General features: G+C 41.5%; 5 protein-coding genes across 5 annotated transcripts; 1 reads left to right on the top strand and 4 right to left on the bottom strand.

Moving 5' to 3' along the window:
* Positions 1-8060: 8060 nt before the first annotated feature.
* On the bottom strand, positions 8061-32289 carry dhx15 (DEAH (Asp-Glu-Ala-His) box helicase 15). Its single transcript, XM_030779895.1, has 14 exons — positions 32156-32289; positions 30526-30871; positions 28373-28566; positions 27948-28107; positions 26529-26747; positions 21615-21782; positions 14895-14981; positions 14446-14595; positions 13402-13510; positions 11646-11837; positions 10387-10509; positions 9973-10163; positions 8809-8978; positions 8061-8602 (listed from the first exon to the last, which is right to left on the bottom strand). The coding sequence occupies exons 1-14, from the start codon at positions 32224-32226 to the stop codon at positions 8485-8487; spliced, it is 2298 nt and encodes a 765-aa protein (XP_030635755.1). The 5' UTR covers positions 32227-32289; the 3' UTR covers positions 8061-8484.
* Positions 32290-33113: 824 nt separating this feature from the next.
* sod3a (superoxide dismutase 3, extracellular a) lies at positions 33114-35872 on the top strand. Its single transcript, XM_030780169.1, has 2 exons — positions 33114-33208; positions 34441-35872. The coding sequence occupies exon 2, from the start codon at positions 34451-34453 to the stop codon at positions 35117-35119; it is 669 nt and encodes a 222-aa protein (XP_030636029.1). The 5' UTR covers positions 33114-33208; positions 34441-34450; the 3' UTR covers positions 35120-35872.
* Positions 35873-40881: 5009 nt separating this feature from the next.
* ccdc149a (coiled-coil domain containing 149a) lies at positions 40882-51290 on the bottom strand. The gene is made up of 13 exons (XM_030779190.1): positions 51231-51290; positions 49323-49484; positions 49091-49129; positions 48892-48999; positions 48612-48728; positions 48034-48206; positions 47615-47687; positions 47430-47514; positions 46996-47140; positions 46728-46804; positions 45996-46028; positions 42536-42652; positions 40882-41558 (listed from the first exon to the last, which is right to left on the bottom strand). The coding sequence occupies exons 1-13, from the start codon at positions 51279-51281 to the stop codon at positions 40882-40884; spliced, it is 1857 nt and encodes a 618-aa protein (XP_030635050.1). The 5' UTR covers positions 51282-51290.
* A 1087-nt stretch (positions 51291-52377) lies between these two features.
* LOC115816227 (serine/threonine-protein kinase/endoribonuclease IRE1a-like) lies at positions 52378-53430 on the bottom strand. The gene is made up of 3 exons (XM_030779191.1): positions 53219-53430; positions 52783-52912; positions 52378-52479 (listed from the first exon to the last, which is right to left on the bottom strand). Exons 1-3 carry the CDS (start codon positions 53428-53430, stop codon positions 52378-52380), a joined length of 444 nt encoding a protein of 147 aa, XP_030635051.1.
* A 7138-nt stretch (positions 53431-60568) lies between these two features.
* LOC115816228 (C-type mannose receptor 2-like) lies at positions 60569-64115 on the bottom strand. Its single transcript, XM_030779192.1, has 5 exons — positions 64070-64115; positions 63806-63949; positions 63325-63531; positions 62762-63127; positions 60569-60792 (listed from the first exon to the last, which is right to left on the bottom strand). The coding sequence occupies exons 1-5, from the start codon at positions 64113-64115 to the stop codon at positions 60569-60571; spliced, it is 987 nt and encodes a 328-aa protein (XP_030635052.1).
* Positions 64116-71387: the final 7272 nt, after the last annotated feature.

Raw genomic sequence — 71387 nt, forward strand, 5'->3', positions numbered from 1 at the left:
TTAACACGTGTGGTCATTTCTTAAAATTAAGGTGATAAGAACTTCGAAGCTTCATTTCTATATGAATTTTCCTCAACTTTTAAGGATCTCAAAGTAACCCGCAATGTAAGGCCTGGGACCGTCGAGAAAGTTACACTCTTTTCGTGTCTGAAGGGAGAAACTTTACAAATACGTAACCTGTGTCGGATGATATTATGACTGTTTGTTCACCATGATGTTGGCGTGTGAAAAGCACTTAAAGGAGAAACAGAGAGCACAGACAAAAGTGTTTGTCATGAGATCTTTAACAGTAAGTCTGTCTAACAAAACATACCCCAAAAAATTAAAAGCCAGCTATTAGCAACCACCAGAGGAAGCAAGGATGACATGATTACCTGAAGATAAAGTGGAGCTTTGTGGTCCAGTAATGTCTATTATTTTTAGAATTTAAAAGCAAAATCAGATTACAATATGTATCTATATCCTTCACTAAATAGGATGTGTACAGGTGTCTCTTTGTCTCTGCTTCCAGGTGTGATGAATTAACAGACAGATTTCTCTCTGTTCGATACACTATAATTATAAATGAATCAGAACAATTATTCACAGTGTTGTTCTGAGATCCCTGTGTCCAAAACATGATATATGTCTGGCAAATCTTTGTGGTTTTCCAGATACCAAAGAAAAAAAAAAGATCCATCACCAACTAACAAGCATGCTGCTACACGGTTTTGCCAAAAGTACTCTCCACTCCTTACATATGTTGCACATTACTATCATTTCTATAAAATACAATGATACAGGTATGAGAACAGACCACAAAGTATTTGATTGAATGTGTAAAGATATCACTGAGTATTAATCAAATATGGGAAGATAGGATCTGTTTTGATTTTCAGAATTAAAGGTCTAAGGGCAGTTTAGGAACAGCGCTGGATGGAAGACCTATTGGCTTTGAAGTGTGCGCGTGTGTATATATATGCATACACACATACATAATCTTACATAATCTTAGCTATGAATGTTTACATTGTGAATCGAACTTAAATCAATGCAATGGTCAACAATTAACACATATCTCACTGAAGTCCTTTAAATAGGTTATGTAATGATCATGTGACTTTTCATATGGGTTTTCTGTGTCCTTACAGAAATGGGAGAAATGGGATCTGCCAGTATATTGGTACTCACTCACTTTCAAAGCCGCTTATCCTAATTAGGGCAGGAACACAGACAAACATAGGGGCAATTTAGTGTGTTCAATTCACCTAACCTGCATGTCTTTGGGAGGAAACCCACGCAGACACGGGCAGAACACACAGAAAGGACCCTGGCCTACCTGGCCGGGAATTGAACCCGGGACCTTCTTGCTGCGAGGGGACAGCGCTACCCACTGAGCCACCGTGCTGCCCAGTATATCGCCATTATTTCTCAAATTCAGAACACGAAAGCCTACGAATACAAAACTCAATTTGAATCATCATTTGTAAATGCCGTGCCTGAGATTCATGACACTAATACCTCTACAAGTAACTGTCAAAGCGTTTGATATTCAGGTTTGCAACTGTCTGTAGTTCTCCAACGATGTACACTCTCATGCAGCATTCTTTAAACAGCAATATGCGGACATAGTTGCTCATACAGCACATCAAACTTTTTGGGCCAGAATGTCTTGAAAGCTAGTCTGGGAGCCACAGCTATAGCCAAATTGGGTAGGTTTTGTGAGAGAAGGGCCAGTAACAGGAAACGCAAGAAGTAAGAGCTGATGGTAGAACAAGGAACTTTTCATCTCTCTCTCTGCCTCAGCAGGCGTGTCATTTTGGAAACTGACAAACTCTGGGACAAACTCGCACTTTGCGTATTCATGAATATCAGATCCAATCCGATATTTTTTTTTTATGCATGTAAATCGGAAAATAGCAGAGCTCTTATTTACTCCGAAAGCAGACTTTACGTTCTTGTTTGCTTCTAGATATTCACATATTTGTGGATCAAAGCACATACTGGTAAGAGATAAACGAAGGATGAAAAGTCTATTGAAAAACAGGGTTTTTTATTTCCTTCATATTGGCAGTTATCTTTATTTGAAACTTACTGCTCACAAAATTTGAAACTTTTGTCAGTGATTTAACACCATATTTTGTTTTTCGTTCTGGTTTTTTTTTCTTTTTCTTTTTCTTTTAGCTGTCTTGTTTGATCTCATGTTCATCATGCTTCAGATATAACCTCCTGCATTTTGGTTGAGTGCTCCCATGTACTAGTACACTCGGGCTAACAAAAATTGTCAAGATTCACTTCAATGGGTAGAGTAATGGGAAGATGAAATTGACATCGTTTTGTTTTCTCTTTTTCTCCTTGTTGTGCTATGCACTAGAAAAGGTACTGTGATGTAGCTCTCTTTGTTTTCCTAGCGTGATGCTAAGATAAACCTGCCTCAAACTGAAACAATGATCAATTAATTCATACTTTTGAATAATTTAACATGAATATCGTAAGAGACGTTATGGGTTTATCCACAAAACGCAACGTTCAAGAAATGTGTTTTAGAGTGATTCTTATCTATCGATTGTTATTCAAGAGAATTGCTGAGGTGGTCCAATCATGCATTTTTAATTGCCTTTTTTTTTTCTTTTCCCTCCCCCGCTTTGTTTAGGTCTTGTATACGCGCGAGAACACAAAAATGTAAAACGGTCTTCGCAAAGTGGTAAATCTCAGAAAAAAGAGAAAAAAAGAAACAGAAAAAAAAAATCACAGATGTGTGGAGAAGCATCAGCCCATTTAAAACCCACTCAATGTAACGTACAGACAGAAGGAGGGGAAAAAAAAAAAAAATAGAAAAAAACGTGAGGCAAAATAAAAAATGATGTGTGTGTGCGCGTTTGCAGAAAGGAGATGAAGGAACTAGGGATGGTTTGTTTCTTAGCCTTATCACTCTTGTCACAATCTCCCATACAGTCTTTCTTCTACTGTAGATTAATTTAAAGATAGCTGTGTGTGTGTGTGTGTGCTGTGAATGGATGTGTCTGTGAAGAGGTACAGCACTTTTACATGCCTCTCTGAAACAGCTATATAATGCCAATTACAGTAAAATGACCGTTTCTCCACTTTTCAAACCATCCTCCACGCACTGTCCTAGGCATTAGCACCGATACATAATATTGGCTTACAGTAGATCTGACAGTTTAATAAACTTGGACCTGTAATTGGCAGAGAGGACAATAACAAGCTTAGAGATCAGAGGCGATTGGCTGATATAAGCTGGGTTTCCTGTTTTATTGGGTATGTGTAAGAATGCTGCTGACTCTGAGAAACGGTTCCTTCCTGTTTTATTTTTATTTTTTTGGATTTACATGAATTGATTACATTTCCATAAAGGTGAACCCATCAGGCCAATTTTTGGGGGGTGGGGGGGGGGGTGGGACTCCATGATGAAGTCAGCTGAAAAGTAGCACTAGAAAATCTTTCATTTTTCACTCCGTTGAGGCAAAGCAGGAAAAAAAAAAAAAAGAACAAAAAAAAAAAATCCCAATCCCCTGTTAGATTGGGATGAGATTAATTCCACCCAGATGCCACGATTTGCGGTGTATTTTTAAACATGCAGAATACACTTCCTCTGCCTATAGGGCCGATACATCAAACCTAACCCGTGGTACACGAACAAACCCTACCGCAGATAGGCTGGTGAATGCCTGTCAGAGATGGTATGATTGAATTGTTCCACGGCACTGTCACCAGAGGGGCCATTACTTCAAATTAGCATACAAATTCAAAATGGGACAGATGGATTTGTCACATTCCAGTCGCCATCTTCCTGTGAGATTGCCTTCACTGGTGCTGCGTGATGGAGATAAGACACCTGTCTAAGCTCCATTCGGGACAACCAGCGGCGGGCAGCAATGGGGAGCTTGGAAAACGCTGAGGTGTCTGCAATAAAGGCTCTAACCAAACCCACCCAGAGAGTCCTCAGACACCACAGGGATCCAAAGAGAGAAGAAAATGGACCCCGAGTGCTGATTAGCAGACTAGTTGGAGTCTGGCTGATGGAGCTATTCCAACATCTGTTTGATGAGGAGTTTGTAAATATTCTTTTTTTTTTTTGGTCACGTATGCAACTAAAGTAAGAATTGTTGTGTATGTCATCATCTTGTCAGGGGAAAAATGTTCCCCCGTGGAAAGAGAAACAGCTCAGACGAGCTGGTTGGAGCTCGGACATTTTGGGAAGACCGCTGCGTACTTGACAAAAGAGTCTCTGATGACCTCATGAGTAATTAAAAAGAAGGCAGTACTAAATAAGATTCTGTTTTCAATGGGTGTCCAGTAAATGGAAGGATACTTATATATTATTATATTATATTCACACAGCCTGTGGGATTTGGATAGACAGTCACAGAGCAGATTAACAAGCCTTGCATGCATGAAAAAAAATAGGGTACTCTTGTATTGTAAACATTTGTATATTGTTGCATACTGTATAAACAAACAAACAAACAAAAAAACTGAGAGGAATGTGTTGTCCACTGTTTTCAGATAATGGGTTATAAAGACGGTTGTGGCTTAAGGGGTAAAAATGAGAAATACATGAATGTGGATTATGCTTTCAGTGCATATCATGAGCTTTTCTAATAAGACAACTTAGAAAAATAATGATTTTCTTTTGTAATTGCGCCGGGCAGGATCAATCGGAAACGTTCAGAATGACAAAAAACCTCTCCCCTCAAGATCAATTTCATATAATTTCCTGATCAACTCACACTAATGTGTTTTCTATTGGCTTCAGATAGGCATGCTAATCTTTCTGGCACAATTTCATGGTTACATGTGCGTTTCAGAGTAAAAAGCCATCTATTTAAAAACTTGGGCTGAGCGCTTTCCTCCCAACAGTCGGAAAAGATCAAAATAAACATGCTAATCTCCCGCGTTTGCATATTGCAGCCGCCGTATCCTTGATGTGCAACTCCCACAGTACGAGAAAAGCATTTTCTCTCTCCCCACCCCCCCACTAAAGACAGAGCTAAGAAACGCTTCGAGTGCCCCTCCTCTTCTGGTGATACGCCTTTGAAACTTCAATCGGGGGCAAGTGCTAACTTAAGGTCGCTTTTGAAGTTCTCATGTCTTCCTCACGTGTCGCCTTGCATAAGACTCAGCTCTTCTCCTCATGCAGCTGAAGCGTTTAATGCCATAGGTGAAAAATGGATTTGGTCTTCATCTACAACTAATGGATTAACATGGAGATAGAACAAAAGACCCCCTGGGTTCCATGGCAAAAGACGTTCTTTCTCTTTCTCATCCACTAGGGTGTATAAACGTGGCTGTTAAACTGAAAAGTGTTACCTCAGGCTTTGGAGAAACCATTAAATAAATAAAGAAATAAATAAACACACACACATACATATATATATATATATATATATACATATACACACACACACACAGTGTACACACACACACAGTGTACTGAGAGGTAAAGCTCTGTTTTCAATTTTGAGGACATGGGCATTAATTTTTGCTGCATTCACAAAGTATCCCCAAATACCAAATATGTAAGAAAGGGTAGGAAAAACTCAGGCAAATGCATTAACTTGAATGCTCTCTTAGGTGAGCATGCAGACTATTTTGTAGTAGAAAGTAAAGCACCAAACTGTATCAAACTGTCGACGTAATCCTCCACGGGGACTAAATAATTGAGTTCAACTAACTGTCAGGAGGTTTTCGACTGGGAATAACACTTGTATTTTAAAGAACTCAACTTTTCTGTCAACAAGGGCATAAAATATATTGGGGGGGCTGAGCAGTTTTGAACAACAGGAAACCTCCAACTAGCCACATTCGGTAGATACCTCCCAAAAAATCATTGCACTGCTTCAAAGGGCCTTGGCTGACCTATGCCTGGAGGGACAGGGCCATCTTCAAGCACCTCGTGTCAGACATTTGCCGCTACCCAATTCCTGGTAGCTTCACGCTCTAGCTAACTCAGCGGCCCCTCAGTTGGCAGAACTGACCCAGAGAATGAGAAGGGAGAGCTCTCGAGGGAAAACCTAATCACAACATCACCAACAACTTTTCTACGTAAGAGATCAAGTTGGACGATTGAACTTTTTCAAGCACATTATAAAGAACGGGTGGTGCCGTCCCCCACATTGTGGAATTAAACCTGAACACAACTGGAAATTAGATGCCAGATATTAGTACAAGGAAGACTGTAATCTTCTATATATTTGTGAGGGCTTGTTTTACAACCAGTTCCATATCAGCAGTTATTTTCACGGCGCTTTAACCATTGTGTAGGGTCTTCAAAAACAGCCAATAATGTCCAATGCCTATGTGAAGGTCTTCCATTGAAAGGTTTATCTCTGTTCCTCTTCCTAAATATTACTTCACCCTGCTACTTTGTACTTTTCAGCTTGAGTGGTGGACAATCATTTGAATTGGCTGTTGCTGGAATTTTTCCTGCAAGTCTGCCTTTGCACTCGAATAACTATTTTTTACAACTGGTAAGAATCAACTTTCAGAGCATATTTTGAGAAACCATAAGTGAATTTAAAGGCTGGTTATGTGTAATGGACCTTCAGGCTAACATAGGGCTGTCACAATATCAGATTCACTACACGGTTATCATGGCCAAAAGAATTCACACGATAACGATATTATCGTGATATCTATGGAAAATTTGAACAAAATAATAATAATGCTAATGCTATCAGTCAAATTCATCTTTAAATTTGTTCACTGTGTGTTTTCTTTCTTTTTTGGCAAATGAATTACACTCAAAACTCGAGTGTTGTGAGGTGGAGAGTCTGTAACCATAACTGCACGAAAGCATATGAAAAGAACAATTACATGACTAAATGGATAGTGAAAAGGCCAATCAGATGAACTGATAAACAAAATAAACAAAAAGATCCCCAAGGCCTAACGTCTGCCATCAATACGTAAACTGAAACAAAATCACTTGCAGGGAGCTTGCGCTTCTACTCCCGCAGTTTTCACGATATTAATCCCATTCCAGCAGTAACCGGTCTGTCCTAATGCCTAGTGATGTGCTTGTATAAAGCTAACTGATCAGTCCACTCTTTTTTTTTTTTTAATTGCCATTCTTAATCGCTTAATTTATGAGAAAGTAACTGGGGTCACTAGGACCCAGTGGAAAAACAAGACACAGTACATCATTTCGCTCCTGTTGTAATGATTGGTTAACATGCATCTTGATATTTTGTAGGAAAGCTGTAGCATCAGGCAAGCAGTGACCTGAGGTGATGTAATGTACTGTTAAACCAATGTAATGGAACTCTCGTAATGTGTTTCAGTTTTAACAATACTATTTGTTCCTTAGTTATTAATGTGCTTGCTGAATGTACATAGCCTGACGATGGTCAGCAAAGCTCGTGATCTGCTGGGTAAACCACCTCACGTAGCCAGGTACAGAGCTCTTAATAGGAATATTTACTCTCGTTTTTAAGTATGATTGTTGACTGCTCCTTGTTTGATCTGTCCACTCGTTTTTTTAATTGCCGTTTTTAAATGCTTACTTTCCCATTGAAACTGAATGGGGATAGTTTTCGGTCTCTAGTGCTATGACGAGGGACTTCACACAGTGGCAATCGATAGTTGGATTTTGTGGTCTTTTGCTCCGTGACTGCACTTCAGCCGGAGACTAATAGAGTATTTCTACAGTTGAGATTCAATGATGCTGCAACGCAATCACATTCGTATTTTCTTGCGGAAATGCATCTCTAGTTTACGATATCATCGTATTCCTATTATGAACACGATGTCAATATTTCATTTTCTAAATATCGCGATTATCGTTAATACTGGTATATCGTGACATCCCTAGACTAACAGAAGCTGTCTATTTGGGGTCTGAAGATGAGCAGTCAGATGAATGGAGTCCAGTAAAGAAAGAATAAGTCATTACAATTTTCCATTTTGCAAGATGAATGACACGAAACAATTCTGTGTGCTCAGTTCACATTAAAATATCAGCAGAACAAGTTTGAATTCAACAAAAAAAACAAAAAAAGGGGGATAAGTGAGCAATGACTGCATTACTTTAGTTGAAAACAAGGCAAATTTAAATCCAGTATGGTACCAACAGTTTTTATTGAAGTCAAAGCCGTTTAACAGAATAAACAAGGACTGTCTACTCAATTACATTTCAGTAAAAGTTCACAATTTCTATAAGGAATGTCAACATCCACATGACTGATCATGCATGACATGGTCTATGATGGTATCCCTGTACAGCAGTCGCTCCCAGACTCAACCAATCCTTAGTGCCACGACAGTTGTACAATATAACGAAAAAAACCCAAAAAAAAACAGGAAGGTGTGGGAGCGAAAGAAAAGTTATAAAAATAATCAAATCTAAACATTAAATTGAAAGAATTGAATAAAGAAAATACAAACAGCAAACTAATGTTGACGATGTACAACTTGAAAGTTCAGGGAGGCCTCAAACAGAGCTGAGGAAAATAATTTCAGTTAGTCCTTGTGCCATCCAGGGCGTTAGTATTGGGAATACTCCTTGGTTTGAAGTTTAGCGATGATGCGTTCCAACTGCCTCTTGGCCTCGCACTGGGGAAAGTTGCTCATTTCGTAGTACTGTGGAGCGATCTTTACCAACCTAGAAAGAAAAGACGGATGGATGGGTGGGTGGGTTTTAAAACGTGTTTCTCTGATTGCTGCCCTCTCTTTTTTTTTTTGAATGGTAAACAAGCAAACGCAGCCAGCAATTTCTTTTTTTTTCTTTTTCCTTCGGCGTCAGCATGCTTTCCATGCGCACATAGGTACACGCATTCAAAAGACACATCATGGAAAGTTTCAGCTTACCATTCGGGCTTGATGTCGGTGCAGGTGCGGATGTAGTTCTTGGTGGTCAGCACAAACTCGTTGTAAAGTACCCACTCTGGCTTGTGGTCCAGCACGGTCGAGGGGTGCAGCTGGACCACCTGGTTGTCCTTCACCGTCAGATAATGTCCGGTACGCTCCAGGTGGGCCACCTGATAACACAGCAGACACAAATTGAGAAAACAAATCCTACACACGCACGCTAACACACATAAACCGTCCTAAATAAAGCCACACGCACATACACACTTTGTTTCTCCAGGTACTTTAACACACCGCGTAAGGCTGTCGAGATTAACCTGAGCAATCAGTCTCAATAAAAGGCCGCCACAAACAGAGACGTCGGCGAGAGAACGCCTCGTAATTCGAACATGAAGGTGCAAATTTGTCTCGCCGCTAAAGGTTAATGTTGACAAATATTTCAATATTAAATGGACTAATTCAAGTAGTCGGGTCGCTTGTTTCAGGCAACCCTGCCGGAGATGGACTTGTGTCATTTATTTTCCCGCGGCAGGCCCGCAAATTGATTTGATTTCTTATTATGTGCTTAAATGGTGGCGCCCTGACGAAACGCTATGCATTAATATAAGAGTGAGTGAGTGATTGAGTGTTTTTGCTTGTTACTTGCAGTAGAATGCGTAGGTCACATGTAAGAGAGCAAAAAACCAAATTAAAATTTGGAGTAAACACATCACTTCTTTAAAAGAGAGAATGGACAATAAAAAAAAAATGTAACATGAAGTTCCTTTTCTTGAGAGGTTATATGATACAATTCATGTTTAATTATCTATGAAATTAACCTTAAGACAGTTCCACTTATCTTTCAGGGTAAAACAACTTCAACTCAAAAAGCGCTGCGATACTCGCAGTGCTAAAACCAAAACCTTTATGAAACCTCTAAAAATCAACAATGATGACTGCCTAGTCAATTATACCGTCCCAAAAAAAAAGGTCCAAAAAAGAAGACCTCAATACCAAATATCAAAGGCTGTCTTCGCATGCTAACACCGTAACATTAACAACCTATGATGAAAGAGGCTTCACAAAGATATAAGGAAATTGCTGCTAGCCCTGAAGCTAAGCGAACCGTTGGCTACCGGATGGCATTCTGCTCACAGAGAGAGAGAGAGAGAGAGAGATACGCACCTGCATGAAAAAGCCGGTGACAAGCGCTCGGCGGATGTTGATGTAGTAATCTCTGCTCGTGAACTCGGTGCTGCGGCGTGGGAGGTTGAAGCGGTCCATGATGCGCGACAGCTGCTGCCGCACATTGTCGGCTGACATCAGCGAGCGGTAGTTCACAAAGTTGTCGTAGGACCACTGTACGGACTCGTGGTCTGTTACGAATGCGAGAAAAAAAAAAAAGAACAGTCAAAACAAGAACTTTCTGAGAAACTTCACCGTTTTTTTGGAGGAGCAGGTACGATTCAGGGAACAACTGACCGTCAGCATGTTTTTGTGACCACAGTATACAGTTTCAAACCACTAAATCAAGGTTTTTCTGCCCTTAATCGCAATTACGGTATCTATAACGATGAAAGAGGTGTGTTATATACATACTCTGTTTGAAGGCGTGGTAGACGTTGAGAAGCGTGAGGTGATCTCCATCAATGTGGGCGAACCTCATCTTGGACTCATCGGCAGCCTTCTTGGCCTCAGTGGGGCGGACAAAGCACTGTGGGACTAAACAAGGTTGGTATGGGCCCCAACACAGCCGCCCATAGGGATGAGTCAACAGTTCACCCAGAGAGGAACAAGGCCTAGTTCTGAGGCTAGAGTACGGCACAGGGCAGGCTACGCCATAGAAGGGAGAAAGGGGAGGAGGGGGGGCCAAGCGGTGCTTCATCCTGTGTTTTCAATGGGCATCGCCAGATGTGGGCGTGGTCTGGGCGGCCACGTGCGAAATAGGCATCTCGTACTGTTACGTACGCGTCCTAATGAAGGCAAATTGTGAGGAAACTTAAAGGAGACTTTTAAATAGAGGCTAAGGCATGTTTTTCTTTTTCGGGCTGCGAGATTCTGTTGACAGTGGCATGTCTGACGGAAATCTATACTGAGCTGACCTTTCAGCCTTTTCAAATTCTTTATCCGTTTCAATGTCTAATGAAACATTTCTGGTTACAAAAAAAAAAACAGCAAAAAAAAAAAGTAGCTTGACTTAACACAGAGTCCATCGTTTGATATTCTACTACAATGTAGTTATGTCACTCATCTTACATTATAATGCCACCAATCTGATTGTTCTTTGAGACGCAATAGGGCAGTAGGCAAGTACTATGCTGTAGCTTTTCTTTTTTTTTTCTCCTCGCGGTGAACTTTGTTGATTTGGTAACGGACTTGGGAGACAGAGCCAGGCCTTTGGGTGAAACCATCATGAATGCACCTGGTGTCCAAACAACCAGTTTCAAAACCCCTTCGCTCCCCCACCCCTCCTCTCCCAAGGACTGGATTCATTTCGGAAAGCAGGCAGTCTGCTTTGGAAAACCTGAGAACCAATTACTGCAGTGGTACACACTGCAGCTGCACAGGCTATAAAACTCACTTGTTTACCACAGACATGCATTTTCTTTTCCACCGATTAACAAACGTTAACTGACGCTAGCTGTATCTCGCTATCCGTTTCTCCTTGTCTATGCCCTGTCTGCACGAGCTAACGACCAGATTAGAATCCTCAATACCATCTTCACACAAAGAAACAAACAAGTTACCTATGACTCTGCAGATGGAAGAATCGACCCATAGGGCTCTGTGTATACGACACACTGATGTCTTAAGTCATAGACCACAAGGAGAAAGGTTGTGTTGCGCTTGAGCATTACCTGATAGCATGGCAGTGATGGAGAGGATCTCGTTGGAACAGTTGTACTCGCAGCTTGCAATCACCATCTTGGCTAGCTGAGGGTCAAGGGGGAATTCGGCCATCATTGATCCAAGTTCTGTCAGGTCCCCGTCATCATTCAGCGCGGCCAGGTAGTTCAACAGCTCCAGAGCGCGCATCAGAGTCTCAGGAGCTGGGGGGGGGGAGAAAGAGAGAGAGAGGGGGGGGGGGGGGCAGAGGCAGAGACACAGAGGAAGTTGGGGTGGGGGGGTGGAATAAAGGATGTCAGCACCGTGGAAACTGGAGCCGTTTTTGCCAAAAGACTAGAGGTGAATGTCTGGTCTGAGTGTGTGGGTGAGGGAGGCAGGAGGCAGGATGCAGGCTGTGTAAACCGAGTCGAGGCGGCTCATTTTGGATGTGATGCTTCAGCGCCTCAAAAAAAACAGCACCGCAGCCTCTAATGCAATTATGCAGGAACCTTCCACTTAATGCGTCTGCGGAGGGCACAAAACTATCCGCCTCAGATCCCAAAAACTCAATTATTGACCTTTGACTCAAGGGAAGGTGCAAAAAGAGCAGTTAAATGAGAATTAGCTTGAGTTCTGAGTGAGTTAGGAGGGGTTTTTTTTTTGTTATGTTTTGGGGTTTTTTTGAAGAAGGGAAAAGAAAAGCTTGCTGTGATTAGGAACTATATTTCAAACAGCTGGGAAAACTGCATTTAAAAAAAAAAAAACAAAAAAAAAACACACACACACAGGTTGGTTGGCTATTAAGAACACACACACAAAGAAGAGGCCAAATGGAAAACAAGTATTGATTGACTGCCACAAACCTACTGTTTTATATGGAGTGACAGAGTTCAGCAGTACACAGTATATGCTGGCTTGAGCTATATGATTGGGCAATTCCATCTGGCAGCAATGTCTGTGTGTGAACCAGTGTGGAAAATGTAATCTATGCAGTGCACACCTCATCAGAAATAAACTATTGACTCCTCTAGCACAGGAGGTGCAGATATGTTAACCGAAGGCCAAATCAATGAGAGAAAAGGCTAAAGGTACATTAAACCGCATTGGTTCGGGATGGGACACTCGGCAAATGTCACCAAGCAAATGGCTCCCCCCTCGGTTTCATCCACCGCTACCTATTCCTCCTGTTTTCCATTTGGCCTCTTCCCTGCGTGCGTGTGTGAGCGTGTGCGTTTCTCATAACTGCAGCCATGCTTCTTCAAACGCAGGTCGACAGAAAAAAATAAGCCGACATTCCCCGGGAGTGTCGAAGGTGCTGTGGAGGTTCGGCTCTGTGTTGTGAGCCACGACCGTGAAGGTGCCGGAGAACGACCGTCTAAGCCACTCACTGCTTCTTTAATTATCCATATTATATCACATCAAGGCACCTCTGGGCCAGTTTGTGGGTTTACACTCTCCCTCACACAAACGTTAAAAAGACAACTCCTTTCTTCCATCCGGTCTCTCGGTACTGGTAATCAAAACTAATAAAAAAAAAACCTTTATGAACCAATTCTATGTCTGGACTTTGATAAGCAGTTGTCACCAAGGTGGGTCTATTCCAAAAACGAATTTTCTAAAACATAATTTTGATTGTGAAATATCAAATGATGGAAATGCTTCTGAGCCAATTTAAATTCTACGAAGTCACTGAATAAATCTTTTACTACCAGCTACCGGGCTTCAACAAAGTCTTAGTGGCACAAAAGCCGTCTGACAGCGCAGTTGAATTCAAAGCAGTGATCAAACCTGGGGGGTCCATGAAGTCAAAGTGTACCAGGTCATCGATACCCAGTTTCTTCAGCTGCAGCACCACCGAGCCCAAATTGGACCTGAGAATCTCAGGGTACGTGTTATCCTGCCGAGAGAGAGAGAGAGAGAGAGAGAGAGAGAGAGAGAGAGAGAGAGAGAAGAATGAATTAGCCCAGGTCCCCGATCAAATCCTAACATCTCCTCATATGTCAAAGGAGGCAGCGAGACAACTGGGAGACTGACACTTCTGAAGGGGCTATTTAACTTGTTTTAAAATTCACTCTGTCGCCCAACATGACGGAAAAGAATTACCCTGTTAAAGTGGAGGACTGTTTTCACACGGACATTTGTCAGGACGTGTCTTTTTCTTTGCAAGGCTGGTTTTGATTTAAAAAAAAAATAAAAAAAGAGAGGGACAGAAAGAGAAAGAGAGAGAGAGAGAGAAAGAGAGAGAGAGAGAGAGAGGGAGAGCTGGGAGGGCAAAGACAAGCCTGAAGCATAGTGCCTGAGACTTAAACGAAACAAAATGGAAGACATATAGGTAAGAAACCTGTCTTTTTTTCTTCTTTGTTAATGCATTACAATTAAATCAGGGACAGGTTTCGCAGAAAGAAAAAAAGAACACTGCTTAACAGTTGAATGCCAATGCTGTTGGTTAGGACATGAAAAAAAAGGCATAACACAACGCAATTACACCTACGAACCAAATCAAATCTCCTCTCGTGCCTTCACAACCGCCTTCAGCCGCAGCAGGCAAACCTCTGGAGATGCACCCCTGCTGGGTTTCGTTCTTGCCCTAATCTACCCCGTGCTCATTTAAAGGCACCTCGAGGTCTTGATCAAATGCCTCGTTTGTTTTAGCGTAGGTCTGGAAACAAAGCCTTCGTAAAAACTGCTCTTTTTCCAGGATGACGACCATCTCTGGCTTTGATCTGGAGTCACGCAAGACGCAATTCCAAGTACAACATTTTTTTTTTTAATAACTGAAAACATTTTAGATGTGCTTAGGGGCTGTGATAGGCTGGGGCATCTGTCGCTCACCTGCATTTCCGTCTTATAGGCCTTTTCTGTGTAGAGGCGGAAGCACTTCCCGGGGCGTGTCCTCCCAGCTCTTCCGGCCCGCTGCTGTGCCGAGGCTTTGCTGATGGCCGTCACCAGGAGCGACTCCACTCGGATACGGGGGTTGTACACCTGCGGACGAGAGAGACGGGGAGACCGGTTCGATCGGAGGCTGCGGTCGCGCTTGGGGATATGCAAAAAGGGAAATCTCATCGTTCATCTGTGCCCGGGCTACATGTATGACAGGGCAGCTGGGCTGGGGAAATGTCAGCTGAATAAATAACTGGCTTTCCTCATCCTGGACCCCGTCACGCTCAGGCCACACTCTGTGTGTGTGTGTGTGTGTGTGTGTGTGTGTCTGGGGATTTCACAGGCCAAAGAAACAGATGACAGGGAGAGATTAACCGGTAGAGGCAGCAGAAAAGGCTAACCTTTTGCTTGGCAAATCCGGGATCAATTACAAACACCACGCCGTCGATGGTCAAGGACGTCTCGGCGATGTTTGTCGACACTACGACCTGTGAGAGAAGGAAAAATAAGGGTTCAGGTGTGTCGCTGGTGCTGAAACGCACACATTCACAGACACTGAGGTTTTCTGTTCAAATTACAAATTTAACGCAGGCATACAACCACTCCCTTAAAGACTCCGGTTCTGTCTTTCCACATACTGTGAAATGGCTTTCAAAACTCTGTAACTTCTTAAATTAGGCAAAAAAAATTGACTCCCAACACAACGATTAATCCTGTCTCATGCATTCACTATATTAGCTGAGTTTATCAGTGGTAGGGAATGACACACTGTCTCCCCACATTACCGCTCTATCTGATTTCATTTCATCTTGCTAAATATATAGGCTTACTATGTATGTATGCTCACTCACAGATTCATTTCTCACTTAACACGACTGAGAGCAAAGGAAAGAGAAATGACAGAATGAAGGAATTTTTGATTATCGTTCTGAGAGTGCAAAAAGGCAAGAGGGTACATGGGGGGGGGCTAAAAATTGCAGACATCTAAATTTCTACGGAAAGAAGACAGCAAAATCAGAGAGGGAAGGAAAAAAAACCCCCCTCGAGACGGTTTTGTGGGCCGTCGGGGCCTCGTAGAGTAATGTAGTCCAACAGGGGAGTATGGCAACAGTTGCTGCCATCGAGTCAAATCGGGCCTCGGCGGGATGAGCCGGGCCGCTTTCCGTCCAGACGCATTACCGCCGCCCTTTCTTTTTTGGGGGGGGGGGGGGGGGGGGGGGGGGGCGCCTGCACGTGGCGTGCACTCGTCCTCCGTTCAACACTGCCTTCTCTCTTCTTCCGCTCTCCATTATTAATGCCACGTCCTACTCTCTCTCTCTCTCTCTCCATTTACAGTATGTGTGTGTGTGTGTGTGTGTGTGTGTGTGTGTGTGTGTGTGTTTGAGTGACACACTGAGCTCTTTCTCTCTCCCTCTCTGTTTCTCTTAACCTACAGATTGTTCTTATTTTTTTGAGATGCTAGGGTGACACAGGGGCGTTTGTTTAGGCTGAGGATGAAAGCTGGAGAAGGCGCGGTAGAAAGAAGGGTTGGGGGGCGGAGGGGGGCAGACAATGATTGGCCTCGGAAAAAGCCTTGTCGCATTCATCAAACTTGGTAAAACGGGGGCGATGATTCATGCGCCTCAAGGGATGTTTGTGTGTGTGTGTGTGTGTGTGTGCGTGCGTGTGCAGTGCAACCAAGTAAGAGCACGGACTAAATTATAATCCCTCATGCTGAATATCAGAGGGGTGCCCCAAAATTCCCCTCAAAAGAACAAAAAAACCCCAAAAACAAAAAAAACAAAACAAAAAAAACCAACAACAACAACATCATCCAAGTCGCATTTACTTTTATAAACTCTGAAGACGGCGGCAATTATGTTTAAAAATACCCACAGCGAGCAAAGATTGTGTGGTTCATAAACTTCAAGTTTGTGGGAAAGGAAAGTGGTTAAGTATCTGAAAAAGCATCTCAAAAGCAGGCAAGGTGGCATGATTCATCTTTTTAACAAATCTTTCTTTTCCCCACCTGAAAAAAAAAACAAGTGCTATGAACTAGGCGACGACTTTTTTTTTCTTTTTTGGTGCAGCAAAGTAAACGAAGCGGTACATTGCAGTACTAAGCTTAGAAACAGAGAGCGAGAGAGGGAGAGAGAGAGAGGGAGAGAGAGAGAGAGAGAGAGAGGGAGGAAAGAGGGGAAAGAGGCAAAAAACGAAAAAAGACTCAGCTGTCAGATTTGCACACAGCTGATCAAAGCAGCCAAGTCAGTAGCAACATTTACTTTCTCTCACATTTTAATAGGGCGCAGACAAAATACTGTGGGGGGGGGAGGGGGGGGGGAGAGAAAGAAAGAAAGCGAAAAGTGAACTGAAACGGCATTTGGGTTGGAGAGGAGGCGGGAGCGTATGGAAGCCCCTCCCCACTCCCAAATCTTAGATCCTTTTCTATTACAATTATCCCCCACAGCAAGCCTGTCTATGAGAAATGACAGTTGAATCGGAGCACAGAAATCAAATGAGTCACATCACCCTATGGGTCTCTGTCAGCATTTACAAAAGTGCATGGAGGAGGGAGAGAGAGAGAGAGAGAGAGAGAGAGAGAGAGAGAGAGAGAGAGAGAGAGAGAGAAAGAGAGATGGATGGATGGAAGAAAGAAAGAAAGAAAGAGAGGACGGGGAGGAGAGTTGCGGTTGCTTGCACGCGAGCCTAGCCCGCTGGTGGATGTTCTCGTTATGTAAAAGCTGCCCTTTGGTCTCTGTCAGGCTCTGCAGGGGCTACAGACAGAGCTGGACATTGCCTCTGTGTGTTCCACTTCTGAACTGTTACAACACAACAGTGCTGGTGCACACCAGTGCGTTAAGGCTGCAACGAACCCACACTCATCTCGTGTTACATCAGCTTTGCAAAAATAAAGAAAGAAAAATTGCACGTTAAGCACAGTTATGCAGAAATTTGGTTATTTGTCACGCCCCTCCCCCAAAAAAGTTTACCAGCGAGTCATGCATAGGCTAAAGGCGAAACAAGGGAGAACGTTCAAGTCGCAGGACTTTGTTAAAAAAAAAAAAAAAAGAAGAAGAAGAAGAGGAAACAAGAGGACTCACATTGTTTAGGGACATTCAATAACTAGTGTTATCACAGCAGGACTTCCTAAATACGAACGTCGCACGATGATGACAATAATGCTATCGATGTTTAATTTGGAGCTTTTGGAAAACAGGTGCATTTCTGGCGTATCCTGAACAAAAAGGAAAAGGAGCAAAAAGAAAAAAAAAACCCCACATTTTTATCTTTTATGTTCGCAGTTACAAATGCATATGCTATTCGCATTGAGAATGACATGCCCATCTCACGTAGTTCAGCCTCTTCAAGTCCAAGGCAATAAGCCTCCAAGGCACTGAAATCCTACCTCTCAAGAGTGGATTTCTTCACAGCTAGAAAACGGCTAGCTGTTTAGTTATTAATCCTGCAAAAAGCCCCCCCCCCTTTTTTTTTTTTCCCCCAGTGCAGCCCTTGACCTCGTGTAATTCAGCCAGTAAAAAGAAATCATCTGGCTATATATTCATGAAGAGAATGGAGATGCAGGCAGAGAAAAAGACCCATCTGGCGCCTGGAGGCAGCGGGGGGCCGCGACCTAAGCCAAAGGCGCGTGCGCTCAGAAACATGACTCTGAATAGTGGTGGGTTTTGTATCTTTCCACTGGTTTGACCAGAGGGAAGGTCTGGTGACAACGACAATCAGTCTGAACCACTATAAAATAAATAAATAAGAAGCGAAAGGTGCCTGACCACAGTCTAATTAAACTTACTCCAGGTCGAAAGAGAGTTCAGGTCATTATGTGGGGGCTGACATTATGACATGAGTTGCATAGCAACGTGTTTTAGACATTACGGGTTCTCAGCCACACTCGCTGATCCATGAGGTGTCGAGAAATTGCATCTTTTTGGAGTCAACGATCCGTGCGGGAGCGTTCTAGAACGCAGGAGGACGGCTGAGTCTGCAGGGGGGGCAAGGGCAGGTGACGTCTCACTCGAGCCGTCCCAGGTCTTCCAAATCCCGAACGTCCAGATGAGAAATTTCTAGATTTATCTTTTCCGTCATTATTCTCCTCAAAAGAACTCACTGTCTATCCTTGACAGTCCTACAGATAAAACACTGACTCTAGGGCCTTCTTGTTTCGATGGAGGACCGGAGGTTCATCAAACATCCGTAGAAACAAGACAACAGCTGCCACAGATGTCAATTTAGTGCACAACAACAGTCAGCTGATGGATGCAGCCGCTCCCTGCGAAATGCATGCTGGGGTTATGAATTCGACAGAAGGCCATCCCTCGTCAAGCTGAAGGCAAAGAAATAAATACATAAAGGGCGAGCTCACGTTTCATAATCATATAGGTAGGAGGGGGGGCACTTCCCAACAGTCGTAATCGATTGGAAATGCTTATGGAACCCGTCTTGGTCACAAACGGCTAGGAACAGGCTCCTTCCCGTCTGTTGCTGGATAAAGCTGAACAGGCTTTATATTACAAGCGTCATTAGAGAGCTCTGGTCACAAGTTACTTCTGGATTACTCACTTGCAAGGGGTGCAGAGATTCCCAACTTCGGCCTGCTCAAGGAGAACACGACACGACGCTGACGCAAAACGGTCAGCGGGTTAAAACCCGAGGCCACAGTGACCATTTGGACCAAGGGGGATTAGCTATGTCTTGAAAGAAGCCAGGAAACAGAGAGTGTGGCTGTCATTTAATGGGATATCGGTGAACGAGGACGATGGGAAAACAAACCTTGTGCTTAACTGAGCCGATTTGTCAGAACTGCCTGACAATTATACTTGTGCAGGGGAGGGAGAGGATTAAAGTCTTTGTTAGTAATTACAGTGAATGGAAGCTCCAAACGTTCAGTCATTTAACTGTTACACGGGGAAAAGAAAAAGTGGGGAAAAGCAGTGGCTTTAGTGAGTGAGAGATGATGGGCAAGCGTTTATGTTAATCGAGGAGAGCTTAATGCAGTCATTAGCATGCGTAGCAGGCACGCGATCATCCTTAATTCTTCCATTACCTTTTTCCTTGAGCCAAAAACAAGCCCTATCTCGCCATGATCCGAGAAAACAACTCTATCAAACTGATGGCGAGATCAAAACTCGCCGTACTGCCGCTTTCAGTTCTTTGGAGCTGTGGCGACCGTGCCGAAAACCAAGCTAACGCTCAGGGTCGGCTAAACGACGCCCCTTTTCTTGGAGGACGCGGTGGAATATACGATGGTGGCCGTGATGGTTGAGAGAAAACGTTGCAGCTAGAGCGACAAGGGAGGGGGGGGGGGGGAGTCTCCTGATGCTCAGACTATATCCACATCCTGCCCAACACGCTTCCTAAAGGGTCTTCATTTGCATTGTGGGTTATGTATGCTGGGGGGGGGCCTCTGACAAGCTGACATTTTAACAAGGTAATTTGAGCTCATCTCTATGCAGCTGTAGTCGCCCGGGGATGGACAGGGTGGGATACGGAAAAATGATACCCAAGCACCAGAAGGCCGGCCAGACACCTCTCAGAAATCACAGGGGAGAGGCCTGCACCGCTGTCATTTTATTTCAAAGGCAATGTGTGTGTGTGTGTGTGTGTGTGTGTGTGTGTGGTTGTGGCAGTGGGAAGGGAGGGTGGAGCAGGCAGAGTGTGTTGCCTTGTTGCGTAAAGCTACACGCTGACGTGCTGGGCTTTAAGAATCGCCATGCTCCTCGGCATCCCTCTGTTCATCTCCCTGGTGGTTTTACTCTCCTCGCGTCACGCGTCGTGTTATCTATCAGATACCCGAAAGGAATTTCAGATGCGACGCCACATTCAAATCGGCCTCGGCGTAACCGTGTCGCTCTTTCAACATCCTTTTGAAAAGGCCTGGGCAAATGCTGGCTAATGTTTGAACTTCTTACGCTCTAGCTGTAGTCCAGAGCTACTCAGAATACGGCAAAAAAAAAAAAAAAACGAAGGGGGAAAAAAAAAAAAAGAAAAAGGTTCTTTAAACTCAAGGCAAATACAAAGAGATGAACACCACCACGTCACTGTGGGGACCACAGACGAGGCTGAATCGGTCATTTTATTCGGATGTGGGCCACAACACCACAAAACAATGTTTAACAGAAAAGGAGCCTCAAAGAGAACATAAAGACTGCGTTCAATGTCGCATGTTGTGGTCGACCAAACGCAATGTTGGAGAAAAAAATTTGGATGGGGAGCTGCAGCTCCATTATTCTGAATAAGTCATCAATAATTTTTTGGCAGGGATAATGACAGCCGGACGTGATTTCGGTTAGAGGGAAGTCGAGGCGCGAGTCGTTCATCAAGCCCTCGTCAGATGTTTGGGTAAATGTTTGGAAATTTTCAGACCGTGATCGGATTTGATATTCCGTTAGATCCCTGGCCAGCCGTGTGGAGGTCCAGGTGGTTCCACAGTGTAATCACTGGTTTGATTTAGTCTGGGAGACAAGGGGAGAGGGGGGAAAAAATAAAAAAAGAACAAAACACGAAACAAAAGGTGGGATGTGTTCTGCTGTCTGTATCATTTCCATAAAGCAGAGAAAGATCCTGGGGCCAGCCAATGGCAAGAGCTGACCAGAGAGATGCCTTCCTCTTTTTACTGTGATAAACCCGACACTGATGTTTCTTTAAACCTCCGAGATAGTATGAGGGAGAGGCTGAGAGAGAGAGAAAAAAAAAAAAACGCGGATAACGGGAGAACAACGACCACACAGAACATGTTGAAGAGAAAACAAAAGAGAGACTGAAAGATGAACTTGGGGGGGAAAAAAAGGGTTTGAGGATAAGCAGGATAAAGGAAAAAGGCCAAAAGAAGAAAACAGAGAATAAAAACTGCAGCTTCCATGCTTTCCTTAGGCTCAGAGGGCATGAGTAATACCAAGAATCCTAATTTAGTTGAGAGACTCATATGCTGACAACAGCAGCATATGCCATGACTCAGTCCTGCACAAAAGCTAAAGGGGGGAAAAAAAAAAATAAATAAAGTATGCCTCCATCGCCCACCCCTTCCCCAACACGATTACACATACACCATTCCTCCTATTCTCTCCGCTCCATCTTCTGCTTTCTCGCCTTCGATGAATGAGCGCACGGAGCGGCGCCTGCGAGACGTTTACCTTCCTGCCGATGGCTCCGTTGGGTTTGCGTGGCGGAGGGGGCTCAAAGATCCTCTGCTGTTGTTGTGGGGGCAGCGTGGAGTACAGCGGGATGATTTTGATGTCTCCTACTTCAGGCCCCAAGTCATCGATTTCCCGTTTGATTCTCTTGCAGGCTTCGTCTATTTCCTGGAAAGAGACAACCAGATACGGAGTTAACACCCAGGCCTCAAGAAGATCACCATGTCATGTTCTGTGGCAAACAAATAATAATAAATAATAAGAACTACTGCCGTGACCTGATATCGTGGGCTCTTCCGATTAATGAAAACGAATCTCTGTTGTTTTTGGCATTTAACCACTTTAAGTCTACTCTTTGCATCCTACTCTAGATATCAGTCCATTTCATCCATTTTAATTTAACTGGTCCAGAAATCAGATGCTATGGGTAGTTAGCATTAGCAATCTATGGTGGTGTAGCAGCTCAGGTCCGGTGCAAATCATCCACCAGTTGTGGCAAGTGACTGGGAAAATTAAACTGAGTGCTCGGTGCTTGGGTGAGCTCCCCACGGCTCTGTTGTCAAACGCGGCGGCCACAGGGACGAGCGAGTGCGCCTGCGCAGACGCGTGCGCGCACGCTCAAACGGTTCATTATTCCAGATGGCAACAGAGTGGAGGAAATGTGAAATGAGAAAGCTGCCCTGATGCATATCCACCAGCAAATCACAACGGATCAGTTAAGTGAAGCTGAACATTACAAACATGGTGGGCTCCCTCGCAGGGGAGAACCGTGGCACCTTCGCGAGCTGGGAAAATATGACAGTCGACACAAAGTATTACGGATATCACTGAGCTAACCACCTTTGATATGCTTATACTAGCATGCCTGCTCTCTCACACGACACAAATCATAACACTGGAAAACAAAAGTGGTGTGATGCATATGCAGTGCAGGCTCTCCACAGGGTCAGTTCACTCAAGCTAAACTGTTGAATCCTATAAATACTTAGCGTTTTACGGTGATGACACTGGCAATGATAAGTTACACTTTCTAACAAGGAGAAGTTCTTCAAATTCACACTGGCAAATATGGGCTGTTAACTTTCAGCTTTACATAAGAAATCATATATCAGTGAGTTTTAAAGTACCATTTAGTCCAATATTACCAAACAGACATTAACACATTACCTTTCCAGTTTAACAATCAAAAACATCTCGCCATTGTGGAGTGCATTAGGTATCGAGAACAAAATGGGAAAAGGACCCATTTTATGAGGTTCTCAAATACTCATTTTCCTCTTTCTTTAACTAATGCTCCAACATGTTTTCCAAAACCAGGCACAGTGTCATTGTGTACAACGTCACAGCCTATGCTATAGCACCATCCTCAGACCAATGTGAGAACTGCAGCTAGTTCATATGCAGGAAAAGGGAGATCATGTGACAGATGGGTTGCTTGGCACAGACCTCTAGGGACAGCATTGGATTATTAAGGGTCATGAGGACTGGGCAGGAAAGAGGGCAAAGCTCTGTATTACAGAGTCCATTTTTTAATATATATCATTTTTCATTATCATATCGAGGCCACCGTGCGACATTGAGAGCAATGCAATCTAATTCCGGCCGCCATGTTCCTCATAAAGATTCCAGAGATCCTTCATTTGAGTACATAAGTTGCCAGGGATGTTTAATTTGGGCCGAACAATCTTTCCCTGCATTGTAGTTCTTCCTCAGGACGAAAAAAAAGAGTCTAAGACTCTACAAAAAGGAGTCTGCGTATACATTTTACCTCAGTGACAGAGCGTACAAAGCTTGGCAGCTAAGTAGCAGTCCCTGCACGCATCTCTTGTTCCCCGAGGTGCAATATGCACATAAAATGGCGCCAATGGCCACGTGTCGGTTAATCAAAGCTCTGCACTGTCAGAGTGCGACGCCGTAAATCTGAATGGATTGATCAAATTAGCTTGAGTATTAATAGACCATCAGCCCTCTGGAAGCTGCAGCTGTCAGAGGGACTGGCCCTCACCACTGAGCCAAAGGCACCAGATACGTGAAATGAAAGGATGGAGGGGAATGAAGGGGGGTGGGGGGGGGGGTGTATGGAGTTGGTGGTTGGATAGATTGGGGTGGGGGGACACTGTGTAGGACGGGACGCCTCGAGCTTGTGCCACACGATACGGCACGGGGGATTTGGGCATTAGCTAACGAGACCACCCGCCCTAAAGTGGACTTTAAGAGATGAGGGCCTAACTTGGTGCATTCAGTCTACCGAAGGCCAGCCGTTTTTCAACATTTGGATTTAACTACTTGTTTGTCTCCTTTTTTGTTTTCCACTTAAGTTAATCTAAAAAGCCATCCCTGGCCCTTCGCTACTGTTTTATACATCTATATCTATGTGTGTGTATATATATATATATATATATATATATATATATATATTTTCAATGTTTTATATCAAGGAAAGGCACGAAAGGAGCGTGCGCAGTCAAACAGCCCTCCAGTGCCGTCATTACTCCTCATCAAAGTTGCGCGGGAGACAGGAGAGGTTAAGAAGCACCCTGAGGTGTGGCAGGCCAACGTCTGAACAGCACTATTTCATATTAAATCCTTTAACCCAATTAACAGCATGTTAAAGAGCTCGCCGGCGGCGTGCCCTACGAGAGCGGCCATCCGACAACGCTCTGAGAACGCGAAAGAATGATCCGCACATTCAGAGCAGTTAGTACTTTGAGTAACTATGTACCTACCATCCAGAACAGACTGATCTATAATGATATATGACCAAACACGTCCTTTTAAGCTTCCGAGGATGGATGACAGATGCGAATGACTTTAGTTAAAGTCTTAAAAAAGAAAAACAAAAACTGTGCCAGCCAATCTATGCCCTCTGTACAGATGGTTAAAAAAAAAAAAAAAAAGGCGGCCACATCAAACACTGACAAATGAAAGCGTTTTAGAGACCTACAAAGTTGAACTCATTAAGAGCAAAAGAAACTGTTTGAGCAAGTTGTACAAACGATTAAGCCCCACCGCGAAGACTAGTCACCGCGCACGTCGCTTAATCTAGAATCAATTACCGTCCTTTGGATGGGACCGTTTCGAACGCAACTCTCCGCTTCAGAATCATTCATTTCGCAATGGGTCGGTCATCGATCTAACACCTGGAAAATGAAAACCGATGAGGGTTCACAATTTCAACACCACTATGAGAAGGGCAGATGAGAGTTCTGTGCGTTAATGACCAAACTGCCACACACTCTGATTAAGAAGCAAGGAACAGATACAGTTTCATCCATCCATTCATTCATTCGTAATAAAAAAAAGATAGCGAGGACTGTTTTCAATACGATGAGCAAATATGAGCGCTAGAGAAAGTCTCTGTTTAAAAAAAGACAAAAAGCCTTAAGCTCTTATACATGCCCAGAACTAAAATAGCATAGTCACATTAGGGCTGATCATTTGACTTGCCCCTAGTGTAGACAAGACAGCCATGAATATTAGCCAACTATGTGTTACAGAAAAGAAACAACCACGAAGGAACTGGTTTTGATAATCCAAGTTCAAAAACTGATCATAAAGGTGCGATAAAAATAATCCAATATAGTCCTAATCCACCGCTGAGATTAATTACCTATCCATGAGTGCATTTATATAGCGTTCCACTTTGGGAATTCCAGTGGGTTATAGAGGTACAGATGGATCGTGTGGGTGCTGAAGGAACAGAAAGAGACCAAATGCAGTGGGGTTTACCCAATATTCAGGCCACTCCCTTCCAGAATATTACACATTGTGTTTAAAAAAATCTCATTTGAAAAACTCGATAAGAACAGGTATTAGATTTCCATCAAGTGCCAAACAGGTTTTGTGGGTAGTTTTTTTTTTTTTTTGTACATTTGCATTGGGGCAATTGTTAAACATGGGCTGGTGCCTTCAGAACAGGTGCTAAATCGGTCATTTACTTGGGACAGGTCTTCAAACTGATGTTTTGCTTGTGGCTTTCAAGGAACTACACACACACACACACACACACACGCACGCACGCACGCACGCACACACACACACACACACACACAGCAAGGAGGCTGGCCGCAGTCCATCTGTAACCATATTCATCATTTTGGGCGGGATCCTCACCCTCCATTACACACCGGTGGTCAACAGTTGCGGCAGGGGAAATAATAAATGGCTTAATTTCAGGGCAGAATCTGGGTCACACTCAGCCGTCTCATACGGCAGGCTCTTTACCGAGCTGCCAAGGCCAGCTGCATTCTGGGACATTATCAATCTGAGCATTGATCTCATCTGCTCTGTGATTGTGTGGGTGGGGGTGAAGGTGGGACTGCAAGATTGGTTCAAGTGTATAAGAATGTGTGCAAGAGTGTGCGTGTGTGTGTGTGTGTGCGCACGCGTGTGTGTGTAGGCTGCAGAAATGCATTTGTGTTTCTCAAGCTGGTCCAAGACTTATTTGAGGAAACGCGTCACTGTGTGCGAGAGCACACTAAAGCAAAATACAATTTTATGGAAAGCTGCAGACTCAGACGGTTCCGTTTCTAAATACAGGGGGGAGTGAACAGAATTACCATGTTTGCAAAGTGCACTCTCTGGGTATATGCATGTTTTAAATGGCCAGCAAGCACTCTGATATCTCCACATAGGGAGGACATCAAATATGCAGTTTTGCAGACTGTAACTCATCTGCAAAATGTGCTCGCGGATACTGTACATACATCCAGCACTTCATTAGCTAATGTCCTGACCAAAGGAATCATTAACTAGAGACTGTGTGAGAATGCTGAATGTGGAGGGAATATTTATTAGCAGGCAAATACTTAACAGCTCCCTCACTAAATGCACTAACTGCTGCGGCTTTTCGACGTTAGACAACGAACAAGCCTTTTACTTACAGACCATTTACAGGCTGAAACAGGGCCTTACCTCCTGTCCTGTGAGGAAGAGCAGGACGTCTCCTTCATCTTCCTCGCACATGTGGATCTGGATAACCGTGCGGATAGCAGCTTCCAGGTAGTCTCTCTCTGGTTCGGGCGTGTAGAAGATTTCGACCGGATGCGTTCGGCCCGGAATGGTGAGCAGGGGGCAGTTGTCGAAGTACACCTGGAATTTTCCGGCATCCAGAGTAGCGCTCATGACGATAACCTGCAGGGGGGAGTGGGGGTAGGTGGGGGGGGGGGGCGGTCAGAGAGCGGCTGATGAGAACTACACGGTATGGACTTCAAATGGACACCATGCTTCATGGTTCTTTGCCTGTTCCGGCTGTTCAGTACCAGGTCAGACACTGGTGAATGGACACATCACGTTTTGTTTTCAAGCTAATTACCTCAGACACATTAGAATTCTGTATGGTCGGATGGGTGGTGTAGGTGGGTTCTTACTCCTCTTCCAATTCAAACATTTCTTGTGGCTGCCCGCTGCCTTTCCGCATCGCAAGACAATATAATCGTTCTTAATCAAGGCAAATTAAACTTCAAATTCCGGAGAGGTGACGCAGAGCCGTGAGACTGTTTGCAGTCACCTAGACCTCATTTAACAGTCTCTGAACACGTGTATAACCTTTGATTTTCATCCTGACAACAAGTAGTCATTACCCATCTGCTTTATGGGAATTGGGTTCCGGGCACATTCGGCCCATAAAAAGCCAGTGCGCCTGTGCTCTTGGCTGGGCTGATTGCTTTGAAATGGCCTGACCCCGGAGCGATCTCGCCATAGCCGGGACAGCGACTGGCCCCGCATTTCTGAGCGGAGCAGGGCGTCGCGTTTGTCTACGGCGAATGGCCGCGCATCTGTCAGATCTGAGGGAGTTTTGTCAGAAATTGTCGGGGGGGGGTTAGCAGAGGAGGAGAAAGGGGGTAAGGACAGGACCCGCAAAACTGCTAAGGGAGCAGTTTGCAGGAGTGAACAATTTGACTTGGCTCACAGGTCTACTTTTGCCAAAGTTTCCTAATGATCACAAAGTATCCTTAATAAACTTTATAACAGGGGGCATTAAAGCCAATGTCCTGGCTTAAGTCCTACTTCAGCCCTCACTAAACTAACCATGAAATCTCTGATCCACAAATTAGCTGACTCATTCATCGACTCTCTACCTTTAATATCCGACGTGTACTGACTGACATACGAGCACAAGACGCCATTTGTCTCGACAAACAGAAAATCACATCGTTATTAGCACCCTTCAAGTCGCCCCTGCCACAAACACGCCCGTTTGGATTAAGACAAAACTGCTTTTGAATTGGATTAAGACCATATTGTATTGTTTTCGGTCCACATTAGGAACAGTTGTGTACACACATACTGAAAACAGTCACACGTGTTGTAGGGTGTTGTAGACGCACGTACCTTAAGGTCAGACCTCTGCCGCACCACCTCTTTCAGCACGCCCATCAGAATATCCGTGGCCAACGTGCGTTCGTGGGCCTCGTCGAGAATGATGACGCCGTAACGCTCCAGCAATGGGTCATTCATGGCCTCGCGGAGCAACATTCCGTCTGTCATGTACCTGTGCGATGGAGAGGTCCTCTGAGATCCCAAACATTTGAGGCTTACGCGCTACCGTTTTAAAGAGGGCGCGTGCTACCAACTACTGCCATTTCTGAATATTTCTCAGTTTCATCGAGCAGATTGATTTGAGGGGGGGGTGATGCGTAACAATTACTTTTAGCTTTTCAAGCTTTCTACAGAGAGCAGATCTTGGGTTTTCTTTTCTTTTTTGAGGCAAAATGTGAATATACATGCGCGTAAGCCATTCGGCTGCATGAGCTTACTTCAGGATGGTTTTTGCAGAGCTGCAGTCTTCGAATCGGATGGAGTAGCCGACCTCTTGCCCAAGCATGACGTCCATCTCGTCCGCCACTCTCTGGGCCACGCTCATGGCCGCCACCCTACGAGGCTGAGTGCAAGCCACGCCCCTTTTAGGCCCCGGCAAGGAGCGCACCATGTCCACACACCACTGTGGGATCTGAAAGTGAAGAAGCAACGGAGGAGCCGTCAGTCAAACCACAATTTCACACAAGTCTTCCTCTAACATGGGAAACCTTCCCAAAAGATCTCTTCGATAACCCCAGGTCTTTCACACGTTTGCGCTATTCAAGCTCTCTCAAACCTTACTTATGCAGTCAGCTAACTATTAATCAAGTCGTCAAGTCCTTAAATAGTGGAACCAAGGGCGCTGGTTTAGGGAAAGAAGAATAAAAAAATTTTAAATGATGTGGGTACCCATGGAGATGTTTGTGAAACAGTGCTTCAGGCTATTTTAAAAAAAAAAAGTGCAGAACTGCTGAGTTTAATTTGTTAATATGAAACTAAGCCTTCAAAGGATACTTCAGAGCTGCTGCATAAAATCTTTTTTTTTTTTTTTATACTCTGCATGCGAAAAGCTCCTTAAAATATCATTTAAAAGCCCGCCGCTACACCCAGAGACAAAAAGTTGAAATCGTATGGCATTTCTATCCCCTCCCTTACGAGGGAATCATGAGGATAGGTGAACTAAGCCTCAGCAGGGATTCCAGCTGCCTGATAAAAAAAAAAAAAAAAAAAAAAACCCTGTGACTTCTCATAAAGGACCTCAGAACAGAAAACCGTTCTTTCTATTTGCACCAGCTTTCAGCTCAGCTAAGTGCCTGTCTGTGATGAACCAACCTTTTTCTGCAAAGAAGGAAAAAACTCTGTGCATTTATCATGTTGACAAATCCAGCAATGACAACAACAAAAAATCAAGATAAAAAAAAATAAGACCTCTAAGTAATACCTGGGTAAATCATAAAAATAAACAAATAGTAGGAAAAGAGCAAAGCAAACAGCAGACAAGCCAAAACAATTTGGCTTGACTGTCACAATAAGTTAGGCAGAGCATCAATATATGATGAACGCGACATGTATATGCTTTTAACTGATCTAACCTTTTAATATAAATTTTCAGGCCACCTGCACCGGTTAGTAAGCCATGCAACCTTTAGTGCTTCAAACTTGGGTCAAATCAGAATCCCTGCCATTCTCAGGAGGCTCTATCTGAAATACCTGAGTTACAAAGCACTAATTCAATGTCAATCTTCATGATCCACTTAAATAAAAATAAATAAATAAATCAATAAACTGAATGAGGATTTGTTGTTATGTGACATATCATTCAACAAAGGGGTCTAAAGGCAAGTCTACCGTTTTCTTAAGTGTGGAAATTTCTGTCTGTTTAACCAAGGATCACAAAATTAACAACAACAAATCTACACATTTCAGACCACCTATTCTAACGCCCCTCCAGGACTTGTATACCATGCGGTGCAGCACCAGAGCTGGCACGGTTATGAAGGACCCCCAACCCTGCAACCATAGACTCTTTCAGTGGTTGCGGTCAGGCAGACACCTCCGCAACCTCAAGACCAATGCTGAGAGGCTCTGTAGGAGCTTCTTCCCCCAGGCCATCAGAACACTAAATGCAGCCCATACTGGAGTCTAACTTCAGTCCTACACTGCAGCCCCATATATATATATTTATACTATGTATACCTATGTTCATTGTATGTATGGTATTTCTGTCATTTCTCTCTCAGGGTGGTATCTGACTTGATGGTCTATGTAGCTCATTTAATATGTTTTTAGATCTTTAACATGTTGCTCTTTCTCCTTCCCTCTCTCACCAAGTTATTCTTAAATTATACTTTTCTTATTGTGAGTTTTGCACAGTCTGCCCTGCTGCCGACCTTCATTTCACTGCTACTGTACACTGTACCTTGGCATGTGACACATAAAACTTGAAACATTTACATTCCTCTGCCAGCTGGAAGTGTCCACAGTGCAACAAACAACAGGCAGAAATACTGGGGGGGGGGGGGGGGCTTGTACATGGTTTCATACTGGGAAGGAATCCCATACATGATTTCAACATCACAGGTTTTAAAATGAAGAGCAGCATTCAGCTAACCTGCGTGGTCTTCCCAGAGCCAGTCTCACCGACCAACACAAAGCTCTGGTGTCGCGTGATGATGTCGTTGAACCGTTCCTTGTACTCCCACACCGGCAGCTGTAGTCTTTTCTTCAGGATCTCGTAATAGCGTGGCGTGTGTGGCAGGTTGGTGAAAGGGTTTATCTGCTGGTGCATCGCCGCCTGCTTGAGCGGAAGAAGGCCGCCTCCTCCGGCCATGCCTGAGTTTATGGCCACGCTGGGGGGCTTGCTATCTCTGTCTCTGTCCCGGTCTCGATCCCGGTCACGGTCTCTGTCTCGGTCGCGGTCCTTCGACCGGTCGTCGCGGTCTCTGTCACGGTCTTTCCTGAGGGAGAAGTTGAGAAACTGGATGAGCTCAGAGGCATCCAAGAAGGCGACAAATAATGAGGGCAAGATTTCCTTTAGGAGTAAAGACGTCTTATAAATATGACTGAGTTAAAAAAAAACACACACACACATTTAAGCTCAAAGGACGAAAGCAAAATGTCATGTCTAAAAGGTCATGTTAGTACATAAGGGTAAGGCAAAGGACACGTTAGTACCCAAATCTGACAAGCAAACACGAACTGACAGAAGGCTGGACAGGCCTGCTTCAAGCAAGCTGCAGCTAAGTTAAACAGTAACCAAACACTCCTCCGGGTAAGTTTTATTGCAATGAGTTGGTAAAGGCGCTTGACTCGGGTAAATGACACATGGGCGACTTGGAACAAGCTATAACTTAAACGACTTCGTAAACTACGCAGGTAATTTCGAAGAGAAAGTACAAGTTCAAAATGAGCAGATGTGACAGGCAAGTGTCTGGCGAAAACCGTTTGAGCGAAGGGACTACATAAAGGGCCTGGTATATCGTGCCAAACACGTGTGTTCTGTCCAAAACAAAGCAGTCAGTAAGCGCGCTGAGCCTGCCAACGCTTAGCTTAGGAGTTGCAACCTATTCAAAGACGACGTCACATTTCACAGTTTTGGAGAAGTGTATAATAACCCTAGACTGCATCGTGGAGTCCAGTAGCAAATGCCTTCAGTTACCGAGTCGAAAGCATGCGTTCAATGAAGTAACTTGCTAACTTGCCAAGAGTGCTAACTAGCCTTGTTAGCATTACAGAGACAGGGCATACCACCTTGCCAGTTCATGTCATACAGATGTACTCAACTTTTACTATTGATAAATCGTCATCCACATTTAGTTCAGAACCACATCACATTGTTCAAGGTAGGCCTCAGGACAGTCTCCAGAACCACCTATTTGAACGTCTTCTATTGCGATATGAGTTAGCTAGCCAGCTAAACATAGCTAACCTAAGCTATTGTATAGGTAAACCATATCCTTGTCACACGACCATGTGCTAGCGGCAATCACAATCAAGCCACATAGCACATTATTATTATTCTCATTATTAAGAATTCTGTGCTAGTTTTACTAACGCAAGGTCATACCATGCCTCGTTACATAACATTTTAGGAACTCCAACGTATGCAGAACGTAGCAAATAGCCATATTCCCCTAGTGTCGGCAACTGTCTAAATACGGCTAATTAGCTTAGCTTTTGTGGCCACATTTCTTTGCAAAGAAATATCACAAGTAATTCAGCCTGAACAGTCTTAAACCTACCCGTCAGATGATGACCTTTTTTTGCTTGACGAATAATCATCGCCTAAATCCAATCGATGTCTCTTAGACATCTTTAAAAACAAAGATGAAGAACTAAAATGAGAAAGAGATAGGTCGACTATTCCAAACAAATCCGCTCCTCACATTCAAGGCTAAGCGACAAGATGGCGACCGGAAGCACTTACCTCATCATTATTATTTGCGCGAATAAGGTAAGAAAATATTCAGTTGGATTCAAGACGAGAGCACAATTATTACTGACGAGCTGAGAATATATTACTATTCCTTAATATTTCAGCGGTTAACGTCGTGTGAATTAACGTATGTTAGGGATGCTAGAACCGGTACCCGGAGGATATTGTATCTAGCGCCAAATAACACGGCCGCCCACTCCAACGATTTCATGCTATGCTGATACTGGCCGATAGGGACTGCAGCGAGTTTTGGCCAAGTTACATAATTTTTTCTCAGCCGCCTTTCTCAAAGTTACATTTAAACATTTTCCGCAGAGGAGCGTTAGCGAGCGAACAGAGGCAGTCTCCAGGATACCTCCTCATGGCTAAAAATATATGTATTGGGTTATGTCGCAAATACTTACAGAAGTGTGTGTTTATACATGACACAAGCAATAAAAGAAGGACAAATCTCGACTGTTAAGCGACATATCAGTTCATCAGATTTCAAAGCGATTAACATCAAACTGAATCTCGGACCCAGACAAACAAAGCCCGATGGTAGATATGATGTTTAATCAGAGATGTTGGGGCTTTGGTCTTATTTTGAGAGTACTTCAGAGTACTTTTAGAACATGACAACTCTCTTAATAGCGTATTCTCTTCATAAAGCGAATGTCTGTCACGTTGACCCGTCTACAACAGTGGACTAAGGTAAATCGATCACTGAGGTTCTTACCATGTCCCTCTATGTCATCCACACAAATATCTTATCTTAAACATCTAAACAGGAAAATCACAGAGCAGAAATCTTCCAAACAGCAGTATCATGTGGTGATGAATCAACTGTTAAAGGAGATGATCATTACAACTGGCACAGGTAATTACACCGCCTTGGTATTGCTAACAAGCCTCTTAATGGCAAGTGGTTCATTGCTTACAGATAGGGTTTGATGGTGATTTTGATGGCGAAGTTACCATTACAACAGAGCCTTTTTGCTCCGTATCAAAGACTAATTTAACACACTGGGCATTTGTTTCGGGTCTCTCTTTCACAGACAATTAAATAACAGTCCAATTGTGTGTGAAATGGGCTTGTCTGACAACCTCTTGAGAAATACGGAGAAAAGAGACATTGTGGATTATTCAGCGATGACACTTTGCATACCATGACTCTACTCCTGGACATATACAAAACCGCAACGCACGTATGCAGACCGAAGCAAACAATCACATTCCATACAAATGCAGGCTAGACGAGCTGAGAAGAGAAATGTTAGAGAGCTAATTTAATAGGAGACGAGTTTCACGCGAAGACTGCATTCATTAAGAGGAGCACTGAAGCAGAATTCATGTTCTAATGTTATATGTCCGTTGATAAAAGCAGTTTGTTGGTCGCCCTTTCTTGAAACTGTTAGGTGTGTAGTAGCACATTGCAGTACGCTTTATCGAGACTGTTTTTCGCGTCATTTGCACGAGGATGCTTCACCAACAGAGGGCACGTTCCACCCTGGGCCAACGCACAAAAGAAGTTGTGTAATAGAGGTAGTGTAATTTTGGGCTAACAACACACGGTCGAAGTTGTGTGACGAACTCCGTACCTGCTTTGAGTGAAATTCTGAGAGACACGGTAAAGTAATTTTTGTTTCTCAATGGCTTTTATAAAACTGGACGTAATTTCTATAGCAATCCTCACAGATAGAGCCTAAAGAAGGATATTTATTTGTAAAACTGAATGATTTGCTCACGCGCTTCTGCGCGTCGTTGAGTGCGTTACGCAGGATTATTTCCTCGTGAATAGAACGAGAGAAGGTATAAATGCTAAAAAAAAATTACTAATTTGTCTGTAAATATATATCCTAAATATGCTGCCCTACCTTCTAATCATATTACGGCCCAATTACTACCAAATACGACGTGGTCATGTTGACATCATTACTAGAACTTTAAATCTCACGTCTCACATGCATAACTGTATGACTCAGCACGTCATTTTATAATCCATGTGAGTCTCATGGTAACACACCTGTTGAAGTTCTTTATTCAGATACTGCAGAGCTGAGATTCAGTATTACATAAATGGCATTTTCTCATCATGCTTTTTTTTTGCAGGAAAGAAAAAATGGGTGGTCACCTTTTAACAAGAAATTGTCTGCTTCTTATTATGCTGATTTTCTGCGTGGATTGCCAAAACAAAACCATGGAGCAAAAGTCTTACCCTTCCCTTACAGAGCTTCCTATGGAAGTGACTGAGTTCAATGGAACTCTTTATGCTACATGCGAAGTCAGACCCGTTCCTAATCTACCTCCAAACCAGCCCGAGATCTACGGACAGGTCCTCTTCAAACAGGCCTATCCACATGGTACTTTACAGGTGGCGGTCAATTTACGTGGCCTGTCAGACGGCAAGCAGCAAGCCCATGCCATACACGTTCATCGATTCGGTGATCTGAGTGATGGCTGCATTACTGCAGGCCCCCATTACAACCCAGTTGCTGTGGATCATCCCGGGCACCCTGGAGACCTGGGTAACTTTGCATTCAGGGACGGAAGGATCCGGCAGTTGCTCCGGGTTCCAGGGGGGACTCTGTTTGGGGGCCGGTCGATGTTGGGCCGTGCCGTCGTGGTTCACGAAAAGGAGGATGACATGGGACTGGGGCCGGACGAGGAAAGCAAACGCAGCGGGAACGCGGGAAAGAGGATCGCCGGCTGTGTCATCGGCCTCAGCTCTCCCAGTCTGTGGGAGAAAACTGTGGAACCCTCCTGGGAGGATGTGGAGAGTAGACAATGAGAGAGAGAGAGAGAGAGAGAGAGAGAGAAGAAAAACAAGAGAGAAAAAGACAGGCAGGAGGTGACAGACAGAGCAGTCAGCTATGCAAATACCTCCTACCGGGAAGCTACTGTGAAGCTTTGAACATTTTTGATCTGACTAGATTTAGGCCTAAATAAACTTTAGGAATACCTCTGGCCTTTAATTAAAATGTACTTCCTTAGGAAAAACTGCAGTGTATGAATCACATTGCTAATGTTTAATTTGAATAGTTCTCTTGGGTCCAATCCAATTCCTTTTAAAAGAAAAAAAAAGTTTTCTATGTGGGGGGTATAGAGCTAATAGCAAGGAGGTACATTTAAAATTAGGTCACTTGACAGAAAAATAGAGTAGCATTTCTAGGATAGAAGAAGGCTGTACTTTATGAAATGACCATCATTATTTTGATTCACAGTGTTAGCCATATCTAGACTTGCAAAAGGTCACCACTGATGAAAAAGTGCTGTCTCTAAGCTGGTGTAAACTTATTATCATATCTTAGGCTACACCAATTGAAACAGTGAAATGGCAAATAGATCAATGTTTGGCTGTGACAAAGGCGTAAACAACTGGTTTGCCAAGAAGGTGTGGTGTGCAACAGTCTCGTGGAGTTTTTCTATTGCAAAATAATCTGATCAAAGACTCTGTAAAACTTGTTGGCCTAGGTCACGTTGGCATGTAAAGTCCAGATTTACTGTGAAGCCGTATTGATTATACATGTATGATGCTCTCAGACTATCTTGTCTCTGTCTTTTTTTTTTTTTTTTTCCTGACGGATCAGGTTCAAGAGAGATGCTTGAAGATCCCCAGACAATCTGAGAACTTTTGCCAGGCCGCCAATAAAAGTAATAGGCAGCATATGATGGAGAGAAATCGTGTGGAATGCTAGGGGAAGCCAGTATTCCTGATTTACGTGTAGAATTTGCATAACCATCTCAAGGCACACCACCTCAATTCCCAGTGCATAAACAAACCAAATGGAATATAAATAAGGGTATAAAACTCAACAGTCCTTGTAGCACCACGTGACGTGTCTATGGAAAGTTGCCCTTGCAGAGAGCAGAACTAAAATAAATTGGATGCAATAAATAACTTTTCAGAGGGGTAACTTCATATCGGCAGAGGACATGAGTTGTTTGTAGTCATTTTTTTTTTAAAAGGGCACCCCACCTGGACTGCAATGATTTTTACATCAAATGGTCCTGATTAGGTAATCCTATCAGAGGAATGCCAGACCTAACAAAGAGTTCTTTGTTTATACTTTTTCAGCATTAGTTACGAAATCAGGGTGATATAACTGAATATGAATATAAATACGCTGACTTTAACTCTTTCCCAGAGGAACATACGTTTTAGGTGATAGCATGTGTTTGATCAGCAAAACATATATGCTTAAGATGTACATTATATTTTTAACAACAAAGAACACACACGAAAGACACAACAGTAGTGAACAACAACCTAAATTCCATGTATTTTATTTTATTTTGTTTGTGAATTATTTGCCACTCTGAACAGAACATACCAGAAGATCATCAGCTTCGGGGCAGAACACGTAAAGCATGTTTATGATGTACATGAACACCAAACTGGATGGATGCGAAACTGAATATACAAACCAGAGAGAGGATTCAGACATGTATCCCTGCATTTATGAAACTTACCATTTTAACCGTCAACTCCATAGTTCACTCAGTGGTACCTTTTTGATTGATTACACATTATCAGGCTTCAAAAATGACATGCTACCTCAAAGCCAGCAAAACAAACTGTCTGACAAGACTCTGACATAAGCCATTACCCTTGTTCAGTCATGCTTTCCATTTTGACACAATAATCGACCCCTTCTGCCACAGATCAGGAAATCCCACGTCTCAAATCAGGACTGGAGGCAAGACCCTGAGGGCCACTGAGGCCTTTGCTTTGCCGTGTCTCCCACCGGGAACCGATTGCACTGGAGTGGTGTAAATAAATAAATGTATGAAGTACATGTCACTGCCAATGTCCATCACTGTTAGGGCAACAGTGCAGCTGAAGTCATTAACCCCTGAGGAGATATTGCCATGGTAACCACAGGCCCAGAGCAGTGCCCTTCTGCAGGGAAGTCCCAAAGATAAGGGGGGGGGGGGTCAAAAGAACAACTCTGTATTAGCCCATATCGCTGGTTTCACTGCACATTACACCCATTGTGGATATTCGTAACCATTTTGGCCTGTTTTCTCATAGGAGGGATATCTAGCAGGTAAGAAATGCTTTCAATTATTTTACTCACTCAGCCCGTACTCAGCGACAGTATTTCCATCTCAAGCAAAATGCTTTCTCATTGACCGTGCTAACGTGACGTGCTCTCAAACGCACTTCACGTTAAAGGAGCTCTGGAAGAGACGGCCCTGCCCCGTCTCACCAGCTGTACCAGCTCACTCGTACTCAAATCTTTTTATTCACACTGAGGAGAAGGCGCAAGCGACTGACAGTCAAGCGTGGTCTCCAAGGCCACCCTGTCCTTAACTCGAAGCCTCCATGCTTCCGGAGTCAAGGAGGGTGAAACGAGGTTGTGTTCTGAATATTGGTGCCCATCTACTGAAATTCCATTGTCCTCTTCATAAAAGCTAGTGCTCTGAATATTCTTGTTGTAGACCAGCACTGACACATCTGATTTACTTAGTACAGAATCACTTATTAGTTACATTGATCTATTAAGTTACATTGTGCCAGTCCTAAGTTAAATACAGAACATAGCAGTGTTGCGCAGTAGAAGGGGTTTGATGTGGGTTGACTACCTGCATTTTTGACTTATGTACCGCATTCTTTGTATGTATTGCCTGTTACTCGACAACACTTTATCACATTTTTGGCCTTTCTTAGAAGCTACTTTCCATCTCTCTCCCTCACCTCCAACTTGGAAGATTTTGAAGACACTGTGCTTCATCTAAAAGTTGATAAGCACACTCTTCTTTCAGATCTGAACGTGCTTCCTCAAACTCACATGAATTATTAAACAGTGTCTGTGTAAGTGTGTGTGTGTGTGTGTGTGTGTGTGTGTGTCTACCTCTGCAGAGGCATCAGTCCCTGTCTAATCAGACCAAAGGCTAGATAAAGCAGTTGGGAGAATGTGCTTTCCCCGTGAAGCGGCACTGGAAAGCCAAGACTGACGACCTGCCACTGTGACACGGCGCGCACTGGGTGGTCCAGTGATGTGGGAGTACGAGAAAAAGGGGATTGTCAGCTTCAAACCATGTCACATCAAAGTCCCAATCTGACCCTAGCCAGGTGGAGATGGCAGCTGAGGACACAGAGATGTGTGAAGGAGCCCAGAGTTTGCAGACACAGTTAGGGTGCTTCTGTCTATCTCTCATGGTGCGATAGATAAGAATATGAAGATGTTGAAAATAATAGAGACATAAGAGAAGCCATATGTATATATGTATAAAATGAAGGTTTCTTTCTCTCTTTCTCTCTCTCTCACACACACACACATGCACAGTATAAGTTGACATAGAAAGAAATATCAAATGAGAGACATCGAACAAATCCTCTTTTCACAAACACTCACACACACACACACACTCATACACACACAGAGCAAAAAATATCTCTAAACTCAGGACATCCTTAATGATCATATTATTGCCCATGCACTGTCAGGACAGCAGCAGTGATTCACATAAACCCTGAGTGCCAGTTTACCTCACCACTTCATTAGTGTGAATTCCCATCTGCTTTATAAAGCCATCAGGCTCCTCCAAACGCCTTGCCAATATGCCCAATCAGGTGTCTGGCATCAAGCCCGAGTATATGCACTGCTTCTCTGGCTTTTTCTCTGCATCGGTGATTGTGTGTGTGTGTGTGTGTGTGTGTGCGCGTGCGTGTCTGTTTGTGAGTTTGAGAGAGAGATTAAAAATAGAAAAAGCTGCCTTCTGCTGAATAAGCAGTTCTTGAGTTTTGGCTTTGATGATATGTTTGTACAGAGAGACCAGCTGTCAGCTGAATCCACTTGTAGGAAAGAGTACGTATTTGTGTGTTTGTGTGCGTGTCTTGTGTGTGCTTCCTCAACTGGTAAATGATGTGTGATTGCAGTATGTAAGTACACATACATATGCATAAACCAATTTGCAGTTGCATATTGCAAACACTGGGTTTGTGTTTATGTTCGTGTAAGTAGACCATGGTAGAAAAAAGGAGCACAAATTCTATATCATCATTTTTTCTTATCAAAATGAAAGACATTTTCCTTGCCAGACTTTGAATCAAAACAATGAAATGCTGTTTTTTTGTGGAAATCAAAGCTGAGTGCAGTTTAAAGTGCGGCCACAAGCATTTGTGAAAAGAATGTACGCAGCTTAAAGTTCAAGAGTTAAGCTTTAAAAATAGCTACTATAAAGCAACTGACAGTTTGAATGTTTTGTTGTCTGCAACTATGAGTATCAACCACCAACTCTTTGGCCATAACTGAGCAAAGGTTATCTCAATTGATTAGGAGCAAAGCAGGGTTTTAAACAAAGCAAGGACTTTGTCATCTCTCAGCGAGTCACATGCAACATTGATGAAAGAGAGCAGATTTGAAACCTGTTACCACACATTAAACAAAAATCAGTAAGAAGTTACAGTATCTGAAATTATAATTTAAATACTCATTTGAGAGATTAGTGTATACATGTGAAAAAATTACTTTAGCATTCAGATATATGCAATACAAATATGTATCAGTCAACATACAGTAACTATAAACAGTAAACTGGTATCTCTGATGTATTAAATGCATTTAGAGCATTTCAGCAGAATCACACACACAAATCAGTTTGACACAAAGGACTAACACCTAACTGCACCCTACTGAATGGACAATTTCCTCAAAACAAACAAACAAAACTGTATAAGATTACAGTAATAAGGCACATGCAGAAACAAGGCATCAAAATACACCTGTCTATTGATTTAAAAACCCTAACACCTTTTGTTTAAAGCTATGTCAACAATGCAGCACAATTTTACAATTCTGCAAGTTGTCCACTGAGCTGAGATGCCAGGCCAACATGCAAACATATTGTTTTTAATTAATTACTCGCACTTGTATAAGATATTTTAATAATAACCAGATTTCTTTTCTTTTTTTTTTTTTTACATAAAACAAGAGATGGGTTTTTACATAAAGGTTTTTTTTTTTCTTAGAAATGCCAACCGGAGTAGATCTGTGTAACAAGGACAGAGTTGGCCAGGAGGGGCCAAATGACAAAGTCTTGCTCAGATAGAAAGGATAAAACAAACAAACAGAGGCCAGATTGCCTCTGACAAGCCAAAACTTTGCTTTATTTGACTGTTGCGGTGGGAGTCTTGTGACATGGCTGATAAGGGGATTGTACATTAGAACGATGTCAGAACAAAAAATCTGTCGAGATGCAAAGCGCACTTCAAGCTCTGGCAAAGAACTGGGGACTTAACAGGATCAAATGGGCATTTAGTGTTGGATTTTCAATCGACACTCCCAGGCCAAGACAGAATCACTGTCAAGTTTTGAGCACGCCTCTGAATAAGTGTGTTCTAGTTCTGAGAAGTTTTTCACAGAGCGTAGAAATTTTTCATCTTATCCTTAATTTAAGAGATGTATTTAAGAAGACTTCAAAACGTGTGTTTTAACATAGGTACAGCCCCACGGACAAACATCTTTTATTGCCTCTTTGTTTACCCCTAGAGTGAGTATGGTTCTTTGACAATTGGATGTAAACAGGAAGTAACTAATCTGACATCTAAGCCAAACTTTCACTGTGACAGCTGTCGCTTTGTCCTGACTGACAGTCTAGCTCCCAACTCTGTATAAAGGGGCGACTATTCGCTTGAAAAAGGTCCCCAGATCTAGGTACGGAAGCTGTTGAGGTTTCTTCTAAAATTTCGTCTATGCTGGTGTCCAGACTAGTCAAGTCTTCCAAAATGTGACGGCCGTTTTCATCGTGTGGATTGCAGTCCGGCATAGTTTGGGCCGACTCAAGCTGTGTATGTTGTTGTGTATGTGTAAAAGTGCTGTAGTCCGAGTTATCGGAGATAGGTGAAGCCAGGGTCACTGCGGCGTCTTCCCCCTCCTCCACTGTTAGCGTGCTCTCCTCCTCTTCTCTGTCTAAAACCTCTCCTTCTTCTACTATCGGTTCAGCAATTGGCCCGCCTCTCTCCGCCGTACGGTTCAAGTCCAAGACGGAATTCACCTCTAAGATGGGGTTCGCTCGTATCCCGCCGTCTACCTGCTCCTCGGCCTGTCTCTCCGTCTCTGTCCCGCGCGTGTCAATCTCCTTGTCAGAGATGACAGCTATTCCGTCCTCCTCGCTGCCACCATCTGGACGGGGGCGGGAGCCGTGCCACACTTTAGCGAAGCCGTCATCGCCAGCTGTGCCCCCTTCCCAAGACGACGGCCCTCCACTTCCTGTCCTGTCATCTGATCCGACTGGGGGGGGACAAAGAAGATTAATGGTCATTGTGTTAGCACCGCGCTAATGGCGCGGCTTCCCGCTCGGCTAATGTGCGCAATGTAGCAGCAGCGGAGGGCAGTTAAAGATTCATTTTCGTGACTGCTTTAGTGGACAAGTAAGTGGGGTCCACAGCATATGCCGGAGGGAGACATCTGAGTAAAACTAAGGGTGGTATGACTTTATAAACGTACATTACCAAATGTAAGCTAACGAGATAAGCCTGTTATCCTTCACTTATATAAATGTTAGATGTAACACGTGTGGGTGGACTGATGTAAACATGCTTGTGAAACCACACTTAACTCAAATGACTAGTTAAAGATAAATAAAAGAAAATGTATTCCGGCAATGCCTACAATGCATTAAAGAAAGAAGCTAAAAATAAAACTCTGTAACATTCGTTCAGACAGCCACACGGGTGTCACACCCCATAACTGACAGCAACAGCTTAGTTCTGTCTCTTCTCTCAAGAATGCGCTCGTTTTACTGAATTACTGACCCATGTTCGGGAGACTTCAGACAAAAGGTTAAAAACCACACACAACATTCTTATGGTGAAGAGGGAAGAGGCAGGCAAGAAATGAAAAAAAAAAAAGAAAAGAAAAGAAAAGAAAAAAGAAAAACAAATGATCATTCAGTGTGACCGTATCAATATTTATGAACCAGACCTTCCCCCCCAAAAAAAACATGCTGCAACCGCTCCCCCTGAAAAAGTTACTGAATGTCAGCGGGTGAGAATTTGCTAGCATTTGCCAAATGCCATGGCATTTAAGTAGGATTGGATACTTACACGCCTGGACCAATGAGAAGCTCCAAGAAGGAGAGGTGTGGATGGAAAGTGCTGGAAAGGTGTGCGTATAAGCTAATTACAGCACTTTAACGGCTCATCCAGGACGCTATTATGAAACTGCGGTTACGGTTACACACAATTACACACACTTACCTGTGGGGGGCTGCGTGACGGACCTTTCGGTGGATTCAGGTTTCAGCGGAAGGCTAAGCAAAGAGGGAGGAGTGGGTCGCTGGCTCTCACTCAAATTAATGGCGTCCCGACCTCCTGAGGGACACAGTGCCCCATAAGAGAACACAGAGTCAGTGGAGAGATGACTAGGCTACCTCACACTTTTACACATACACAACAACATCCCAAACATAAAACGGTAAGATAAAACACGACGATGTTGATCACAGATGTGAAACTGTACACACCAAAACTAAAACTTCCAAAAAAAATGAGAGATGCTTTGGAGATGGGAGGGACAGAGTGTCCATACACACACACATACACACACACACACACACACACACAGAGTGCTGTTCACAGGAAGTGGCTGCAGTTCCCCTCTCATCCGTCTTCATTAGTGATGGCTGTATGCATCCCAGGCTGATCCCATATGCTATTCACTGGGGACTGGGCACAATGCACTAGAGCAATCACAAACGTGTGCCGCTGTTGCTTACATGTTACTACTGTTTGATCAACTTAAGAAAAAAAAAGAAAAGAAATGAAAAAAAAAACAAGATTCTGAAACGATTGAGGTATAAAACAAACAAAAGTAAGGTGGCAGAGAAAATGTGGGAGGAAACATGTCAAACTAGCAAACGGATTGGACAAATCATAGCGTGTGTGTGTGTGTGTGTGTATGTGTGCTCGGTTGTGCATATGCTGTCTGGCCTCTTCAAGAGCAGTATTCCCCCCCAAAAAAATAGAAAAAAATGTTGATGGAACAGAGTGTATCATCAGTGTGAATATCTGTGTTTACTTCACACACACACACATACACACACACACTCTCTCTCTCTGCTGCTTTCTCTCTCTCACACACACACACACACACACACACACACTTAATGGAGGGATTATTTTTTGTAGTATTATCTGAGTGATGTCCTAAAAGCTTTGTTCAGCTCTCGAGGCTTGAAAAGGTCATTGAAGTGTTCTGCAGACTACCCTCAGAGCCAATTAAAAAGTTGGGCTAATTCTGTATGCTGAGCAGGGTAGAGACGCGCCATGCCCTGTCCACAGCACGCTGGGAAAAGGAGGATGGATGGATGAGTGGCTATTCCCTCCTGGCAGCTGCCCATCTCTCTCTCTCTCTCAGTCTATACACACACACACACAAACATCCATACTGTAGATGGACACACCAGCACATATAATACCATATGTACTCTGGCACACTGACACCCTACCCAGCCACCCACCTGCCTGCACCCTTACACACACACACACACACACACACACACCTGTATCTGCCTGTCTCATCTGCACATGAACCGAATGGTGAAATCTGGGAGGTGGGAGTGGGACACAGACACACACACCATTTGAGTGACAGCACGTGTTTTGACAAGCCCGTAAAATTGTCAAGACAGTCAACGTTAGCAGCGCCGTGCGCCTGCCCCCAGTGACAGTCAACACCCAGTAAGACACACACTCAAGTGATCAGCAGAGACGTGGTGAGGAAAACAAGCCGAGAGACAGAGAGGTGTTTCAACTCAGAATGAATTTAGCGTCACGGTTTGCCATTACATCTCTCCTCTGCCGGCGCTGAGGAAAGATTCGTGTTGAAATGATTTCAGGAGTCATATTACACGACTAAACACCAGGGTAAGCTACCTCCCTTGGGGAATCTCTGAGTCGGTTTGAGTTGTTTCCAATGATGGTCTGTGTGAGTGGGGGGGAACAAAAAGAAAAAAGAAAAAAAAAAAACGTATATCTTAGATACTGTGGCTGTAATGCTGCCTTTGATTACTCTTTTCTTTTATTTTCTCCAGCATTAACTAGTGGTGTCCGTTCATCTCGGCAAGGCCACTCTCCTCCACATTCTCTTTCATTGACTGAGTCATAGGCCTCTCTATGTCTCGTCTACAAATTCCCTAATAACACCACATTCCCCAAATGTGTTTGTAATGTGGGCAATCATTTTCAGTAATGGATGCTTGTCACTTTTATGGTGGGAGAAAGACAGTCTTATGACAGGCGAGTTTCTCCGTTCTACTGCACCAAGATTTCGCCATCACTAAAGTACCACACTGCCCTCTTGTGGAGTTCTGTAATTTTGTTTCTGTTTAAAAAAAAAAACTTCACAAAGAGCTCTGATGTCTTTGGGGTTTTCAGCGACTCAGTATTTTAACATCCCCTTATTTGTGAACTATTTCTTGTTCGTCTGGAGCATTTCATGAAATTGAAATTCTACGAGTTTATGTAAGGTATTATCTATGAGTATGTGAGGGATTAATGTTCAAAACAAACAAAAAAAAGTTTATTCCATTTGAATTAAGCCAGAGCACTGTAGAATTTTCTATTTCTGCCTGCGGACTGAGAGATAATTTGGTTTTAAAAGTTTTTAAAATTTGGTTATTATTTTATTAATGAATTTGTTATTCACACAAGTGCAAGTAACCTGTGTTCTGATCTATATATCTGCTTAAAGTTAATACGACGATGAAAGAATTTCCTGATGGTTCAATGTTTTAATGCTCTCTTATTTTCAGTAACCTATGACTGGTGGTTCACCTGTCAGTGTCTTTTGAGTAGAGGGCGGGTCAAACCGAATACCAACCAAAAATGTTTTGACAGCTTGCGGCACAGTTGAGAGACCTGAAAAAGTTAGTTTGATTGACGCCTTTGGCTGGTTCTTGACACTGAAGTATTGCTTCTGAACACTTTGACATCCCACCTGCCAATCACTTCATATATTTTTGGAAGGTACTTGGAGTCTTATGCATACTAGACAGGCACAGACAAATGAAGTGTGAATGCTTCCTCAGAACACAGATTATTAACACATAGATAAGCACGTCAACATTATATTTTAAAATTGCTGTATAAATTCACCACTGTTTTCCGTAGGTGCTTTCACCCAACTTAACTTTCTATGAGATTAACCTCTATCTGCGGACCTCAGATCGGCCTTGATATTTCATTCATAACTGCAAAGTAAGTTTTTTCCATCTTCTGTTCAAACGACAGAACATTATCCTTCTAAACCATCACTAATGACATTTGGGTCGCTCATCGAATAATCTTGATCATGAATCAGGTACAGACCTAAAAAACGGTCAAGCCACAGTGTCTTATGGGTAATAAAAAGAAAAAAGCTCATGCACTACTGCAGATCTTGGTGTGTAGAGGGTGTGTGCAGCTTGACTCCGTCAAAGTTACCTCTGACCCAACTCTTGAGCAAACGTAAAAAATGAGAGTAGAATCCCAATGACTCGGACATGAGGAGAATGGGAGAAGAGGATATGAAAACAGTTTCTTTAAAAAAAAAACAACAAAAAACTTAAGAATGAAGAAGCATTATGCCGGACAGCCGCCCACAGGCTGCGACTAATGCTTCGTAACGGAGCGGCATGGAAATCAACAGTCTCTTGCGGTAAAAGGAAAAATAACATACTCCCCAATCCCAGGGAAACGTTGTATGTAAGACCTTCGAGAAGCAGCAAGAAAGAGGAGAGAAAATGCATTAAAAGTGCAACTTTCTGCCGATGACCTTCTTCTGTGTGCATTTCCAGAGACGACGTGAGACAACATTACAAGGATGAATATTAAAAGAATTGTTGCAAATCATTACTTCAAATAATGACTTTGATATGTGTTTTCAGGGTTTTATATGCAACGATACATAGTTGTGTGCATATATATGCATAAATAACAACACAGGTTTGTGAGTAGCAGTACTGTCGTTAATGTGAAGTTAATTCTAAGGGCGTCTTTGGAACTGGTAGACTTGATATCATGCTTCCACATTAAGGAAACACATTCAGCATGCTATGACACAAAGATGCCGCGTGCACTTTGTTTAACACTTTATATTTAACCAATCGCGAACATTTGTTGAGCAAATACACATGCACAGGCAAACACGCGCACACACGCACACGCACACGCACACACACACACACACACACAGACAAACACACAGACAAACACAGGCACGAACGCACACTTAGAGCAATGTAAATAGATCAAGTAGTGGCTTTGTTTGTTTTTGGGGCTGGCGGCAGTTGAAGGAGGTGTCACATAAGATGCGGAATTCATTCATGCGTAATACTAAAGTGAATATTCATGAACACCAGAAATTGCACATTATGGGAGAAAAGAAGGAACACTCAGGCACACTACTCACCTGGTAGGCTCCACAAACCAGATACTTCCAGTGTCTTCAGTTTCTTCTCTAGTTCAGCTACTCGGTTTCCCAGAATTCTTTGAAAGGGACAATTTAATTTCAGAATATTTGAAAGGTTTATCTAAAGTGAAAAGTTAAAATGTGTAGACATTTGCTAGGGATCAACGATGTGGAGTGACAGAGATAGGGAGAGAAACAGAGAAAGACAGAGAGAGACAGAGACAGACAGACAGATAGACAGACAGACAGACAGACAGAGTCTAGACACCTGTTGGTCTGGCGCTGGTGCTGTATGATAATATTTTTCTCATGAATAGTCTCCAACAGGGCTGTGGCCAGAGACTTCAGGTCTGAAATGGACTGAGGGGTGGCTGGCAAGCTGCAACCATTATCCTCTGACAACAGATCCTGCACTGGAAGGAGAGAGAGAGGGATGACAGAAAGAGAGAGAAAAAGAGAGCGAAAGAGAGAGAGAGAGATTCATTCAGAGACATTTTGAGAATCCTTATAGCAGTAATCACATCAATAAAACATCTAAGAAAAAAATCTCCACAGAACTATAAGCAAGCGATTCACCGAGTAGAATCACATTACCTTTAATAAACACAAGTCACAAACTGCTTTACAAATAAACCGCCTCCTGTACAAATTTGAACTACTTGCGACTGAAACATCTGTTGGTCTACATGATGTGACAGTTACCTTGTTTGGCCGAGAGGACACCTGTAAGAGCGCTGCTGTTAGATTTGCCGCTTATTTCAGAGTTTTTTCTCCGCTCGAGGGCAGTCTACAAAAAAAAATCAAGAACAACAAAAACCAAAAATATTATCTCTGCACAAAAGCAAACACAAACGACCACACAGATCCACACTCATACATATTTTCACCTTGTATTTCATTATGTTAGCTTTCAGCAGACTGACTTCCTCTTGAGCTTGCTTTAGGCGTTCATGCAAGTACCTGCAGTTGCATAGAATACAACCTTTCATCAAGATAAAGTCAACAAAACTCAAAAAACTAAGACTTACTCAATAGACATGATTACATTAGAGTAATATGAAACTGTTCCATTATCTGTTACCTTCAGATTCATTATCAGCTGAGAAAAGAGACTAAGGGAAACAACACCTCAAGAAAATAAGGACTGTTTGGAAACATTTCATAATTAACAAAACTAAATGAATGTGTTATCTTAATCCATATTTTACAGCAGAATTTCACTAGTAATACAGCTCGTGCCAACAGGAGAGGACTATTGTTCGCTCAGTTGCACTTAGCTTGTTATGCTATGCTAATACTACTTTACTTGTTTTCCATGCAGAGAGCATCCACGTCGATGATGCGTTTTTCTTGGCCGCCCAAGATGTGGTTGAGCTCCAAGTTAAGACGCTCCGCTTTCTCCCGGAAAACCGTCCTCTCGGCCTTGACGTCCTGCAGCTCGTCAGACAAGGTCTTCACATTGAGCTCCAGTTCCTCTCTCTACGGAAAGCACAGAAACACAGCTAAACACTGAACATGACGTCGACCGTTAGACGTTGAGACATTAATAACGGTGTGTGGAACAATAAGGAGAACTTATTATTTTGTTACAATTTCGTTTGCTAACCATTTTTCTTTCTCAGTTCTCATGTACACAAATACGTACGTAGAGAAAACAAAGACATGGAAACATGGAAAATTATGGATGAGTTAACAAATAACCCTCTATGTCCACAAAGGAGGGAATGAAAACTTGATAGCAACTTCTAAAAGGATATTATGAAAAGACTAAATAAAACTGTCACTCAGTTTGGTGCAGAAACAGGTATAGGCCTATATCTGTGGACATATAACTCTGGGTAGCATTAGGAATGCTAAAGTAGCTTTCGCATATCTATTTCTTACCTGCAGCCCTGCTTTCTCCAGTTGCCTCACCAGGTCCTCTCGTTCATGGGCGGGAAAATGCCGCACACCAACTTCGTCATCTCCGAGTCTCTGTTTGGTTATAGTCATCCTCAGTAGCTTTGGGGAGGAGAGTCACAGGAGAAAAGCACTCAGTGCAATTGATCTCGTGTGTGGTCATGCACCAAATACTCTTAAGTGTTTGTGTATGTGTATGTGTGTGTGTGTGTGTATGTGTGTCTGTATTTAGATGAAGCTGTAAACGCTACAGTAGAACATCTACCTTGTTGTCTCCTTGGGCTTCAGTAAGTCTCTGATTGAGCTCCTTGACTTCCTCAGCTAATTGCTTACTCCTCTCTCGGGAGTCCCTCAACATCTGAGCAAGATTAACCTGTGAGACAGATGGGCAGAAAAGCAAAACCATTGCAGGTTATGACACGCAAAGTGTATTTGTGTTTAAGTTCTCCAGCAAATTGACTTACCTGGTTGCGCTTTTCTGGTGGCAACGTAGGGTCGCCATCCTAAAAGTCAACAGAAATAAAGTTAGTGAAATTTAGGAGAGCCATGTGTTCACCTTGTTTGACCATCCTTTAAGCTGAAATATTCATAAAAATATCAGCTTTTTGTTTAAAGCTGCAGTTGACAAGACTGAACACATATAAAACAGTATATTTGATTATAAAAAAAAATAGAAGGACGTATAGAAGGACATACAATAAGTTCCCTGTATTTCTTCTTCAGGCTCTGATGTCTTTCACGTAGTTGGTTAGCCATCAGCTTGTATTGATCTCTTTCCTGCTGACAAGTGTCCAGCTCTTTGGACAAGATCAGAAGAGCCTCTTTTTTGCTCTCCAACTTCCGCTTGCACACCAGGAACTGTGTATACGAGAGAAAAGGATCCCTTTGTGATAGTAGGCTATGTGGATGCAGTATATATGTTGAATGTAGTGTGGTAGCAGTTGAAGGATATGTAGTGGTTGAAACAGAGGTCATGGTGAAGTAATTCTGCTTTTCCTGCCTTTGTAATAACACGATCGGATACTAATGATACTAACAATCAGAATCAGTACTTATTCACACAAGTCCTTGGGTCCACGTGTTTGGTTAGATATTTTCAATCAATCCCAGTACAATTCAACAAGACTGCAAATTGACATGGCCTTGATTAGTTGAATTATTTGAACGTTGAAAATGAAAATGAAAATGACATTGGATCTAAAAGTGAACACCCAGGCCTGGATTTTGAATCAGCGTCACATCTTAGTTCTGTTAGGATCTTGGAGAGTCTTAAAGTTGAATTAGAACCGTTCTTCAAATATACTATTTAATTTCTATAGCAGGAGCACCGAAGCTCTTAACTGCACTACAGATCTTGCACCACCACCAACCCATGTTGTACATTGATTGTATAAAGTGTATAAAATGAAAATGGTTTGTCATTACGTTTAATACACAGTGGGTTTAACTAGGCATTCTGAATATTTGAAATTGTGTAATTAGTAGTAAATAGTAATTGGATCCCAACTGTATTATTATAATAACAGCTAAATATGATAGACTACTACAGCGACAGCTTTGGAGGTTGCAGCAACACAGCAATGAAGCTTAATGCTATTTCAATTAAGTTTTACAAGGTGTTTCCACGATCATAACACAAAGCTAGTTATTTCACACCTAAATGAACTGCTACATTTGATTCCATTGTCACAACTTTAATGCAAGCACATGGTGTTTGACACTCCTGGAAAAGTAAACATTGGGCCTTGTTTGAACAGCATATAAGACTCAAGACTTTCTCATGCGTTTGATAGAGCTCTACCTGGAGTGGAGACGTTTTGAATTATGCAAAGGATAACCAAACTGATAAGGAATCTATGCAATATCCGCTGCAATTATACTAAAAAGTTCAGTGGTGGCTGGGCTTTCTCCTGCATTTTATTCTGACCTATACCTACCTAGTTCTTGTGTTGAGATGCTCATAAAATGTCCATCTCCATCTGTTTTTGCTACTTCATGCTGTGTCAGACACCATTTTCTCAAAACTGTTTTTCGGATTCACTTACAGGGGACCACTGGACAACACCTTTTCAGTCCATCACGACACTAACGCACCTCATTCAACTCATTAATTAGTCTACCTAGAATTCGGTTAATGCATGAGGTCTCAGAGAGTAGACATTATTTTCTGAGAAACTGACGTCTGTTTATTAGACTATAACGGTTATCTGAGGAAGTTACTGGCAGTGTGAAGCAAATCGAATCTAAGGCCTGCTTTTACATGCAAATAGATGTTGATGCTACAGTTGACATACTTCACGCCCAACTGACACCTGTATCTGAGAAATAAATATGCGACTTGCCAAAAATGCTATAAAATCCTGCGAGTTACTCTACTCTGTTGTTAAAACTAATATATAAAACTTCAGCGTCGTTTCGGAATCTGAAATTTTACGCATACAAATAGCACTAATAACATTCATACGACAACAGGAGTGAATTGTGGATATACCGTTTCAATGCGGCTTTCCATATGCCAACTCCACCTGATCAACTGTCGGATTTATCGCTGGAAACTGCATCTTTCCATGCAAACGTCAACACCATGAAGCAGCCTGCACTCACCTCGCTCACCAAACCTTGCCAGTCGCTTTCACTTCTTCTTGATGAATTCATTTTTACCTGTTTAATTCTATTACGGCTAAGATTCCTTTCAGCGACTACCACGTAGATGTCTATTTAATCCTAAGGAAGATGTGGGAACGTCTACGGTAGCCCCTCCTCTAAGCTATGTTTACCCTCTGTCAGCTGATGCAGCCATTAACGCGGGGGAACGTCCGGGTTTCCAAATGTCACATTAACGCCAGCGTACGGTCAGTGGAGAATGGACATGAAGTTTGGACAAAATATTATATACAAGCGTTGTCGCATGATTCCTTTATTTGTTATTAAATGTTTTTTTGTTTTTTTATTTTACTGCAGTAAAGCGTTTAGTACAAATATTGGTATTACATATTTCAGGCATTAGATGGCGCTAACGACTCATACAAGGCGAGGATCTTGGCAGTTATTATCTTAAAACAACAGCATGTATGCACTAACAAAGATATAAACGGTGCCTGGTGCATTTTGAAGAGAAAGACAATGAGTATTGGATAGTGACATGAAGTGGATATGGAAATATGAAGAGGTGTGTCCTATCACAATTTTAAATTATTTCGTTGAAAACTGAAAATCAATATGACAAACACACATCTCCTTAAAAAACGTAAAACAAGTGCACATGTATTATCCATCAATGAATAAGTCGAACAAGTAGCCTACACAACAAGTTTTATCTGCTTTGCCTCTACTTTTTAACATTATGTTTTGGTCTCTCTGGATACTTACAGACACAGCAACAAAAACAACAAAACCTTGAAAAAACATAATGCACAACACTGGTTCACAACATAATTAACAAAATTAAAAAACAATCTGTTTTCCTGTTTGTTATGTGCTCAAAACGACAGTCCAGATGGCCGTTGTGACAAGCAAAAGTCGTGGTTTCAAACTACGCCTTAAAGCACCTTCTCAGGTTTGGCCTTTCATTCCATCCTCTGTCCTTGGCAAACTTGTACACACTTGCAAAGAGGTCGGGAAATAGAGTCATAAGGTCTGTGGTTTCAGCCTCTGCAATACTAAAAACAGAATTAAAATGATTAGTCATCGCCCACCACAAAATATTAAAATGTTATTATAATTTTGTATCCATATTGTTCTTTCACTCTTACTAGTGCTCGAACAGGTTGCGTATGAACCGCAGAAGACCCAGTGTGTTCTCTGGATAGGCTTTCTTTTTCCCATCCATTTTACAGACAAGGTCAGGGGGGAGCTATGGTGACAAACATTGTGGTTTTTTAAGGATGTATTAACTCACAGTGGTTTAGGTGTCAACCACACAACCAAACAGAATAGAAAACTTGCAACCTTTACGACAGAGTATATATAGAGTGAAATGTATATGCTGAGTATATTGTTAGGGCCTGCCTATAACTTAATATTTATTATCAGCCATTATCTTCCATTTAACAACATTAACCTGGCCTGACATAAACCAAATCACAGTTAGGACCATATGCCTCAAATCACTGATATGACACAGGGTGAAATCATTGTCTGGTAGAGTCAGACTCACCTTAGTTTTCCAATTACAGAAGGTTTTTCCAACTGTGTATTCATCCAGAGCATGAAGAAGGTCCTCATCAGCATTCCGGCAGTTTTCAGCTTCTTTCTCATTTCCCATTCTTTTCAAGTAGTCAATTCTCCTAATACATAAGAACAAATAATATCAAACTTCTTTGCACAGATCTGGGCTCCACCTGACAGATGCATGAACATTCATGTGTAGCAAGAACCTAACTGTCATCATTTCACTGCATTAAAGTGAATCGTATGGGTGAAATTCCATACGACTAGGTACATTTCCCATCCTCTTTGAATGGTCCGTGCAGACTGGAGCGGTAGCCATTCTCAGAGTTAGCACCCACCCAATTTGAAAGCATAAAAAACTGAACATAAGTGACTAATAATTGTAAGTCGGACACTGCCAACATGTGGGGAGTATGTCTCACCTTTCGTTTGTCCAGAAGAAAGGATGTCTGAGGGTATCCTCGACTTTTGGTCTCTCTTTTGGCTCTTGGTTGATCATCCTCTCTATTAGATCCTTTGCAATCTCATCCTCCACATGTTCCAGTGAATACTTTCCATCAAGAATGTTTACCTCACAACGGATACCTTTCCCAAAAGGGTGATGTCCACCAGAGAGAATATAATACACCAACATACCGGCCACCTGAAACAAGTTCATCCATTTCATCCAGGAGCAAAGTGTTTCAAAGAATTATTTGGGGTAATATTTGAATGCCCAGTCAATTTTAATAACATCTCACCTGAATATCAGAACTCCTCTTATAGCAGCTGTTATTTTCATCTTCAATCGCTTCCTTAGCTTTCCAGCACTTTGTCCCAGCAGCGCTTGTACGTATTGTGGTTTGTCCCTGGATCAGTCTACGACTTATGCCAAAATCAGCTAATCTAGCTTTTCCAGTTATGTCTGTTAATAAAACAATGTTATGTCACATAGGAGAAGAAAACAGTATCTATGTGGATGCAAAGCATACTGTATTTATTTTTTAACAAAACTACTTAATTTTACAATCTTCTGTCATTACTGTGAATTGCGACCTTACTCTTACCAATCAAAACATTCTGAGGTTTGATGTCACGGTGGAGTATTTTGGTGTCTTGGCTATGAAGGACACTTAAACTGCAGAGAACTTCCTGCACTAATTTTTTCAGAACAGCCATCTTCTTAAAGTCATCTTCTGGTAAGTGGTCTTGAATGTATTCATCCAGTGTGTATTCACAAAGCTGAAGTGCAAGGTATCCAAAGTTTTCATCTTCTGCAAAGTCTACGTATCGCACAATGGAAGGGTGGTCAAGCTGTGGAAGCCGAAGAAATTCCTCCTCATTTTTGAGGAACTGATAATTTGACTTGAGCATGCGTTTGACAGCTACTTCAGTGCCATCATCTCTTAGCCCCAGAAAAACTACTGTTCCATCACTTCCCTTAGCTATTTGGAAATCTGCATCTGTTGCAAGAGTAAGAGTTCCCAACTTGTATATCTGATTTGCAGGTAGGTTAGACAGCTTCTCCAGCTGAGGCATCCAACGAAGGCTAGTTTGGTGCCACCTTCTTGGCACTTCTGATGAAGTGAATGGTTGAACACTGGAATTACTTTCCACCATGTTTGATTCTTCAACTGGAGTTACTGAAGTGTCACAATCTTCACTTCCCTCAGTTTCCAGCATTCCTTTTGGCAGTGCATCTTGAGTTCTTTTCTTCTTCTTTTTCTTTTTCCTCTTTGGTAGGGTGGCATTCTCTTTTTCCCCACACAAACTTGTGTCTGGTGGATTGCGCAGGGAGCTGTTCAGTTTTTTCAGCTTTTTCTTCAGGACTTCATCACTGCTAATTTCTGAGGCATCAAGTACACTCTCAGGTACTGATTTTACTCCAAGTGATGTGATGAGTTTTGGGTCACATTCATAAATATCTGCCATCAAACCAAAGGTCAACATGCCAATGTTGGTTGGGTATTTTGAATTTGTGAGATGAACAATTCCTTGGCATAACTCTTCAATGACACACCTGTTCCAGTCCTCGCTTGGTTTTAAGGCTTTTGGGACAACTACATATAGTACTGCAGTTATCGCATGATTAATTAGGTTGTTCCGAGGGTTTTGCTTTAGGCATTTCACAAGAATGGGTACTATACTGTGGAACACTTCAAGGGATATTTCTTCCATGACACAAAAAACAGCATGTAAGGTCTGAAATACGTCTGGCTGAAACTCATGAGGGATTCTTCTAAAGCGTTTTATAACACCCTCAATGTAGACATCTATGTTTTTTGAATCCTTCAGCCATTTAATGCCAGTGTGACGATACTCATCTGAACTTGGATCCACCACATTAAAATATATTTCAAACAGTGTCAAGTGTGACACAGGATGTTCATCCAGAAAACGATTGCGATAGAGTGATAAAAATACTGCTTGTGGGATTAGCGTCAGTAAACAAGTGAATCTGAAAAACATCTTAAGTCTTTCTTCAATATCAGAGGAATGTGTAATAATGCCTTCTAATCTCATGTCTATGTCTTTGTGGACCCCATAATTTCTTTCCATGAATGCTCCATGTTTGATTAATTCTTTCACAATATCCTCTCTATTACTGACAACAGCCATTTGCAATGGAGTAAAAATTTGCTGTGCAAACCCATCTGGGTTGGCTTTTGCTGCTAGTAATTTTCTCACAATATTTAATGGAGCTCTAGAGGAATAATGAAGAGGTGCCAGCCCATTTGCTGATAATTTGTTAGTATCAGCTGAGTTTTGCAGGAGAAAGTCAACAATCTCTTCATTTTCACACAAAACTGCAGCTGTTAGAAGGGTAACATTATCATCATCCCAGAGAGCAGATGGGTCAGTGATGCAGATGGGATACAGTGCATTAATATCTCTTCCTCTGATAAGTTCCTTTAGTTCTGATAAGTTATTGTCAGTGATGCACTTTATTATAGGATCTGTTGTCCTTGAGACCCTGTGTAACCTTGGAGACATCACTGGCTGAAATGCCATAATTCTTTACACACTCCAGGAATCTGCTGGAACATGATAAAAGTAAAAGAAATACATAAACAGAAGTCTGTGGACATTTAGGACACACATTTATTATCATTTTAAAGTTATTATAGGCTTCAAATGGCCAAATTAGCTCTTTTTAGTCTACCTAGTCAAACTGAGTGGTTATTTCAACGAGATAACTGGTTTAAAGTGTATAACAATGAACCACCGTGACACTATCATCATCATGTGCAAATTTTAGCCTCAGAATTCTGTGTTCTGTTTGTTTAATTAACAGGTTAATTTGTATTGGTTGTTCATTTTATTCCTCCTATTAATGTGCAACTACTGCTTTGTTCTTCCCTTATATGATTTGATATGTATATTGATTTGATGAAACTACTGAAGTTAGTTAGGTTCAGGCCCTTTTCCTCTACACCTAGATGAAATAAACATAATGTTTTGGATTAAGCAGTAAGGTCTTTGTAAAAAGGTGTTGTCAACTATGCCTACCCATCATCTTCCTTGGCTGTGTCTGGCTCATCATATTTCAAATTTTAAACTATAAAATCAGCTTCAGGCTGAAGATCTTATTTACATTTATAGTTATGTGTTGCTACTGTGACTGGTGGCCTTAATGTTGCTGCTGATTCATTTTGTTAATTTTTGACAGTTTTTAATTTGCCAGGTACATATAATGACATTTTCAGACAGACTCTTGAGCAGCTAAGTAACGGTGGAAACTGATTCCGTCCAAATCAGACAAGCAAAATGTAAGTCTGATTACTTTAATACAGATAATTTTCTGAAAAAAAAGATGTCTAATTAAGATTTTAGTAAGCTCTGTTTTACCTCAATAATACAAGGCAACTCGTCATTTTTTAGGATATGTCTATATTAAGGGGTTGACAAGATAAATCAAGATGTCTTGCAAATGTCCAGTATAAAATGTACTCGCCATAGAAAAGACTATTCCTCTGAGATTTCATGACTCAGTTCCAATTAACACTACCCAAACTTCCCCCTTGTCCCCAAACTTTTAGTGCTTACTTCTATAAGACAAAAGAATTTACTTGTGACAAAATAGGAAAAATGCATAGTCATTGAGTATGGTAGTCATTGCATTGTCACAACCTGCACCTCCATTTTGGACTCTTGTTTTGTTCTGTCTTTATGCTCCTGTTCTGTGTCTGTCTCCGCCCCTCACCTGTTCCTGTTTGTCCCAATTATTAACCTCGTTCTCCCCTTGTTAATTTTGTCCAATCATGTTTACCCTGTTTAGTTTTCCTCTTGTATTTAAGCCCTTGTGTTTCCCCTGTCTTGTCTATCGTTGTTTGTGTTAGTTTGCACACTGTTATACTGCACCTTTTTGTTATTGGTGTGGTTCCTGTTTGCACCTATAGTTTAATCTTCATTTTGTAAGTAAAGTCCTCCTTTTGTCACCTTCAATCTTCGTGTCTTGCACTTGGGTCCTGCACCACTCCACCAGCGTGACACATTGATTACAGTGTGGTCATCCTCCATGTATAGGAAAGTGTTAAGAATGTTGACAAAATATTAATCAACTAAAAGGGTTACTGAGATATAGATGTAGTGGTATTTTACTGTAGTGGTCATGTGAAGGTCCACTCATTCTAGTACAAGTGAACTTGGGCCACACAGAAGTAACACAACGTTAATTAATTAATGGCAAAAAAGTATCCAAATTCAATAAAAGAAAATGTTCAGTCGACCAGTTGTATAGTCCTGTCACTCATACTACCACAACTGAATGTTGATCAGTATGTCACGTGGAGGTGACACTATATAAATTTATGTGTAAGAAAAATTCACTAAAATTCAAAAGTTGTGGTAAATGCATGAGGGCCCTCTTTAGTACAAGTGAGTTAATATTTCTGGTTTTGCCGCAGGGACACAGATATTCAGCCCACATTCTTTGATTAAAGCTTAACTGACCCGAAAGCAATTTAATTTTTAAGACAGTCCCTTAAATAGTCACGCTTTGGGCTAAATTGATTCTCCTCAGATCAGGTCAGCAAAATTGAATGTCTTAATATTTTTAACATACATAATAAATATTGCGGAAAATATAGAAACCGCAGTTTGTTCTCTTCCCCTGAGTAATGCAATACAACTCCAAATATTTTGGGACGTTTCGAGAGATTGAGAAGTGAAATCCCAGTGATCAATAAAAAGACTACCAGTAGGCTATCCTCAATGAAAACTGATGGGTTGGCTGCTGGGAAGGCCCGGGGCGGGGCGGCGCGGCGGAAAGTCTCCCTTCTTTCCAAAGACTAACGTTGACAGGTGTGCAGTAGCCTATCCTCAATGAAAACGAAACACAGAAACTAACGAAGAAACGAAAGTTAAAACGAAACGAAACGAAACATAACAACGCTAACAATGCAATGAAGCTAAGAAAATTCACAAAACAGGAGAGAAAAGAAGCTAGCTCTAAAAAAAAAAAAAAAGTATGCAAATTATTTTCCGTTTTGTGTTACACTAAGGAGACACAGGAAAACAGACAAGCTAACTGCACTTTTTTTTTGGTAAACTCAGCTTGGAGACAGTACCAAACTTTACAGCGATCTGTATTTCCAAAGTTACAGAGATGGCGGTACTTCGTTATGTCTTAGGTACTCCACGTTTTATTACTTAAAAACAGAGGTTCATCTCAACGCGATAACTCAGCATTCGTTCCAAAAAGGAAAGCGAAAGAGAAAAAAATTTCATCTCTTGCACCCACGATCACTCTCTCTCCCACACTTTCTATAGAATATCAATTAGACCCACGGAAATTGACCATCCATTGTCCTGCTCTGTAAGCCGCACTCTCCTTATTTAGCAGTAAAACTGTTTATTTGCGCCAGTTTTGACCAGAGGAGTTACAACGCACACCTAAAACTGAAGCGCCCTTGAGAGTGCTCCAATTCACCACTGTCTTTCTTTACTACAAATGTGGTTGTTCCGTTTGATATTGGTTTAGAATCTTTATCAATAATAGCTTGATAGATAAACACGTTTCAGTTCAAATACATCTAACGATTGTGTACAGTCGCCCAAAGAGAAGTGAAATATGTGTACCAATCTGGTGGCTTGGCTGGCTGAAACTACAAAACAGTACTAAGGTCAACTATGAGAAAAGAATACGATTGTATTTTGGGATTTATTTCGGAATGTATCTTTTGTTCTCGAAATTTCGACTGAAAGTGTTCCGTATATAAAGATGTCAAGGTCGAGATAAAAACATAACAGGATTACTGATGAATATATTTCTCTACATCTAATAAATTAAGAAAACACTCACAAATCACCTACGATCAGCCTCGAGAAGCCCACAAAGCTTTATCACAGGGTATGAGGATACGACGAAACAAGACTTCAAAAATCCGAATAGGTGGTGTAGGAAGAAATTCCGGAAATGAGGTGTGATAGGCAAAGTATTTGTACTTCGAACTTTTCATATCTGGACATTCACACACGCGCACACACACTATATCATTCGTAGTGCATTTTTTTAAAAAAAAAAAAAGATAGACAGTCATAACCCTCTCTCGTTCATAATTAGCCGTAATGAAGTAGTCCGCAGAAATGATTTCCTGTCCATAGTGTGTTTATAGAGTTATTTACTTAAGTTCAATGGCGATGTCACGCCCTGGCAGGTTCTCTCTTTCCCCCTCTACTGGTCAGTTTATGTTTGGTTTGTGTTACTCCCTGGGCCCAGAGTTCTCCTTGTTAACTGAACCATTAATTCAGCCTGTGATTGGCAAGTCAAGTCTTGCTCTGTTCGCAATAAATAATCCTAGTTTTGCCTTCTTTAGTCATGTAGAATCGAGCTGCATTGTTTTTTGAGTTGTATGGGCAGTCTTGTGCTCAAAAATCCTGTGTTCAGAATCCTGCAAGTTCCAAGAGGTCTTCTGTTTCATGTTTTGTTCAAATGAAACTGAGAAAACCTGTGCATGCCAGGTGAGATAAATTCATGTGGCAAAAAGTACAAGCTCAGAAAGCCATAATGTATTCTATGAGCACAGTGTAATGGCTCAAATATGCACTACAACGAATCTGTGATATGATGATCTCAGCATCTCTTTAATGGACGAGGGGGCATGTGATTTAAAAATATTAGAAAACCAAACATATAAAGATACATGCACATGCACAAAGGCTAGGGGGTGATATGTTGCGTGAGACATGTGACATCACCATGATCTTAAACTTGAGAAATGGTACGCAGCTCTCCAGTAAAAACCTTGCAAAATTACACCGTTATCGGCCCAATTAACTGTTGAAGAGGTACCTTGTGTTAAATAAACCCAAACTAGGTGGTCAACCTTTTTAAGAGCAGCCGGAGAGAACCACTCTATTGGTAATGAGACCAAGCCTATAGCGAGGCTTGAGAGCCATAGAAAAAAGTTTTTGGCAGTGCTTGGTTTTTGAACATATCCTTTTATGTACAGTTCTTTTACCAAAGCTTTCAGAGAGGATCACCTAAAAAGTAAGATCACCTAATCACAATTGTGAAAGCAATTCAGTGCTAAAATTAGTGCTTGTGTGTGCACCACAGCAAATACACACACACACACACATATATACATACACACACACACACACACACACACACACACACACATATATATATATATATGTGCGAAAATTAGCGCTTGTGTGTGTGTGTGTGTGTGTGTTATAATAAAGCAATCAGTTTTACAACTACAATGATGTCAAGAACTCAAATATTCATCAGATTAATCAGAAAAGACATACAAGTTCACAATAACTCAATCTTCTAACTCACCCTAATCCGTACTGCAGATGAAGATAAGTTTGTGACTCTCTGGCAGACTGACCCACTTCTGCTCCTCCCCTTTTGGATGTGTTACTCCTGTTCTTCCTCCAGTCTCACACTTGTCCATCTTTGTCCCGTTCCCTGGAGTCCAGTTGTTGTAGGCAACAGGTTCTCCACTCACCTGGAACCAGAACGTCACAGTGCAGGAGGAACGCAATGCCTGTGAGCTTTCTCCTTTGAGAAAAAGAACAATGATCCTTAAAAAAATGATGATATCATTCACTGTGACTGAATAAAGACAAATGTTATGGCCTGTTTTGACTATTAAATTGCATATATATATAAGCCACGACTTTTATCAATGTCAGGTGTTTGTTTCTCCTACCTCCTGTATGTTGTTATTAGTGATTTCAACCTCAGCAAAGCATGTTTTGCACAACAAAGTCAGACAACCTGCAATAACATTAGTATCAATAAACACAAACAATACTCACTGTTATAGCAGATGAAGTAATGAGTGGTGATATAGTTTTCAGAATGCCATGAATCATTCTTAATATATACACAGTCTCTATTGATGTTATTTGTCTAACTTCCACATATTTTTTTTTTCATCTGCATACTCTCCCTCTCCTCTCCCCTGTCCTATCCACGCTATGTCAGTTTTAGCTACGTTAAGAGAACTGTTTCATTTTTTCAGTTTGTCCATGTTGTCAGTGGTGGCCAGATCAGTGAAATATTATCTACAGAATTCCTAAGCTTTGTTCCAGATCTTTCCTTCATTCACAAAATGGAAGCAACGAGAGACACAGGAGGCCAGATGGTCTTACTACAGTAACGCTATAATAACCTCAACCATCAGTCACACATAAGTGTCTGTGAATGAAGTTTGCAGTCTGTATCTGTGGATGCAGTCATAGAAATGTATATGAAACGTGTTAATTACTGTATGGGAAAATAGAATGTTGTCATCAGAGTTGTCAGTGATTGTGTGATATATTCATTAAAATAGTACCAATCGGATGTACGGTAAGGCTGCTGGTTACAAAATATGTGGGGCATCCCTAACAAGCTTTTTCAATTCAGTCTTTGTCAGTGTAACTTTGTGTCAAAACATTTGGGTCTGAAAGTAAGAGTGAACAAAAAGAAAGTTCCAGTGGACTGATTCACCTATGATAAGCTGTAAGGTTTTATGATTGATTTTGAATTCTAAACTATTACAACTATTACAGGCAATATTCCAATTAATCTAATTCGCAACTATGATAACTATTTTATTCCTTACGCTTTACAGCAGGTCTTGATTGGTTTCTACTAATTCTGGTTGTTTCAATCTATCTGAAGCAAAGCCAGTGATGTTAAAATGATCTCAACAGTAGCTTAATACCAAAATATAAAATGTCCTTCAGTGGATAATATGAAGTGTATGGTAAATACCTATTCACATGAACATGAAAGCTTGAAGAACAAAATTTGAACAAAGACCAAAATAAGCTTCATGTGAATAACAACAAATATTGAAACATTTTGTGGAATAACAACTCAAGAAATATGTGAAATATTGTATACATTTAATGATGTCCTGAGTAAACTTTAACAAACATTTGAGGAAGTTATTTACCAAGGCATTGTTTAGGTTCAGCTAGAAAGTTATCCATACACAGCACTCACAAGAGTGAGCAATTTAGATTAAATAATTGCACTTGAAACATTTTAGCTTTGAGGCTACATTACACATTTATGGAAACTACTTATAATTCTAATAGCCCAGCAGTGAACCATATGCTTTTTGAAACTTATTGTTGTAATATAGTGTACATGCTGAAGACATAAGGCAGTGTGTTGTGCATCTATATAGCTACAGTTAGGATTAATACATTTCTTTCCTCTTTTTTTATACATTCTTCAAAATACATTCTGAAACATTGTAAAAATAGGATGAGCACATAATTAAGGAAAATTATTAAATCATATACAGAGATCACTGGGGGAAACACCATGGCCATCTCCAGTTCTGCTCTTGAGTCTCTGTCAGTGAGTTAAACACAGGCCTCATGTCCAGAGTCCTCTGGTCCTAGTCCTCTTTGTAATATGACAACAAAAACAAAAGATAGTGAATATTTCCACTCAGTCCATTTTACTGAAGGAAAACCAGACACACACATAGACACTACATCTCTGAAATCAGTGTCCTCAGACTTACCCTCATAAGCACTGCAGATGAAATTAAGTTTACGAGTCTCTGGCAGACTGACCCACTCCTGCTTCTCCACTCTTGACTTGATTGCTCCTGTTAATACTTCGTCCTGACAGACCTCAACCTTCGTCCAATTACCTGGAACCAAGTTCTGGTAGCAGACAGACTCTCCATCCACCCAGAACCAGAAGCCCAGGGTGCAAGAGAAGCGTAGACCCAGCCACACGTAGTCAGTGGTGGCATTCTTGGCCCTTTCCTTCACCCAACGTATCATGTTCTCATCATGGACAGAGACGAGGTCCACGTGGTTGTTTCTGCAGTGACTCAAAGCTTCTGACCAGGTCTTATTTTCACGGATCAGAACAAGCTTATCTGAGTGATGAGAATGATGAACATTTTAAGACAGAGAGAAAAAGAAGTCATCCATAGAACATAAATAGCATTTTTTGTGTTTTCTGTATGGGAAACATAGCCTGTCTGAGAAAACTGTAATGTATAAATTGTAGTTACCTAAGATTAAAAGCACAGATGACCATGAGTTAGTAAATTGTATAAGACTGTAAGTTTACCTTGATAACAGATGAACGGCTGTTGAACTGAACAGCTCTGATCGTTCCAGTCTCTCGTGTGTGGAGTTATTTCAGCACAGTTCTCTATTCCTCCCTGATTGTCTGTCTGATTTTTGTTCCAGTATCTGAATGAGGACTTACTCCCATCTGACCATGCCCAGTTGTCTCTGTACAATCCTATCCAGGCATTTCCATCCATTCCAGACTCTTTCATTTAAACACAAACACAAACAATCCACTAAAACATGATAACTAATTAACACAAGTGATACTCACTGTTACAATAGATGAAATGATGAGTGGAATTGCAGTTGTCATAATACCATGTATCATTTTGAATATACACACAGTTTGTAATGATAATAGATTTCTTATTTTTATTTCCCGGGATTTTGGTGTCATCGTCATCCTCTCTCTCTTCAGGCCTATCCACACCCTGTTTGTTTTTGCTCCATTACAGAATCATTTAATTTTCTATTACCTGTTATCATGTTCCTTATCTTCTCATTTTCAGTCTCGTTCCTCACAGTCACCATGTCTGTGTATTGTTCTCTGCAGTAGCTTTGAGCCTCAGACCAGTTTCTACCTGTAGTCATCAGTTTGTAAGGATGACTGAAGTTCTTTGCTGTAAAAATAGATATAGGTCCTATAACATTACTGTTTGTTATGTAACTGTATTGGCAAAAATGCTTGTCAGTTCATAGGCCACAATATAAAGATAAGCTAAGCCTCATTGGAAACTTACCATCAAAGCAGAGGAAAAGCGGTTCCATGGTGGCATCCAGCATCATTCCACTTGCCTGATTTTAAAAATTCAACACAGTTGTCCTCCCCTTGATTGTTGGGCTCACTATCATCCCAGTTTCTGTATTTGAATGGACTTCCATCAGACCACCACCACACGTCTTTGAACAGTCCGATCCAGACTTTATCATTGTTAATCTTTTCTGTCAAATAGTTCAGTTCATGTCTGTTCCTCACACTAGCCAGTTCTGAGTGATGATTTCTGCAGTACTTATGAGCTTCAGTCCAGTTCTTCATCTCTTGAATCAGTTCAAAATTGTTCTGCTTGTTTTCTGTCCGTTTGAGAGAAAAATGGAACTATGATTTGATCCATCGTGACTGAGGAAAAACAAATGTCTCAACCTATGTTGAATATTAAAAGACAATTCTTCTGGTTGTTAGTAAGTGCAGTATGTTTTAAACACAAACGCAAACAATTCACAAAAAAATTGTAAATAACAACCACAAGCAATACTCAGTCATAACAGATGAAATGATGAGCAGAGCTTCACTTGTCATAATACCACGTATCATTTTGAATATACACAAAGTTTCTATTGATAATATTTGTCTCTTTTATATTTCCCCAGACTTTGGATTCATCCTCATCCTCTCCCTCTCCCCTTTTCAGGCCAATCCACGCCCTGTCTGTTTTTGCTTCATTTAGAGGATCATTCAATTCTTTCATTTCTTCTGTGTTGTCAATGGTGGCCAGATCAGTGAAATACTCTCTGCAGAGCTTCTGAGCTTCATTCCACGTCTTATTCTCGTTTACGACATAAAAGTGACGAGGAACACCGGAGGCTGAACCGCAAACTCCTGGTAAACACACAATTTAAGGTTTTTTGCTGACCTACCCAACACAGATAAACTGTAATCCTGATGGTTTTTAATTAAAAAAACAACAAAAAAACAGTTTTGTCAGAAAAATATTTGTCAGTACACTGACCTGTGAGGAGCACGATGAAAAGCATAGAATGATTCATCATCTGGATTCATCTGGAGTGTCTCTTCATTCGCTAATTTTCAAGTGAAAAAATAGGTTGCTGATCACCTCATTACTGAAAAACACTTTGTCATCATTTTAACTGTACATACTTCACATAAAAGTGAGGTCAAGTTTGTAATGTTTGGTCTGCATTTGATGAACTCAAACCCTACACATAATTAAACATAATACACACAAAAAAATAAATATACTGTGAATGTCCATTACTCAAAACATCCTGCCATCTTGTTAATCAGTCAATCAATGAAATTTTCAAAACAAAACATACATATTCTTACCAGCAGCCAGATGTGCTTGAGTAAATACATGTCCTTAAATAAATAATAAGTGTTATAAATGTTATTAGATCTGATTCTTTACGACGCATCTGAGGTTAAATTCTACCTGTGGGAAGCTGTGTGTGGTGATCGTCTGCTGTTAAGATACCAGGCTCTGTAATGCGAGAAGACCATAGAACTGTTGTTCAGTATCCTATAAGTTATGAATCTGGAGACCAGTAGAGTTTAAGTGCAGATCCTGTATTAATGTAAAAGATGACCAAATGTAAACATGGATATGAGCATAGCCCTCTTCAAAGGTGATTTTCAAAAGGAGTTGCTTGAAGAGCCTAAAGACAACTCAATTGAATATCCATGTCCAGATCCCCCTGAAATTCCCAATATCATCACAGCAAAGTGAAAAGTGACACGTGTCAGGTAAGTTGATTTAGTTGCCCAAAATGATTAAATCAACATATTTTGCAAATTTGAATTTGAATTTGAATTTTTAGCTGGGGTCAGACGACTGCAGAGCTGACCTTAAAGTCAAATTCCTCAGAGCATTTGCACATTACACACAACGAACAAAATGCAGACACAAACATGCTCACACATTTAGGCTTAACAAAGAGCTCAGATCATTAAAACCCCAAATATTGCAAAATGGATGATTTACTATGCCAATTTTGATGTCATTTCATCATCTTGTGATTGGAAATACTGTAGTGTCATTTTGCACCAAAGACAACCATGCTAAATTACAGACCACTCTCTATCAGTACAATAAAACCATAACTTTATGAAAATCATTTCATTTTGTCAACAGGGATCTGAATTACTGTCTCATAGTTCCCTGTCATATTAACCAAGTGGTAGCTGAATGATCCGTATTCTTAGAAAATATAGAATAGTTAAGACATGTTAACTAAACCTTATCCTAGTGTGATGCCCAAGGGCAGGTAGAGTTCACAAGACAACATGTGAGAATGTTAAAATTAAAAGTGCTGGATATTCAAGTGAATACAGACTCCTTTGGGCAGTAGTTCACAAGCAGAACATTTATACTTTTAAAATTTACATAAAATTTATTTGGGCTTAAAAATGTGATAGTTGGTGATCATATTTTGATTTGACTGTTGTGGCCTGTAAAGCCCTTTGAGACTGTAAACAGTGATATTGGGCTCTAAATAAACTTGAACTTGAACTCAGATCGTCCAATGGGTAAAGCATAGAAGGCAAAGGCAAAACTCAAAGGGAATTTAAGATTAACAGTAAATAAGGAGTAAGAGTAAAGAGGGGTTTAGGGATGAGGTAATACTGCATCCTGACACTGGGAGGAGTAAAGTCCACAGCACGGACACGCCAAAGACAACCACCCATAAGCTAACAATTTTTGATTAAGAGTGTGGCCACCTAAAGGCTCAGGAAAGGAGAGGAAAACAGGAGTGTGTGAAGTGATACTGAAAAAGTTCTGTACGAAGATAAATGTCAAAAACAATATCTTATGGCCAAGGCATAATGCTGTGTCAACACTGTGACATCAAAGACATAAGTTGTAGTTAGAAAAAAACATTGTTCTGAAAGCAAAAATGGAATGAACTATTAATTAAAATAATGCTTTCTAATAAATCAGAAAAATAACTACATAAAACAGTTGTTTTGACAAAATTTTCCTTTTTCTTTTTTGTGAAAATATCGGCGATTCTTGCGGTCAAAACACACTGGCACAGAGGCAAGACATCGGAAAACATGAGTCTGTTCACTTCCCATTTATATTCTAAACTAAAATTAATCTGTAAAGGAGGATGAACATCATATCTGAGCTCAAACCCACAGGAAACCTTCGTTAGATGTCCACATTGCGGCAACAATATACTTTGTTGACTGACTAGTCCTGGTAACTCCAGAAAGAGGAGGACACACGTCCCATGACCCAAGGATAAATACAATATCAGAAATATTCAGTAGTCTTTGATAAAATAAACATAAAACAACATCTAGTGGAACAGACAACTAATGAAAACTTGCCGGACTAGTCCGACGCCTGCACAAGACAGTTAAACATTTCACACACCCGGCAGTTAAGGTGTTTGGCAATATTTACAGTTTAAATGTAATACGGAGAGAAAAATCCAGCAGCACACGGAAACCGCTAAATCACAAATGAGCTGTGCCATATCAGGTTACTCTTTCCTCTGAGAACAAGAGAGCCACACACTTGGAACCACGTTGTTACGTGCGGCGCACTGTGGGTTCGTTTGTTGTTTGCGTCTTGTTTCCCTCCCTATGTTTCGCCCCTCTCTCTCTCTCTTTCTCTTTCTCTCCCTCTACCTTCTCCGCTCTCCTGACACGGGTACCCAGCTGTGGCGCGAACCGCTGTCCGTCCTATCTAGCCTGGTGTTGCGCCCCGCGTCCTCGCTCCCGTTCCACCAACCAGGAAGAGAGTGCCCCCCTGTCGGTTCAACCAACCGGACGCGGAGCGCCAAGCTTTAAAGAAGCTGGATGTGCTGTGTTTAGATTTCGATCTCGTTGTTGGCTTTGTACTCTCTGTGTTTACTACTTAACAAACTTGCAGTTCTGTGTATGACTTTGTATTTTGGGGCGCAACACCAGGCCAGATGGGACGGACAGCGGTTCGCGCCTCTGCTGGGTACCCGTGTCAGGAGAGCGGAGAAGGTAGAGGGAGAGAAAGAGAAAGAGAGAGAGAGAGGGGCGAAACACAGGGAGGGAAACAAGACGCAAACAACAAACGAACCCACAGTGCGCCGCACGTAACAACGTAAATACATACTTCCAAGAGCTACATTACGCACGGGATGTAGGCTACTCTCACTTGTGCATCACCAACACATCTATGAAGAATGTTTAGGGAGAAAAAAAGTTAAGATGTTTAGAAATGTTTTGGACCAGCAAAGAAAGACCAAGTACAGGTTGAAAGTAATCAAGCTCAGCCTCCTATTTCCATGCCCATATCTCTGCAGTATATTTAGGAGGAAAAAAAGAAAGTTAAGATGTTTAAAAATATTTTGGACCCAGTCATCTTTGCTTATGAGACCAACAAACCAACTAGGCTCAGCCTCCAAATTCTATCCCCATAACAGTAGAACTGTAGTAAGTGGTTACCATGTGATAGCAAGTCATATAAGTGTGTACTGATCCATGTGCAACCGTGACTTACTGACTGAATGAATGATTGGATGAATAAATAAATGAATGAATGAATATTACCTGTGTCAAAATTAAAAGATGTCTCGGTGTGCCGGTCGTACCCTGAAAACAAAGAGGCAACCTGTACTAAGAAAGAAGAACAAATCACTCCAGATAACAAACAGTAATTCTCAAAGTTATGGAATTATCCAGTAAAATAACCCTTTACCAATAAAGTCGTGCAAATGACTAGCTGAATAAAACAGACGTTTTGATGATTATTCCATACGTAACAAAGATTCTGAGCCCAATGCTCTCCAACAACTGAAATGTAAATGACCCTTACTTTCGAAGGCAGTTGTCCCGCCCCCGCATCAAAAGGCCATACCTGTCACACTATTATTAACCTAACAAGCAGGCAGAAGTTTACTAAGTTGATTATAATATCAGCAGTAACACATGGTGGTTGATTTACGTAGTTATATTGATTACAGCTTTCATTCTAGCTCTAGCTGTAGCTCAACGCTTCTCATCCTATAAAATCCAAAAAGAATTTAGACTTCGAACTGATGGGCTCTCGAGAGACATGTGAAATATCACAAATTTCACAAATCTTCAAAAAAATTTCACAAATTTCATGCAGTATGCAATTTATGTCCTCATATGGACTGCAGCACACATAAGTGACTCTCACCAGAGAGAAACAGGTGCGTGTTTTAGCAGATCAGCACTGGAGGTCATGAAATTAGGATGCCGTAATAGAATGTTGTGTAGTCCTGTATGGTGGCATTACATTCCAAACTTACTGATACTATTAAAATCACAAAGAGGGTCCAGTCAGCAGTAAGAAGTAAGGCAACCAAAGAATAATTTACCTCTATGATAATACATGTGAAGACATAAATCATGTTTCAGTAAAAATGTGGAAAATGAATATTTATACCACCACCTATGCATTCTGACCTCATTCTGCTAACTAAAAGCTGAGAACAACAAATTAGTTTATAGCTAATTTAGCTTTTCTAGCTTTCTTCTCAGTGGTGGCCAGATAAGCGTAGTCAGTCGTGGTGGATACTTCATATGACTGACTCAGTCAATCTTTGATAGAAAGTGAAAATGAGAAACAAGTGAGAAATAATCAGATAAACTGGTGTTTAGATAAAATATGCAGATCTACCGTTGCCATGACGTCCCACATTGCTTCACACACTTTCCATCTCTGTTTTCATTCAGAATTTTCATATTCCCAGTGTTGTCTTGACGGCATGGAAAAACCCCTCATTTTCTTTATTTAGATACACAGCAGCTTATGCAAGTAAACTGGGATCTCATTCTAAGATTTTAAGAACAGACATTTTTACTCCGTTATTCCTGACAAAAGATGAATATGCAGAGTTGTGGAAAAGCATAAAATATCCAACCCAGTTACAACAGATAAACATGGAAATCATTTCTGAACAATTTTGAGAAGGTAACTGTGAAAATGTATTATTTTTGGAATTTGTGCAGTGGAATTAGAGGATAAAGAAATTCATGTGAGCTGTTTAAGTATGGGATAATGGAAAGTTAATCAGAGTTGGCAGTGTCTGTTTGGTATACTCATTAAAACAGTACCCATCGGACTGATGGACAGATGATGCTGTAAATGTTTCCAGCCCCTCTCTGTTCATGGCCGTGTCAGAATCACAGGGACATTCTTATGCCTTTTTCTTAATTTATTCATTTATTTCAGCAGAATAATACATGCAAATGTGTAGGTGCCAGGGTGTACCAACAAAAGAAATTCGCTTGCAGCTAACAGAAAGACACAAACATCAACACTTTGAAAGAATAGTTAATGCCCTCAAATTAATAATGGTGTATCTATCTATATCCTATATGTGTATCTGCAAGTATATCTATATATATGTGTGTGTATATGTGTATGTGTGTGTGTAGATAGATAGATAGATAGATAGATAGATAGATAGATAGATAGATAGATAGATAGATAGATAGATAGATGACTAACCCCTGGACCAATGATGTTGACAGGCAATTTTTTTGTTCCCCTGTGGGCTTAAACGACAAATACGTGACGTCATTCCTCCCACCGCAAACTGGCATTCAAATGAATATGGTAAGGCTGCTAGTTACAAACTATGTAGGGCCTTCCTACCAAGTTTTTTCGAGTCAGTCTTTCGAAGTGTAACTTTATGTATGTTCACATTGAAAAATACTTGGGTCTGAAAGTGAGAATGAACAAACAGAAAATTCTAATGCTTTGCTTCACCGATGATGAACAGTAAGATTTTATGAAAGATTTTGAATTTTAAAGTATAATTAACAATGAAAAAAGGAGCTATTGCTGCTACAGGTCAGAAAGATGCATGGGAAAATAGTTGAGTGTCCATAAATAAGTAAGTCTCAAAAAGGAATCTAGCAGCAATTCAGCACAATATTCTTCCGAGTTCTGGTACTATTTATGCAGTTTTCATCTAGCAAATGTTAAGTAACAGTACAGGCAATGTTCAAATTAATCCATCTTCATTAATAAGTCAGTCTCAAAAAGGACATGTTCACATTCAGTGAGAGTGTTGATGCCTGACAGACAACAAAGAGTCAAATAGGTTACTGCTACGTTGAATCTCTCTGTAGTTGTGTGTGTGTGTGTGTGTGTGTGTGTGTGTGTGTGTGTGTGTGTGTGTGTGAGAGAGAGAGAGAGAGAGAGAAAGAGAATCACACACGGAGATCACAATTCTAAATGATGTGTGTTGCAAATATCTGATCTGCACCTATTTGCTGTAACTTGCTGTGAACTTGTGATGATTTTTTTTTTTTACTTTTACCATTGAAAACATTATGTTCAAAACATGCAGTTTTGGCAC

The sequence above is a fragment of the Chanos chanos genome, chromosome 7, assembly GCF_902362185.1.
Source record: "Chanos chanos chromosome 7, fChaCha1.1, whole genome shotgun sequence".
In the NCBI taxonomy this organism is placed as follows: Eukaryota; Metazoa; Chordata; class Actinopteri; order Gonorynchiformes; family Chanidae; genus Chanos; species Chanos chanos.

Bases quoted from the DNA above. Each gene is read 5' to 3' on its own strand.
- dhx15 (XM_030779895.1), bottom strand. From the start codon at position 32,226: ATGTCTAAGAGACATCGATTGGATTTAGGCGATGATTATTCGTCAAGC. The intron at 14,982-21,614 runs GTAAACGTCTCG...CTTCTCTCACAG, and splicing joins ACGGAGCCATCGGCAGGAAG to GTCGTAGTGTCGACAAACAT. The intron at 10,510-11,645 runs GTAATGCTCAAG...AACCTTGTTTAG, and splicing joins CATCACTGCCATGCTATCAG to TCCCACAGTGCTTTGTCCGC.
- sod3a (XM_030780169.1), top strand. From the start codon at position 34,451: ATGGGTGGTCACCTTTTAACAAGAAATTGTCTGCTTCTTATTATGCTG.
- ccdc149a (XM_030779190.1), bottom strand. From the start codon at position 51,281: ATGAATTCATCAAGAAGAAGTGAAAGCGACTGGCAAGGTTTGGTGAGC. The intron at 48,729-48,891 runs GTAGATGTTCTA...TCCTCCCCAAAG, and splicing joins AAGCCCAAGGAGACAACAAG to CTACTGAGGATGACTATAAC. The intron at 47,515-47,614 runs GTGAAAATATGT...TTTTTTTTGTAG, and splicing joins CTAACATAATGAAATACAAG to ACTGCCCTCGAGCGGAGAAA.
- LOC115816227 (XM_030779191.1), bottom strand. From the start codon at position 53,430: ATGTTGGTGTATTATATTCTCTCTGGTGGACATCACCCTTTTGGGAAA. The intron at 52,913-53,218 runs GTGAGACATACT...CTTATGTATTAG, and splicing joins TTCTTCTGGACAAACGAAAG to GAGAATTGACTACTTGAAAA. The intron at 52,480-52,782 runs GTGAGTCTGACT...TTGTCACCATAG, and splicing joins TCTGTAATTGGAAAACTAAG to CTCCCCCCTGACCTTGTCTG.
- LOC115816228 (XM_030779192.1), bottom strand. From the start codon at position 64,115: ATGATGCTGGATGCCACCATGGAACCGCTTTTCCTCTGCTTTGATG. The intron at 63,128-63,324 runs GTAAACTTACAG...CTCATCACTCAG, and splicing joins GCCGTTCATCTGTTATCAAG to ATAAGCTTGTTCTGATCCGT. The intron at 60,793-62,761 runs GTAAGTCTGAGG...TTTTTCTCAAAG, and splicing joins CATCTGCAGTGCTTATGAGG to GAGAAAGCTCACAGGCATTG.